Genomic DNA, 72,089 nt, shown 5'->3' with positions numbered 1-72,089 from the left:
ATGAGTGTATTGATGAACTGATTCGGAATGAGTTACATGCCAAGTGTGTGTGAGCTATTACTTGTATTCTGTGCTTGCATGTGATACCTAGAACTTGCCTTGTGTGTTTGCAAAGCGAAATAGAAGCTGTTTGGTTTTAGAGATGATTGAGGCATTTCTTTGTGTAGCCTGTATATATTGCCATAGTTAACCCCTTTGAGCCTGAAGCCTATTCTTTGATAACACTATAATGACCTATATCCCTGTGTTTGAATAGTTTGACTGTTTGAACCTGTACCTCCTAGAAGCACTTGAATTACTAAAGAACATACAAAAGTCAAAGTGTGGGGTGGTAAGGAAGTAGGAAAAAAGGGGAATCAGGAAAGAAATACTTGAATGATTCAATGGATTTGTTCAAAAAAAAAAACAGTTGCACCTAAAGAAAAGTGGGGGTCACCTATGAACTGAAATGTGGAAGAACGAGTGGGCTGAGCATGGAAATTGAAATAAAAGGAAGTGTGTATTAAAAGTGCTTAGGGAGGCTAGTCACTATATCCAAATATATCCTACCCGTCCCTTAGCCTACATTACAACCAAATAAAGACCTCTTGATCTTTGACTGAATAGTTCGATTAGTAGAGTACTACACTAGGGGCAAGCTTATGGTGTGTCTGTGTGGCATGTGAATGTTCTTTGCTGAGAGTGAGTGAATTCTGCCTATCTTTGGTTCCTTGTTGCTTGAATTTTATGTGTGTGGAACTTCTCTCAGAATTATGATGTGAGGGCATGTGACTCAGAAAGAAAAAGTGAGTTTTCACCTCTATTAGAGTAACTAGAGTGAGCATGAGTGTGTCATGGTGTTAGAGTCTTCATCTGAGGCGTGAATGTTGCACTGCTTAGGTTGTTCCTTCATAATGGTGGGTGTGGCATAAAAATTGGGTAATGCATCGAACGATTAGGCCTATAAGTGTGGTGTAACTTGCTCGAGGACGAGCAAAGGTTTAAGTGTGGGGTGTTGATAATAGGTGAATTTAACTATAATCAGGCCCTAAAAAATCGTTGTCTTGTATAGTTTGGATGATAAAAGTGATAACAAAATGCTATTATTAGTGTTTTTCATGCTTTACAGGTTATATACGACCAGAGAAGGCTATGGAGTACTTTTGGGATCAAATATGGAGAAAAAGAGGCCGATCGTAAAATTCCGTCAAGTAAACCACGTGAAACAGCTCAAGTCAGAACCGAAAGAGGATTGACGCGGTTCCACCGCAACCGCGGCAGAACCACGGTAGAAGAGGGCTGCAGACAAGTGAGAATCAGAGAGCATGAGTGGCCGCGGGTTGACCACGACTGCGGCAGAACCGCGGCGGAGGCAAAGAACTTCAAGGACTAAAGTGCAAAACACGGGATTTTTAGCCCAAAACCCTATTTTAAACACTAGACTCCGCCCAAGAGAGGCATGTATTGTTTTAGAGAGTATTTTGGCAAGAAGAACAATTGTGAGAGATCAACCAAAACATCTTTCTTCTTTTTTTTATTTTTCTTGCAAGTTTTATGATGAATATTATTTTAGTTTGTTTACCCATACTTATGAGTATTTAAATCCTTTGTCTAAGGTTTTGATGGAACCTATTGGGGGATGAACTTCTTGTTTATGTGAATACAAATTGCTAGTCTCAATCTCTATTTGTTCAACTTTGTGTATGTTGTAGTTAATTGACAGGATTCTCAATTAGCTGTGCCTATTTAGTGTGCATAACTTGGGAGAGAGTGCATAACTTGGGAGAGAGTGCATATTTAGGTTATTGTTGAACAACACCACTCCCAAAGTATAAGAGGGATCTATAACTGCGGGTTTAAAGGCGGGATTAGGGATAACGAAGCCTTGAGTGCAATTTAAAGTGAATCGTGTTAATTAGATCTAGCTAGTGTACCTCAGGAGAGTGCATTGAGTATATTACTGTGATTACTCGGGAGAGATTTACGGTAAGATGAGCGTTCATGGTTGATAGAAAGGTATTGGTCAATTTGTATGAAGCATAAACAAAAGGGATTCCATCAATAGGGGAAGTCGTTACCTTAGCGTTTTCTCATTATTGTTTACAACCTTAGCATCCTTAGTTTACAGCTGTTTATTTACTTGCAATTTTAGTCACTGAAAACACCATCAACTGTTATTCAAACGTTTGGGGAAATTGGTTCTCAAGAGTTTAGTAGGTCTAACGATAGTGATTGATAGGTTAATTCTCTGTGGATTCGACTCTGGGCAGAATACTCAGGTTATATTTGCAACGTCCGCATTGTCCTTTTTATAAGGCATAGTTGGGCGTGATCAGCCAAGACCATATAAAGAGACCAAGGACCTCAAATCTCATCGATGTGGGACAACTCAACAACTTATTTCATGCTAGGAGATATATAAATGTTTACCCTAAAAATTGGATAACAATTAAATTTATAATGTGGTTTTAAGGATACGTGATTTCACCTAATACCAGTTGATAAATGTAAAGATTAACAATAGGAATTGATAATAAAATAAAGCAAACCAATGTTATAGTGTAATTAAGCTCTCGACTCGAATGCCCTCAAACAAGTTAATGCAAGAACAACAAAAGATATGGCAAGCTTATGAACAAGAGAGTGTAAACTGAAGAGAGAATATTGTATTGCTTTGATATGCGTCAATGAAAGATGGTTACAAAATGATTAGGTCCCTCTTTATATAGCAGAGGAATCCTAGTTATGGTACAATCCTAATTACGGAAGAAAATCTCACGATTAACTAAATAACCGCCCTTGATTTGATATGTTCCGAGATTTACGCCATGATCTTCGGCTAGTCACTGGTATCTCGCCTTTCTGTTATTGTGCTTTGCTCGATGTCCGTCTCATTTGGTCTCGATCGCCGCCGGCCTTGATCTTCGATAGGTATCCCGGTCTTCGAACTCGGTGCCTTATCCTCGTATATCGGTCTGATCCGTCACAAGTTGACCCTCGATGCAATTTCCTGGTCTCGGTCAAATAGTACAATCGAATAGGCCTGATTTTAACCGTATACAATAAATAAGAGCATTTTTGCAACAAAAATTGTAAACAAATGGATATCACATACATATATATAAGATGAACGTCGTCAAGTTTCGCAAGAAAAGATTGGCACAAATTAAATGGGATGAGATAATATCGGTAAAGTTTCAACGTACCAACAAACAGGGTGTAGTAATTGTCACACCTCCTTTTTCCGCCCCCGCGAGGGGTGAAGGAGTTTTTCTAATTAAAGGACAATCGAAACGGGATTTGTTTATTTATTTCAGAGTCGTCACTTGAGAGATTTAGGGTTTCCCAAGTCACCAATTTAATCCCGAATCTAGGAAAAGAATGACTCTGTATTACAGTCCGCGAACCAGAAATTCGGATAAGGAATTCTGTTAACCCGGGAGAATGTGTTAGGCATTCCCGAGTTTCGTGGTTCGAGCACAGTCTCTCAACCATCACATTCGACTTGTTTATATGATTTTATACAATTATGAGCTCATGTGTAAATTTTAGCTCTTTACCGCTTTCATTATATTTTTTAAGGGATGTGAACATCGTTTAAAAATATGTCTTTGGATTGCGTCACATGAAATGCACCCGCAATCCGGAACATAGTTTATTCAATGTTTTGGGATTTGGATTTGGGTTGCATGAAATGCACACCCGAGTTTAAGAAGGTAAGATTAATTAAATCACGTCTAAAGAGTCTAACGCGTTATTATCTTTGGGGAAGGCAGTGAAATTCACTAAACAGTCCATCCCAAATTCTAAGTATTTATTATGACCAATTATTGAGGGCCCCGCAACTTGCATTTTTATTTGGCGAGGCTCGTCTCGTTTTATTTAAAAGGTAGTCCTACAACGACTATGTTTTCTATTGAGTTTGTCTCTAATAATGAAAGAAGAAGAACAGTCCAACTTTATTTATATACTTACAAGTTAGTTATAGTCGGGTTCCGAATATTATTTGCAAAATCCGAAACATGAACGCGTATATGGGCAGTTGTTTAGATATTATGGGCCCACGCCCAATGTGCCTAACCTGAAACTCGACCTGGGCCATCCTTATTCCAACTGGGCCTAGCTAACCTATTTTTGTATATGTTTGACATTTATAAGGGGGATGAAATGTAAAGTACCGCTTGTCTGATCAAGCCAAATTCCTACCAATTAAAAAGAAATAGGCCATTTGTTTAAAGAAGTAACTATTGGATACCTAACATGCTTCTTGACAACAATGATGAATTAACAGAACATGGCTACTGCAACATTAGTCCCTTTTAATTTTAAGCAAAAACATAGAGTTCCCCAACTAAATGAGATTTATAAAAGTGCAGTTACACCACAACTAACTACATAGTTCTATTAGAGAAAGCGAACTATCATACATGCAACTACTATTCAATACATTTCTAAAGTGAATCCAAAATAACTTCAACTCTTCATTTCTTTGTATTCATACTTCAAATTGCAGCTTACATTGACAGTGTATCAGTGGTGTACCTGGTATTTGGTAAAGCAAAAGAAGAAGAGGAATGATCAGTGCAGCAATAGCATACACACACAGCAACAACAGAAAACAGCAACACAATCAGTCGAACAACCCCAAACTAGTAACAGCAAAAGAGACAGCCCAATAACAGACCAAAACTCAGCAGCAACTTAAGAGAAAGCCCAGCAGAAATTTCAGAAAACCAAACAAACCCAGCAGGAAGACCCAATAATAACCAATAGGAGGAACCAGCGACAGGTTTAAACCAAACAGATGACCAATGAACTTTCAGTCCAAACAGAAAACCAAGACACTCAAATGAAATAGTATTTAACAAGTGAAGAAACTAGGAAAACTAAACTAAAATCCCACAGTGTCCCAACACAACAGACTGGTGCATGGAAGTAGTAATTTCTGACTTTTGTCAAACACCCCAGAAAGAAAACAGCCTCACACTCCTTGATATGGAGTTTCAAGCTTTAGCACTCTCTTTCTCTTAATTTTTGATGTCCAAACTCTAAACTTAACTCTCTAGACCTCAAACTCAACTGTCCATCCTTAATTTCTGATCTCCAACCCCTTACTCTACCCTAAATGAGCCTATTTATAGGCAAAATACATGCAAGCCCCAGGCTGCCTCGTTACCCCCAGCCCTCAACTCTGCCCATACCCCTTTATTTCCCATTAACATGTGTTTCGTGCCCCAAATGGTATGGGCAACTGACCATCCCCAACTAATCCCCCATCAATTCATTTTATTATTACCAAATGTTATGGGCCTATTATAATACTCAATTAACAACCCATGCTATCAAGTTTTGTTCCCCACTATTGTATTAGTTTAATCACACTTCAGTACCCTACTGTCAGCCCACTTAAACTAACCATTTCTGATCTTTTCACACCCCCAAACTACCCCTGTTAGCCCCTGGTTATTACTGTTTTACCCTGCTTCAATAGCCTGAAATTTTGAACTTCTGAAAGTTCAATTTCAAGTTTCCCTAAACTGAGTTCTAGCTATTACACTACAGCTACAAACCGTTCACAGATAATGTCAACAATCAGCTAAACGACAATGGTTCGATCAATCATATGAAGCTATACGAATCAGAATATTTGAACATTCAGTCCTATAAAACTAATCGACGACGTTTATCTAATCGACTTTACAATTTATAACATAGAACAATCAGTCGATCAAACACACAACACGAACAGGGCATCAACTGGCTTCAGACAGCTTTGCACAAGACAAAGGAACAATATGAATTATCTGTTCGACGATATTAATCAAATCAAATATGTATCTCATCATACGCATTTAACAATAAGCAGAAGAATAATCGACCAAATAAAAAGGTCTTACGAAGATGGAGGAAATTGAAACAACACATCAGAAATACCAAACAAACTGACTAAACATGTTAACAAACTCAAACAACACTCAAACAAAATAGAAAAGAAAAAGGAAAACTCACTGTGGAAGCTCAACAACAAACGACACAGGCCTGAACTGGATTTGACCATTTGAGGTCGAACAGACTTTAATCGAGGTGTTCTCAACCGAGAACACTTCGATTAAGGTCTATTTGACCCCAACCCTCCGTTTAAACTGGCCGGATTCCCAAAGTTCTTATGTTCTAGGGTTTGAACATTCCAATTTGGGAATCGAAGGCTTGTGGGTAGATTCGGACCAAACCAAGCTTGGTTTGGTCACGAGTGAGGGCAGGTTAATGACTAGTGTGAATCTGGGGTGGGTTGGTGTAGATCGGGGTTTTGCTCGAACCTTCAAACGAAGATTCGAGACGATAGGGAATGATTCGAGGCAAGGGGGTAACAGATCAGTGTTCAGGGTGGTTGGGTGCATCAGGGGTGTTACTTTGGTGGTCACCGGCATCGTTGCCGCCGGGTTTATAGCGAGGGTATATGGTGGTGGCTAGGGTTTGGAACAGGGTGTTAGGTTTGTCTCTTGAGATAGACGATGGAAAGGGGGGTGTTCGGATAGGGGGCGTGGGTAAAGGTTTTGGCTTATATACGTAATGGGCGGTTAGATCCTGGCCGTTGGATGAAGTGAGATCGATGGCCAGGATCTTTCACTTAATGTGGAACGGCGCCGTTTGGCCTTGGTTGGGGGTCGGTTCGAACCGGTTACTGGGTCGGGTTTGGAAATGGGTTGCTGAAAGGGATCTTGGACCGTTGGATTGGACTGGATGGATGGCTCAGATCAAATGCCCTATGCGGCGTCGTTTAGGGGCGTCCATGGAACCCTGGTTTGGAATGGGTTGTTGCAAATTGGTTTGGGCTTGATTCTTTAGTTAAATTTTGGCCCAAATCCGGTCTTTCCTTCTTATAATTAAACCCAAAAATCCCTAAAACCCAAAATTAAATTACACAAATATTAACTAACACTTAACAACATTAGAACATTTTAATAAAATCACCATGACAACAAAAATAGAATAAAAATGCATATTTTTTGTGTTTTTCGCTTTTAAAACCAAATAATGGTTAATTAATTCCTAAATGTACCATTTTTCCTAAATGCATGCAACATGTATTTTTTGTATTTTTCTAACTATAGCAAGGCGAGCATTTACGGACAAAACAATTATCAAAAATGTCACACAAATCCTCAAAATTGTACCCGAATGTAACTTGTTTTATTTCTTTTCCAATTTTTTTGGAGTAATTTCCGTGAAGCAAAAATCACGTGCTCACAGCTGTCCCTCTTTGTCCGAAAGCATAAAGAGCTGTCGTGCAAAGATAAAGTGAGCAGACACGAGCGACTTTGCTCGTTGGAAGACTCCATGTGAAGCATTTTGTTTTGAAAAAGATTTTAACCGAACCTTTGCTTCAAAGGTTTCCTACATATCTCTGGCTAAAAAGGAATTAGGTTAATGTAGTTCGGAAAGTGTAGATAGCTGGGACTACCATGGGACTGCGATTTGTTGTTACTGCTGCTGCATGCTATTACTACTGCTTACCGATCTCCTTGTTACACTGTGCTTAAAAGAAAATTCAAGAAGTTAGGCTAGACTACGGATTACAAGATCACATTTATCTTCCATTTGTTCTTGATGCCTTGCTTTCTTGTCGGCTTGTGTTTCTTCCGGTGCTTTTCTTCCGAGAACTTGGGGATGACACTGGCCTTTTGCTTTTCTGAATACCAGTTTTCATCATTTTGCTCGGTCTACTGGGGATATGGCTTCCTTCATTAAGCTTTTCGGTGGTTCCTCTGGGGATACGACTCTCTTCATCAAAATTTGTTATGCCGGGGATTTTTGTTGTACCCTTTTGCCTTCCGGTGGGTTATTGATTTCCAAACCTGAAGTATAAGACTGAAAAGTATTCCTCTCGTTATACAGGTGGGCGCCTGAGTGCAAAAATAGGAAATGTATGCCCGCATTATACTGGTGGGCGACCTAGGACATGAAATGAAAAAAAACAGAAATGTATTCCCGCATTATACTGGTGGGCGCCTAGGACATGAAATGAAAACAGAAATGTATGCCCGCATTATACTGGTGGGCGCCTAGGACATGAAATGAAAACAGAAATGTATTCCCGCATTATACTGGTGGGCGACCTAGGACATGCAATGAAAAACAGAAATGTATGCCCGCATTATACTGGTGGGCGACCTTGGACATGAAAAAAACAGAAATGTATGCCTGCATTATACTGGTGGGCGACCTAGAAATGAAAAAACAGAAATGTATTCCCGCATTATACTGGTGGGCGCCGAGGACATGAAATGAAAAAACAGAAATGTATTCCCGCATTATACTGGTGGGCGCCTAGGACATGAAATGAAAAAACAGAAATGCATGCCCGCATTATAATGGTGGGCGACCTAGGACATGAAATAAAAAAACAGAAATGTATTCCCGCATTATACTGGTGGGCGCCTAGGACATGAAATCAAAACAGAAATGTATGCCCGCATTATACTGGTGGGCGACCTAGGACATGAAATGAAAAACAAAAATGTATTCCCGCATTATACTGGTGGGCGCCTAGGACATGAAATGAAAACAGAAATGTATGCATGCATTATACTGGTGGGCGACCTAGGACATGAAATGAAAAACAGAAATGTATGCCCGCATTATACTGGTGGGCGACCTAGAAATGAAAACAGAAATGTATGCCCGCATTATACTGGTGGGCGACCTAGAAATGAAAAAACAGAAGTGTATTCCCGCATTATACTGGTGGGCGCCTAGGACATGAAATGAAAATAGAAATGTATGCCCGCATTATACTGGTGGGCGACCTAGGACATGAAATGAAAAAATAGAAATGTATGCCCGCATTACACTGGTGGGCGACCTAGAAATGAAAACAGAAATGTATGCCCGCATTATACTGGTGGGTGACCTAGAAATGAAAAAACAGAAGTGTATTCCCACATTATACTGGTGGGCGCCGAGGACATGAAATGAAAACAGAAATGTATGCCCGCATTATACTGGTGGGCGACCTAGAAATGAAAACAGAAATGTATACCTGCATTATACTGGTAGGCGCCTAGGACATGAAATGAAAAACAGAAATGTATTCCTGCATTATACTGGTGGGCGCCTAGGACATGAAATGAAAACAGAAATGTATTCCCTCATTATACTGGTGGTCAACCTAGGACATGAAATGAAAAACTGAAAAGTATTCCTCTCGTTATACAGGTGGGTGCCTGTTCAACTAAAAAAATATTTGAATTTGTTTCCTTGTTCCTCCTAGAAAATTTTGACAACGGCAGAAAATTTTCTGCCCCGGTTTTGGTGACCTTCCTTGTGGCGTGTCTTTCTGCCATCATCAACCTTTATTTTCCTGTAGAAATCAAAGAGAGTTTTGTTAGTTTTAACATGGTGAGTGATCGTGTCACTCCTGCTGGGGGATGATTTTCCTTTCCCTTTCCCTTGCTCTGTGCTCCCAAAACTGGTTGGGGATAAAGTTGCTTGTTGGGGATGATATGTCTGCTGGGGATGGTATTTCTGCTGGGGATGGTTTTCCATTTATCCCTTCCCCGCTCTTTTGTTTCAAAACATGTTGTGGGAGTCCTCTTCAACTTCGAAACTACTCCCTTAAAAGTTTATTTTCTCCCAGTCCTGCAGGGCATAACATGTTATCACCTGGGGATAACGTTATTGAGGATAGGACTGTTAGGGTTATCTTGCTGCGGATTAATTCTCTCTTCCTCCTTCCCCCTTTCTGTGGTGTATGACCACCTTGGACCTTTGTCCGTGATCTATCGATGATCTTGTTGGGGATCTTCTTGCAACTTGGTCTACAAGTCCTCCAACCGTCGTTTTCCGCTTTTCTTCATGTTCCCCTTAACTTTCTAGGCTAGTTTATCATTTGGTTTTGCAACAAACGTCTTTTGTCTTATTGCCTTGGCTTTGGCCGGTCCCCCTCGCATTTTGCTTTGTACCATTTTGGCCCCTGGTAGTAAACTCTGAAAAATCCTTCTCAAAACAAATTTCAGGAAAAAGTCCTTTAGACAAAGAAATGAAAAAGATAGAAAAAGAGAAAAATCTTTCTGAACAAATTTTGGGAGAGAAGAAAAAGAAAGAACTTATCTGGACGGTATGACTGGTCCCAACGATCATGTCATGCATTACGGATTAATCGACCCAGTCTATTTGTACCAATCAATCTTCCTGATGTCCTCCCTTGCTGGGGATAAACAGGTGCCCACCTCTTCGCAAACGCGGATCCTTTTGCCAATCTATCTTGTCGCCTCATAGTGCCCTTTGAGGGGTTTTCACTAATAGGATCTCTCCTTTCTCTCAGCTCTCGTCGCCTTATGGTGCCTATGAAGGTTTTCACTGATAAGACTCTCTCATTTTATTTCTCTCATCTTTCGTCGCCTTATGGTGCCTGTGAAGGTTTTCACCGATAAGACTCTCTTATTTTATTTTCCATCGGGGGATTGGAGTGCTGCCGATATGACTCTCTCTTCCGGGGATTCTTTTCGGCTATCAATTCATTTCCAATTTATGATCCTCTTCTTTGCTGGGGATCAGTGTATTATTCTCGATTTTCATTTTCCTGACTTGGCACCTCTCGAATATTGATCGGAAGGTCTTTTTTGGACATTGATGTTGGTTTTGTGTGGGTTTAAAGAAGGCTAGCGAAAATTCAAAAATGACTTCGACGGGTGAAACGCTATAACTCTTGGAATCGTCCCTTTTCGAAACTTTAACACATAAACCTTGCCCCAGTTTTCTTGCTTGGGGATTTTTATATTTACACTATGTGGAGCTATGCACACTATGCACACTATGGTGCACTATGACCGAGTCGTGAGGCGCCTACGTATCCTCTTTGAGGAATCAGGTCAAACTTAGTTCCCACGGTTCCTTTGTTTTTCTTATGATCTTTATCTTGTTTTCATTTTTCTTTTCTTTTTTTTCTCATATATTTTTCCTATTAGTGATTCCAAAAGAGGGGTATGAAAGAATAAATAAGGCTCAAAGGGGGAAAGCAAAGGCTAAAAAGTGTTTGGATAGAAGAAAGAATTGCCTCCGTCATTTCATTATCCAATAAGTACCAAGTACAAACAAACGAACCAATAACGATCATAATCAAAGAAATTACGCATAATATCTTTTGACTGCATCAGAATTGATAGCCATGTCGACGCATCTTCCTTCGATATCTGTTATACATAAAGCGTCGTTGGATAACACTCTGGTCACAACATAAGGCCCTTGCCAATTTGGGGCGAATTTTCCTTTTGCTTCGATCTGATGCGGGAGGATCCGTTTCAATACTTGCTGCCCTACTTCAAATTTTCTGGGGCGCACCTTTTTATTGTATGCCCTTGCCATCCCTTTCTGATACAACTGGACATGACACACTGCTGCCAATCTTTTTTCATCTATTAAGTTCAACTGCTCCAGTCGAGCTTTGACCCATTCATCGTCGTCAATCTCGGCTTCAGTGACAATTCGGAGGCATGGAATTTCGACCTCTGCTGGTATTACTGCTTCAGTTCTGTATACTAACAAATAAGGAGTTGCACCTATGGAAGTCCGGACTATAGTGCGATAACCCAACAAGGCAAAGGGTAATTTCTCATGCCATTGTCTAGATCCTTCTACCATCTTCCTCAGTATCTTCTTGATGTTCTTATTGGCTACTTCAACTGCTCCATTCGCCTTGGGACGATATGGGGTGGAATTGCGGTGTGTAATCTTAAACTGTTGGCATACCTCCCTCATCAAATTGCTGTTAAGATTTGCACCATTATCTGTGATGATCACTTTTGGGACCCCAAATCTACAGATGATATGGGAGTGAACAAAATCCACCACTGCCTTCTTGGTTACCGACTTGAAAGTTTTAGCTTCAACCCACTTGGTGAAATAATCGATGGTTACCAGAATGAACCTATGGCCGTTGGTCGCCGCCGGCTCAATAGGCCCAATGACATCCATGCCTCATGCGACAAATGGCCATGGTGCTGACATTGTATGCAATTTCGTCGGCGGAGAATGAATCAGATCTTCCTGTATCTGACATTGATGGCACTTCCTCACGAAATTGATACAATCATGCTCCATAGTGAGCCAATAGTACCCTGCTCGAAGAATCTTCTTTGCCAATACATATCCGCCCATATGTGGCCCACAAACTCCAGCATGCACCTCTACCATAACCGTCGTGGCTTGTCCGGCGTCTATACATCTTAGCAATCCCAAATCTGGGGTTCTTCTGTACAACACTCCTCCACTGAGGGAGAAACCATTTGCCAAACGCCGAATGGCTCTTTTTTGGTCTCCGGTGGCCTGCTCCGGATATACCCCCATCTTGAGGTACTTTTTTTATGTCATAAAACCATGGCTCGCCATCCATTTCCTTTTCTACCACGTTGCAATAAGCATGTTGATCACGAACCTGAATGTGCAATGGGTCGACATACATTTTGTCGGGGTGGTGTAACATTGATGCTAAGGTGGCCAATGCATCGGCAGCCTCATTATGAACTCTCGGGATGTGTCTGAATTCCACTGATCAAAATCGCTTGCTCAGATCGTGCAAACATTGTCGATATGGTATGAGTTTCAAATCCCGTGTTTCCCATTCACCCTGAATCTGATGCACCAGGAGGTCCGAGTCTCCCAAGACCAAAATGTCCTGGACATCCATGTCTGGAGCTAATCGCAGATCCAAAATGCATGCTTCATACTCGGCCATGTTGTTGGTACAATAGAAACATAGCTGAGTTGTAACAGGATAGTGACGTCCTGTTTCTGAAATGAGTACCGCTCTTATTCCAACCCCTTTCGCGTTTGCGGCTCCATAAAAGAAAAGCTTCCAGCTTGGTTCCTCGGGTAATTCCAGCTCACCTATATGCATTACTTCCTCGTCCGGAAAATACGTCCTCAAAGGCTCATATTCTTCATCAACGGGATTTTTAGCCAAGTGGTCGGCCAGCGCTTGGGCTTTCATGATCGTCCTCGTCACATAGACGATGTCGAACTCTGTGAGCAAAATTTGCCATTTCGCTAACCTCCCTGTAGGCATAGGTTTCTGAAAAATGTACTTTAATGGATCCAAACGGGAAATGAGATAAGTAGTATATGAGGACAAATAGTGCTTCAACTTCTAAGCCACCCAAGTTAGGGCGCAACATGTCCTCTCGAGTTGAGTGTACTTGAACTCATATACTGTAAACTTCTTGCTAAGATAATAAATGGCCTGCTCCTACCTTCCTGTAATGTCGTGTTGCCCCAACACACAGCCAACGAATTCTCCAGGACCGTCAGATAAAGAATTAATGGTCTCCCCGACTCAGGTGGAACCAATACAGGTGGATTGGACAGATACCCTTTGATCTGGTCGAAAGCCTTTTGACACTCCACCGTCCAGTCTACCGCAGCATCTTTCTTCAACAGCCGAAATATGGGTTCACAAGTCGCCGTGAGTTGAGAGATGAACCTGCTGATATAATTTAGTCTTCCCAATAGACTCATTACCTCCGTTTTGTTCTTTGGCGGTGGAAAATCTTGGATGGATTTGATCTTGGATGGGTCCAACTCAATACCCCGTCGACTGACAATGAATCCTAACAGCTTTCCTGATGGAACCCCGAAGGCACATTTGGCCGGGTTAAGCTTAATATCATACCTTCGCAGTCTTTGAAAGAACTTCCTTAAGTCTGCTACATGGTCTTCCTGATGCCAAGACTTTATGATCACATCATCTATGTACACTTCAATTTCTTTGTGTATCATGTCGTGAAACACAGTAGTCATTGCTCGCATGTACGTTGCCCCAGCATTCTCCAATCCGAAGGGCATTATCCGGTAGCAGTAAGTTCCCCATGGCGTAATGAAAGCCGTCTTTTTCGCATCTTCTTCGTCCATTAAGATCTGATGATATCCTGCATAGCAGTCCACAAAGAATCCAATCTCTCGCCCAGCGCAATTATCGATCAAGATATGGTGTTGGGCAATGGAAAATTATCCGTAGGACTTGCCTTGTTGAGATTGCGGTAGTCGACACGTACCCTGATTTTCCCATCCTTCTTCGGCACTGGTACCACATTGGCCAACCAATCAGGATATTGAGTGACCCGAATAACTTTTGTCTGCAGCTGCTTGGTTACTTCTTCTTTGATCTTCACACTCATATCAGTCTTAAACTTCCTCAGTTTTTGCTTGACCGGAGGGTATGCCGGGTCAGTGGGCAACTTGTGAACCACTAGATCGGTGCTTAATCCCGGTATATCATCATATGACCATGCAAAAACATCTTTGAAATCAATGAGGGTTTTGATTAATTCCTCCCTGACGTTTGGCTCAATGTGGATGCTGATTTTGGTTTCTCTGACATTATCTACATCCCCTAGATTTACAGCCTCGGTGTCATTCAGATTAGGCTTGGGTTTCTCTTCAAATTGGCACAGTTCTCGGTTTATTTCTTCGAAGGCTTCATCCTCATCATATTCAGACTCATCATCGTAATCGATTTCTTGTACAATTAAGTTGGAGTCAGATTGATTTATTAGACTAGGTCGAAGATCCGTTGTGCATGCCATGTCATTAGAACCAGTAAAAAGAGAACTGTTCAGAAAGAGAAAAGAACAAAACAAAATTAAAATGCGACAAGAAAAGAGAATTTCATTAAAAATACGGGATAACAGGGTTCACACTTTACAAAATAAAATGAGATTTGGATTACACCCTGAAATAATCCGAAAAACAAGAAAGAAAAATCAAAGCCTACTACCAGGACTCCCCCCGGGTAGGAAGAGGAGTAACCGTCCAATTGTTGGTTTTGGCCTCAGGCCTCACAAACTGTATGCCTGCTCTGCTGGAACCCTCTCTACCTTCTATCACATGGACATCAGCAGACAGCCTTTCGAAGCTCTGATTCAGATCCCCGTCCATCCCAATCAATGGTCCGAGAATTTTCGGGATCGGTGACCCCTTGACACTTGCTTTAATAAAGGATCTGGAGAGACGCGGAATTGGTTTGGGAAGGACCCAAACTCTCTTCTCCATTTTCCGCGCTTGCTTTACATCTGCCGCAGTAGTTTTGAACCCCAATCCAAAGGTCTCTAAATTTTTGGGCAAGGAGACAGGTTGAACAATCCCCTGAAGCTCAGCCCCCAGACCCTTTCCTGGCACAAATCCATTACCCAGCATCTCTGAAACCAACATGACGGTTGCGGAAGCTACCCTGGGGTGTGGAATGCTTTCCCCCTCGGGAATCTTGTTTGTTGACACTGTATCGAAAATCTGGTAAACCCAGGGACCTTTGTCATCATTGGTTTCTATGAAGGGCACAATGGCGCCTCCCATGGTGCACGTAGTGTCTTCCCCATGCAGCACGACATCTTGTCTGTCCCATTCAAACTTGACCATTTGATGTAAGGTGGATGGCACCGCTTTGGCCACGTGGATCCACGGTCGTCCAAACAAAAGGTTATAAGATACCGCGGCATCCAATACCTGGAACTCCATAGTAAACTTAACCGGGCCGATGGTCAACTCGAGTACAATATCCCCCACGGTGGCCGTTCCACTTCCGTCAAATCCTCGGATGCAAATGTTGTTCTTGTGGATCCTACCATGGTCAATCTTCAACTGGTTCAGGGTGGATAATGGACAAATATTGGCACTTGAGCCGTTATCCACCAACGCCCGAGTAACTACCGAATCTTCACATTTGACAGTCAAGTAGAGAGCTTTATTATGTTTCGTGCCTTCCATTGGCAGATCATCATCAGAGAACGTTACCCTGTTTACCTCAAAAAAATTGTTGGCAATTGTTTCAAGGTGGTTTACTGAAATTTCATTGGGCACATGAGCTTCATTCAGTATCTTCATCAGGGCCCGGCGATACTCTTCCGAATGGATCAATAGTGATAACAACGAGATTTGGGCTGGTGTTTTCTTCAACTATTCGACAACAAAATAATCCTGCACTTTCATCTTTTTCAAGAATTCCTCCGCTTCTTCTTCTGACACGGGTTTCTTTGTTACGGCTGGGTTATATCTTCTCAACTCCACTGGAGCAAAACACCGTCCCGATCGAGTCAGTCCCTGCGCCTCACAACTATCCTCCTCCACTTGCTTTCCCTTGTACATTACCATCTCCTTTTCATACTTCCAAGGCACGGCCTTTCTATCAATCACTGGCAATTGGACTACCGGCTTTATGGTGACCAGTTCCCTGCAGACTCCTTTCACAACGACTATGGGTGTGGATGATGTTCCTGATACCACCAATTTGGCTGGCTCTAGTTTCTTTGTTGCGGTGGACGGATTCTTCCCTAGTATCACCACTGGCTTGACATCTTCCCTCTTCAACTGCACCCCTGCTTCCCTACCGGTCGATTCTTCTTTTGGAGCGGCCTGGATCATCATCACTATCTGTGAGGGTTTCCTCGACTCTCCTCCCTTGTATACCAACTCGATCATGTGAGCTTCGTGGTGTACTAGCAATGGGTTCTGGTTGATGTTGGGTGCCTCTGGCGTCTGGACCTCGATCTTGTTGGCATCAATAAGATCTTATATTGCATGCCTCAACCTCCAACACTTTTCGGTATCATGCCCAAGCATTCCCGAGCAGTACTCACAGCTTATTGATCGGTCCAAGTTTTGGGGTAGGGGGTTTGGCCCTCTAGGCTCGACAGGACTCACCAAACCTAGCTGCCTCAATTTGTGGAACAAGGCGGTGTAGGTCTCTCCCAACTCAGTAAAAGCTCTCTGTCTTTGTAGCCTGTCATTTCTAGCAGCTTGATTTCCTCGAAAGTCCGCCCCTGGAGGGTTCCTGTATGCCCTTGGTGGAGGGTAGGCATTTTTTAGTGGAGGGTATGTGTTCTGTGGAGGTGCATATGTGTTTTGGGGAGCCGGCGCGCGCCATTGTGGGCGAACCGGAGGCTGAGTGTATGTTTGGGCCTGGTGCACGGAGAAGTGTGGTTCTTGAGGTGGATAGTAATGTTGTGGTGGGCTGTATAGATAATTTGGCCTGTGGGGTCTAGGTTGGTTGTAGTATGGTTTGACGGACCTGGACCAACCGCCTGTCTCAACCGTGGCGACTTCTTCTTTCTTCTTCCTTCCCAGCGCACCTCCTGTGCCACTATGAATAGCCTGGGTCATTGCCTTGAGCGCTGAGTAATTCAGGATTTTATCGGACCTCAGTCCCTCCTCTATCATGACCCCGATCTTTACTACTTCTTTGAAGGATTTTCCAACCGTCATCACCAAGTGACCAAAGTAAGTTGGATCCAGCGTTTGCAGGAAGTAGTCCACCATTTCTCCCTCTCTCATGGGAGGATCAACCCTGGCTGCCTATTCTCTCCAGCAGAAACCAAACTCGCGAAAGCTTTCCCCATGCTTCTTTCCGGTCCTCAGTAATGTGAGACGGTCAGGGACTATCTCGAGATTGTATTGAAAGTGACCCGCGAAAGCCTGCGCTAGATCATCCCAAGTGTACCATCTACTGGTATCTTGCCTGGTATACCATTCCAATACTGATCCACTCAAGCTTTGACCGAAATAAGCTATCAGTAGCTCATCTTTGCCGCCTGCTCCTCTCATTTTGCTACAAAAGCCCCGCAAATGTGCCATAGGATCACCGTGCCCTTAATATAAGTCAAACTTAGGCATCTTGAATCCTGCCGGGAGTTGGACGTCTGGGAAAGGGCATAGATCCTTGTAAGCCACGCTGACCTGGTTGCCCAATCCATGCATGCTCCTGAAGGATTTCTCCAGGATTTTGAACTTCCTCGTTACCTCATCCTACTCTGGGACCTTAACCAGCTTTTCAATCTCCACCGGGACTTCCAAGTGTGGATTATAGGTATGGGGTTCTGGTGCATTGAATGTGGGTTCAGGGGGATAGTACTGTGCATCGTGAGCCTGAAACAATGGCTCACTAGTTGATCTTTGCAGTGTGGCTGGTGTGGGTCCCATAAAGGTGGGAACATTTGGTGGTGGGAAAAGTTGATGGGGTGGTGGAGCTTGGGAATCATAGGGGCTTCTCTCCTGATAATAACGGTGATTCGGGAGGCTCGTTGAAGGGCCAGAGTGAGGGTATTCCGGCATATGCCCTGGTGTAAGAGCAACGGGTGGTTCAGGGCTCTTTTGTACTTTAGCCAAGGCTAACTGCATTGCATTCATCTCCAATCTCATCCTCTCTATCTTATTCATTGCCTCTTTCAGCAACTGGCTTACTGGCCTTTCTTCCTCGGCACTGTTTTCTGAAGTAGTCATGATTATTGGTACAGGTCCCTTGGATCTGGTTTGATAAGGATGTGCTGCCAGAATGCTTTAACAACTAACTATCTGGTATGTGTGGAAAACAACAAACTTTTTAGCGTTAGAGTTTAACAGATTTGGCAATAGCACATTGGAGATGCAATGCTCCTAAGCAGTTAACCATTTCTAACATGTTTTTGCTTCAACCGCATGCGTCATCCCGACTTGCTTTATTTGTGCCTTTAAAGTGTTTTGGGAACCCCCCATTTTTCTCTCTATTATTATTTTCTTTTCTTTTTTTTCCTTTATCTTTTTCCTTTTCTTTTTTTTTTCTTTTAGTGGCGGTCGAATCTTATGTGGATTGCCTACGTATCACGTTCCCGCGTGAATCAGACCGGGCGTAGTTCTGCCACAAAGTAAAGACACAAAATTCTTTTGGAATCATTCAATTCATCACCCAAAATTTGCTATTACAAACTACTTATTTCAAACAAAGAACAGCAATAGTACAGATTCCAAAACTCTTAACCTGACTCGATGAAAAGAAAAAAACAACATATGGGAAGACAATGGACCCATAAAGCCAACAAACAAGACTCAAACTAGGGATACATTAAAGATGCTTAGGTGCTCGCGAGGCATCGTTCGGCCTTTCCGCGGACTTTGGTGTAAGACCTCTATGCAAGCTCTTCAACTCATTCATGATCCGGTGGACGTAGCCCATGATGGAGGCAAGAAGGGTATCACGAGGCATTTGTTCACATGCTAAGCATCTCATGTAAATGTAGTGCCCAATCTCATCAATCCTACCTCGGATGTTGTCCCTTTCCCTGAATAATTGCTCTATTCGCTAGTTTTTCAATCCCAGTGCTTGAGCATTGTTGGCGAGTCGATCCTGGAATCTCTCCATTTGTTTTTCCATCATAGCCATTACGTCATAACAGCGCCTTCTGTCAGTTTGGACATCTCGGGTTTGTTTAAAGATCCGCTCCTGAAGAGTGGAGTTTGTTTCTCTTAATAGTCCGATGCTTATTTCAGAATCCCTTATGACTTGTTGTTGATGCTTTCTCCGTGCCATTGTACCTTTTTCCCATCTGGCCCGCATTCTTGCTATGCAAGCTTCAGATCTCTCCAAGTCCTCTCGGCTTTTGCTGACTTGGTTTCTCAACCCTTCTATCAACCTTTCATCGGAACGAATGTCGGTCGTTGCTACTCTTACTGACTTGGCGAATTCGGGCTTTCAGTGCCTGGTTTTCTTTGGATAATTTGTTCTTTTCCCCCTGCTTCGAGGCGACTTGCACGTTGTTCTCAAATATAAGCCTTTCAACTTGTCGCTTCAGCTTTCCGATTTCAGCCCTGTAGCCTTCCTCTCTCACTAACCAGCCCCACTGTTCCTGCGAATCATTCGTAAATTGTTGGATGTGAGCTCTTTTAGCAGGTCTCTAACGAATCTAGAACCTTCTCCCGAACCAAACATCGTACTTTGGGTCTACCTCACCCTTAGCCAGTTCTCGAACCATAGTCCTGGGCTCAAGGAATCTACATTCGTGCCACAGCTTCCTAATTTTTCCTTCGGGGAATACGGCTCCTGGGCTCAGCTCAATGGCGTGCTTGCTTAGATCCTCATCAGTGGGAATTACTTGAAATCTTCCTAGCTGGCGCAATACCCGATGAGGAGCATATGGTTGGATGCTGCGAAGTCCCATCAAAAGAATATGACATTCCTCGGCCGCCATGTATATTACCTCAGTATCGGGCAACCACCCAAATGCCCATTCAATTTGATCGGCTGTTGTTGACCTCAATCGTGCAAGCCATGCTTCGACGCCTTCGGGGAATACAACGCCTGTCATTCGTTTCTCAAAACTGCTGATACAGTTTTTTTCGGTTAACCCGTGGTTCATGTATCCCGCTCGGTGACAGTGGTGTTCTTGCATCCACAGCTGGAGTAACAGATTGCATCCCTGGAAAAAATTGCTTCCTTCTCGGCATATAGTTAAGGCTCGGTAGATTTCGGACAAAATCAAAGGAACCACAGTACTGTTAGTTCTTTTGATTACAACATCAGCCATCCCTACAAGGCCTATCTCTATTTTCTTATCTTTGCGAGGACAGACCACGATTCCCAGGAATGCTGTTATGAATGCCAAAGTACGTCTCACCTCCCACTTGTTTCTGTTGCCAGCATAAATTAGTCCGAGGTTCGGTTCCTCAAAACCCTGAGGAGTACCATACCGTTGATATAAGAATTGGAGAGCACAACATCCTCACGACAAATCATCATTTTGCACCTTCCGACTAATGTTTAGCAAATCCAAAAACCCGTGCGGAGATACTGGTCTTGGTGAAAGTAAATATTGTCCTCTTAATTTCCCATTCAATCCCGTATATCCGGCGATTTCCTCTAGTGTAGGTGAAAGTTCAAAGTCAACAAAACGGAATACATTGCGGGTTGGGTCCCAGAACGGTATTAGAGCCTCGAGGATATCTGTCTTTGGCTTGATATTCAGCAGATTAACAAAACCTCCCAAAACTCTTCCCACTATCTCTTTACTATCGCCTTCCAGATCATTCCACCACATGTGGAGTTGTATAGGGACCTCGCTAAAGACTGAGAACGGTTCATTTTGATTTGTGCTCATCCTGCACATTTATTAAGGTGATTAAAGAAGGAAAATTTTTATTAGACTCAAAACAAAACTATCTATATTCCTTTTTTTTTAATTTTGAAGATGAAGGACTCGGTTTTCAGATACGGCCTTTCAGCACTTCGAGGACGAAGACTTTAAGGCTGTGTGGGTCTACCGGTCAAAAAATCACAAAAATGGCCGTTTGTGCAAATTCAGCCTTCCGGCGTCCCTTTCGGGAATACTCGGCTATTTATGGCAGAACAGCCTAACTTGATTTATTTTTCTGATGAAATTAACATTTGACATATTTTGGTTATTTTTTAGCAAAAGGGGAGGTTGGACCCGATTAGGGCTGCCTACGTATCTCACATCCGGTGAGAATCAAACCAGCGTAGTTCGTCGAATTAAATAAACTATATATATATATATATATATATATAAACAACATATTTTTGCTTCCCTCGGCAAATAAACTATTTTGAAACAAAAATCAAGACTCTTTTCCCATAACAGAACAAACTATTTTTTATCTTCCATTTTTGCAGACCAGACAAACTAAAAATGATAGACACTTTTTTCTGAATAAAACAACTATATTAAAAATAAAATATTTTCTCAAAATTTCGTCATAGTTTCGACATTATTTGGACATTGTTATTTTTTTAAAACAGAAGATTAACCCTATACACTGCTATTTTCCTTTCTGTCTCTTTTTTTAAAAAAAAAATTCCCAATATTCAAAACCGGTCATCATGCAAGTCCAAAGCAAATAAATGCACAAGCAGTGAGTAGGATGCATCAGGATGGTCTTTTCTATTTCAGGTTGCTATTCCTAGACGGACCCAACCCCTGTGTTGAGTCCCCTAAGTCAAAAATGCACATGATGCAGATAAGCGTTCCTACTAGGGATCCGGCATGAAGTTGAGTTATTCTAGGTTCAGAACCTGGGTGTTTGTTCTAGACCTGGCTTACCCGAGCGGACAGCTCGAGCCGAGGGGGGGCAGCGTACCGGGAATACAGAAGCTTCACCAGCTTTGCAACTTGTCCAAACCTCGTTCAAAATTGGGATTTGACACTATACAGAAAAGAAGTCGTACGAAGTACGACCTTCTTCATGATTTAGAAGACTCAGAGAGGAGATGGGTTTAGGCACAGTTTATATACAGTTCACAAAATATCAAAGCGGTAAAAGCAGTTAGTTAGCACATTATGCACAGATCATGTAACAAAATCAGATAAAATCAAATATAACAATTTATCTAAGCTCGAATTCTGAACCCTGAACAAAACGTTCTGTGTTCGGAATCCCCAGCAGAGTCGCCAGAGCTGTCACACCTCCTTTTTCCGCCCCCGCGAGGGGTGAAGGAGTTTTTCCAATTAAAGGACAATCGAAACGGGATTTGTTTATTTATTTCAGAGTCGCCACTTGGGAGATTTAGGGTGTCCCAAGTCACCAATTTAATCCCGAATCGAGGAAAAGAATGACTCTGTATTACAGTCCGCGAACCAGAAATTCGGATAAGGAATTTTGTTAACCCGGGAGAAGGTGTTAGGCATTCCCGAGTTCCACGGTTCTAGCACGGTCGCTCAACCGTCACATTCGACTTGTTTATATGATTTTATACAATTATGAGCTCATGTGTAAATTTTAGCTCTTTACCGCTTTCATTATATTTTTTAAGGGATGTGAACATCGTTTAAAAACATGTCTTTGAATTGCGTCACATGAAATGCACCCGCAATCCGGAACATATTTTATTCAATGTTTTGGGATTTAGATTTGGGTTGCATGAAATGCATACCCGAGTTTAAGAAGGTAAGATTAATTAAATCGCGCCTAAAGAGTCTAACGCGTTATTATCTTTGGGGAAGGCAGTGAAATTCACTAAACAGTCCATCCCAAATTCTAAGTATTTATTATGACCAATTATTGAGGGGCCCACAACTTGCATTTTTATTTGGCGAGGCTCGTCTCGTTTTATTTAAAAGGTCGTCCTACAGTGACTATGTTTTCTATTGAGATTGTCTCTAATAATGAAAGAAGAAGAACGGTCCAACTTTATTTACATACTTACAAGTTAGTTATAGTCGGGTTCCGAATATGATTTGCAAAATTCGAAACATGAACGCGTATATGGGTAGTTGTTTAGATATTACGGGCCCAGGCCCAATGTGCCTAACGTGAAACTCGACCTGGGCCATCCTTATTCCAACTGGGCCTAGCTAACCTATTTTTGTATATGTTTGACATTTATAAGGGGGCTGAAATGTAAAGTACCGCTTGTCTGATCAAGCCATATTCCTACCAATTAAAAAGAAACAGGCCATTTGTTTAAAGAAGTAACAATTGGATACCTAACATGCTTCTTGACAACAATGATGAACTAACAGAACATGGCTACTGCAACATTAGTCCCTTTTAATTTTAAGCAAAAACATAGAGTTCCCCAACTAAATGAGATGTATAAAAATGCAGTTACACCACAGCTAACTACATAGCTCTATTAGAGAAAGCGAACTATCATACATGCAACTACTGTTCAATACATTTCTAAAGTGAATCCAAAATAACTTCAACTCTTCATTTCTTTGTATTCATACTTCAAATTTCAGCTTACATTGACAGTGTATTAGTGGTGTACCTGGTATTTGGGAAAGCAAAAGAAAAAGAGGAATGATCAGTGCAGCAATAGCATACATACACAGCAGCAACAGAAAACAATAACACAATCAGTCGAACAGCCCCAAACCAGTAACAGCAAAAGAGACAGCCCAATAACAGACCAAAACTCAGCAGCAACTTAAGAGAAAGCCCAGCAAAAATTTCATAAAACCAAACAAACCCAGCAGGAAGACCCAATAATAACCAATAGGAGGAACCAGCGACAGGTTTAAACCAAACAGAGGACCAGTGAACTTTCAGTCCAAACAGAAAACCAAGACACTCAAATGAAACAGTATTTAACAAGTGAAGAAACCAGGAAAACGAAACTGAAATCCCACAGTGTCCCAACACAACAGACGGGTGCATGGAAGCAGTAATTTCTGACTTTTGTCAAACACCCCAGAAAGAAAACAGCCTCACACTCCTTGATGTGGAGTTTCAAGCTTTAGCACTCTCTTTCTCTTAATTTCTGATGTCCAAACTCTAAACTTAACTCTCTAGCCCTCAACTCAACTGTCCAGCCTTAATTTCTGATCTCCAACCCCTTACTCTACCCTAAATGAGCCTATTTATAGGCAAAATACAGGCAAGCCCCAGGCTGCCTCGTCCCCCCCAACCCTCAACTCTGCCCATACCCCTTTATTTCCCATTAACATGTGTTTCGTGCCCCAAATGGTATGGGCAGCTGACCATCCCCAACTAATCCCCCATCAATTCATTTTATTATTACCAAATGTTATGGGCCTATTATAATACTCAATTAATAACACATGCTATCAAGTTTTGTTCCCCACTATTGTATTAGTTTAATCACACTTCAGTACCCTACTATCAGCCCACTTAAACTAACCATTTATGATCTTTTTCACACCCCCAAACTACCCCTGTTAGCCCCTGGTTATTACTGTTTTACCCTGCTTCAACAGCCTGAAATTTTGAACTTCTGAAAGTTCAATTTCAAGCTGCCCTAAACTGAGTTCTAGCTATTACACTGCAGCTACAAACCGTTCACAGATAATGTCAAACAATCAGCTAAACGACAATGGTTCGATCAATCATATGAAGCTATACGAATCAGAATATTTGAACATTCAGTCCTATAAAACTAATCGACGATGTTATCTAATCGACTATACCATTTATAACATAGAACAATCAGTCGATCAAACAAACAACATGAATAGGGCATCAACTGGCTTCAGACAGCTTTGCCCAAGACAAAGGAACAACATGAATTATCTGTTCGACGATATTAATCAAATCGAATATGTATCTCATCATACGCATTTAACAATAAGCAGAAGAATAATCGACCAAATAAAAAGGTCTTACGAAGATGGAGGAAATTGAAAGAACACATCAGAAATACCAAACAAACTGACTAAACATGTTAACAAACTCAAAAACACTCAAACAAAATAGAAAAGAAAAAGGAAAACTCACTGTGGAAGCTCAACAACAAACGACCCAGGCCTGAACTGGATTTGACCATTTGAGGTCGAACAGACTTTAATCGAGGTGTTCTCAACCGAGAACACTTCGATTAAGGTCTATTAGACCCCAACCCTCCATTTAAACTGGCCGGATTCCCAAAGTTCTTGTGTTCTAGGGTTTGAACATTCTGATTTGGGGATCGAAGGTTTGTGGGTAGATTCGGACCAAACCAAGCTTGGTTTGGTCATGAGTGAGGGAAAGGTAATGACTGGTGTGAATCTGGGGTGGGTTGGTGTAGATCGGGGTTTTGCTCGAACCTTCAAACGAAGATTCGAGATGATGGGGAATGATTCGAGGCAAGGGGTAACGGATCCGTGTTCAGGGTGGTTGGGTGCATCAGGGGTGTTACTTTGGTGGTCACTGGCATCGTTGCCGCTGGGTTTACGGCGAGGGTGTATGGTGGCGGCTAGGGTTTGGAACGGGGTGTTAGGTTTGTCTCTTGAGAGAGACGATGGAAAGGGGGGTGTTCGGATAGGGGCGTGGGGTAAAGGTTTAGGCTTATATACGTAATGGGCGGTTAGATCCTGGCCGTTGGATGAAGTGAGATCGATGGCCAGGATCTTTCACTTAATGTGAAACGGCGCCGTTTGGCCTTGGTTGGGGGTCGGTTCGAACCGGTTACGGGGTCGGGTTTGGAAACGGGTTGCTAAAAGGGATCTTGGACCGTTGGATTGGATTGGATGGATGGCTCAGATCAAATGCCCTATGCGGCGTCGTTTAGGGGCGTCCATGGAACCCTAGTTTGGACTGGGTCGTTGCAAATTGGTTTGGGCCTAATTTTTTTAGTTAAATTTTGGCCCAAATATGGTCTTTCCTTCTTATAATTAAACCCAAAAATCCCTAAAACCCAAAATTAAATTACACAAATATTAACTAACACTTAACAACATTAGAACATTTTAATAAAATCACCATGACAACAAAAATAGAATAAAAATGCATATTTTTTGTGTTTTTCGCTTTTAAAACCAAATAATGGTTAATTAATTCCTAAATGTACCATTTTTCCTAAATGCATGCAACATGTATTTTTTGTATTTTTCTAACTATAGCAAGGCAAGCATTTACGGACAAAACAATTATCAAAAATGTCACACAAATCCTCAAAATTGTACCCGAAGGTAACTTGTTTTATTTCTTTTCCGATTCTTTTTGGAGTAATTTTCGTGAAGCAAAAATCACGTTCTCACAGTAATTATGGAAGTTGAAAAGATGAAGAATGAATGAGCACTGGATCGGAATATTATAGATGTGAGTGGTGATTGTACATGCATGCTAGTTTTAGCAAAACAATGTCAACAACTTTGGTGCCAATAAATCAACCTGTGGGTCGGAGCATATATATCATATGCTAGGTCACTGAACTCACTCACTCTCTCCCCCTCATCCAAGATTCGAAAGTCGGGGTGCACTTTTGGCTTCAATCAAAATATTCTTTGTATATTATGTGCATACTGTTAGAATTTAGACTTACGTTAATTGGTTATAGCCTGAAAGGATAGTGACGTGGCCTAAGTGGGGGATAAATAAAAGGCCTAATATTAAATATTGTGTGTGTGGATAAGTGAGACCCAATAACTATTGGCCTTTGATGGGTACGCACTCTTTATAAATAGAGGCCAACCCCCCTTTCCCTAGCTATTAGAAAACCCTAGCGTATTCTGCCTTTTGAATACGTGGTAACAGTAGACGTCCCATCAGTCAAGTTCTCCGGGCTGTGAAAGCGCGTAGCTAGTGGTCGTGGAAGTTGGTCTCGGGCTTAATCGTCGTTTGTTGTCGCTGCTGAATCCATGGAGTTTAACGGTACGCTTCCTTAGACTCTAACTCTAGATTGATTGTGTAATTATGTCTTAATCTCTGCTATGGCTACGGATTAATTATTTTACAGTTGGTATTAGAGCCACCATAGTTAGGGATTAAGATCAAAATTTAATCTTGAGTTAACAAAAGTATATATCTTGGGTAACAAATTTGCGTGTTCCGACCTCTGTTTAGTAAATTGATTGGACACACAGGCTTGTTATACGCGTTCTTTTCTATATTGCGATCGGTTATACCTTGCGAATATATTTTGCTATTGTATAAATTTTAGACGACAGTAGTTTGTCACTATTTCTCGGCAAAATGGTTTCACCAATGTTTAGCGGCTGTTTTGTGTCAGTGTACAAGGGATGTTACGATTTTGTAGTTGGTATTTTTAAATAAAAGCACATATCAAAGTTGGTAAAACCTTGATACGTGCTGACGGCGAGGGCATCAGAAAAGGATTTTACAATTGAGGGCTAAGTCTTGTTAAGTTTTGTTGAGATCTGAACTTGATTGGTCCTTTAGTTATGGAATTAACTCCATACAATGTTATCGTACTTAGCAGAACTTAAAAGCCTACTGTTTTTCTATGGACTTGTGTCCTTTAATAAATTTTTCAATTTCTATTTATTAGTTGATAAAATACTTCGGGTGTTTTACGAAATACTCTGTCCTAGTAATAAATTAGAATGTTGATCTTGTTTTGATTGCATAACTCTTGCTGGTTCTTTGGACTTTTAGTCAGAGAATGAAATTAATAGCAAACTAGAAGGGTTTACATATGTGGGCTTTATTTTCCTCGCATGTATATGATATTGTTTAAATAAGAAATATGATTAATAGATAGCTTCCACCAAAGTGGTCTATTTATTTGGAGTCATTGAAATTTTTTAAAAACTTTATACATGTGAAATCATTTAACACATGGGTTGAGAATTATGATTAATGAGTAGTTTACATCAAAGTGATCTATTTATTTGAGTCGTTAAAATATTCTCAATGCACATGTATAAATTGTCATTAATAGAGCGTACGCTAGTGTTGGAGGTTTGCCTTTTTGATACTAGTGACACCAAATTAATTTATGAGATAAGATATTATATTTCAACCCAATGGATGAAGCTTAATATCTTGGATTCTCATGTATATATATAAATTAAATGAATAAGGATAATTTGACGTAAGAGGAGGTTTTGTGTCTCTTACCTAAAGGACACAATGTATGCCTTGTATTCTTGGATAATTAAGGGGAGACTTTGTATCTCTTGCCTAAAGGTGAGGATGCAATGAATATCTTGGACTCCTTGATTTTTTTTTTAAAAGGGGAGACAGTTGCATCTTCTACCCAAAGGAGAGATGTAATGGATGTCTTTGACTCTTTTGATTTAATATGTTCCTGCCCATAATTCTATCTAATTTTTGTGTTGTTTGCTTAAACAGTTGTTAACAACATGACTACTCAATTGAATTCCATTGAAACTCTGACGAGTAGCAACTACAAGAAGTGAAAATAGGATATTGAAATAATGTTAGGCCTGATGGACCTGGACTTTGCATTGACTGAACAGAAACCTGTTGAACCTACAACTACTAGCATTGTTGATGAAAAGGCTAAGTATGAAAAATGGATGAAGGCTAACAAATTGAGTCTTATGATGATGAAGAGATCCATTTCTGATCACATAAAGGGTACAATTAAGGATAATGGAAATGCAAAAGATTTTTTGAGTGCCATTAAACAGAAATTTCTAGAATCTGATAAAGCTGAGATAGGTACCCTGATTGATTCCTTGTCCACCATTAAGTATGACCTTGTAGGTAGTGTCCGTGATCATATTATGAAATTGATTAACATTGTTACCAAACTGAAAAATTTAGGTGTAACCATTACTGATGATTTTCTTGTTCACCAATCTCTAAGGTCCCTTCCTGAGCAGTTTAACCAACTTAAGACAACCTATAATGCACAAAAGGATAAGTGGAGTGTTGATGAGCTCATTACTGTTTGTGTGGTAGAGTAAGGGAGGATCCAAAAGGAGAAAGTTGAGGGTGTAGTGAACTTTGTTAGTCCGTCTAGGTCAGCTGATTATCCCTCTTATAAAGAAAGGGTGGACCCAAATTTCACAAAAAGAAACATGGCCAGTCTCATCATCCAGGTGGTAATAGTGGTCATACTAATAAGCCTGGTGTTAACCAAGGTCAGTCTCATAATCCTCTTGGTCCTCAAGCTGTAACTAAGAAAGAAATCAAGTGCTAGGATTGCAAACAAGTAGGTCATAAGAAATCTGGTTGTCCTCTGAAAAAGAAACCATGTAATCTTTTGGCTTTTGTCTGCTTTGAAACTAGTCTTGTTCATGTTCCTTTAAATTCTTGGTGGTTGGATGGTGGTGCAACTGTTCATGTAACCAATGACTTGCAGGATCTAGCAAGCAGACGGAAGCTAAAAGAGGATGAAGCCAGTGTTGTTGTGGGCAATAGACTCAAAGAAAAAGTAGAGTTTATAGGGATATCTATTTTACCTTTTAAGAATAATTCTAGTATTCATTTAGAAAATACTATTTTTGTACCATCTATGAGACGGAAATTAGTTTCGGTTTCCCTTTCGGACAAAGTTGGTTATTCATTTCAACAAAATAATGGTATTATTAAAATTTCCTATGATTCACATGTTGTTGCTGATGCTTTTTTAAGTGATGGTCTATATCGCTTGAATATATTGAATGAAACTTTTTCTGCAATGCATGTTGAAAATATTGCCCACAAAAGGTCTGCTATGAGTAAAATGTCTTACCTATTATGGCATAGGCGTCTTGGTCATATTTCTAAAGAAATAATTGAACGATTGATAAAGGAAAATATCTTACATGTTCTTGATCCAAGGAAAGGGTTCCATTAGGAGCTCTGAACTCTTAGAAATAATTCATAGTGATATTAGTGGACCTTATGTACCTACTTTGACCAATCATAAGTATTTTATTACTTTTATTGATGAATTTTCAAGGTACTATTATATATATCTTTTAAAAGAAAACTCTGAAGCACTTGATAAGTTTAAATTTTACAAGACTAAAGTTGAAAAACAGCTTGGGGAGTCCATTAAGATAGTGAGGTCTGACCGTGGTGGTGAGTACTATGGAAAATATGATGAGTCTGGTCAATGTATGGGGCCTTTTGCTTTATTTTTACAAGAATGTGGCATAGCAGCACAATATGCCATGCCAGGTACTCCTGAGCAGAATGGTGTGGCTGAAAGACGAAATCGTACTCTCATGGAAATGGTGAGAAGTATGATGTTAAGACTAGCCTACCTGAGTCTCTTTGGGATGAAGCCTTAAAAACAGCTAGTTATATCCTGAATAGAGTTCCTACAAAATCTGTCTTGAAAACTCCCTTTGAACTATGGACAACCCGAAAACCTAGCTTGAACCATTTTCACATTTGGGGATCTCCAGCTGAAATTCGTATTTATTAACCCACAGAAAAGAAAACTGATCCTAAAACTACCAGTTGATTCTTTATTGGCTATCCTGATCACTCTAAAGGTTTTAGATTTTTCTGTCCTGGGTGTGGCACTAGAATCGTTGAATCTATTAATGCAAAATTTCTTGAGCATGATGTTTGTGATTGTGATTGTTCATGTGGTAAGGAAATTGTATTTAAAGAGAAGGAAGTCATTGTCCCTATACCTGTTATACATGAAAAGGTTGTAAACCAACCTATTCATGAGGGAGAGAATCAAGGGAACAACGACCTAGATCCCATAGTTCCTGAACAAAATGTACATAATGAACCACTCCGCATGTCACAGAGAGAAAGAAGGTCTGCCATCTCTGATGATTTTATCGTGTATGTGACTGAAAATCTTAGTGATACCGGAGAGTTGAGTGATCCTTTATCATATGCTCAAGCTATTTCCTCTCCATTTGTTGATAAATGGCGTGAGGCAATGAAAGATGAAATGCGCTCCATGGAACACAATGAAGTGTGGGAGTTAGTTAAATTGCCTGAAGGCTTTAGACCTATTGGTTGCAAATGGGTGTTTAAAACTAAAAGAGACTCTAAGGGAAACATAGACCGTTATAAACAAGGTTGGTTGCTAAGAGTTACACTCAGAAAGAAGGTATTGATTATAAAGAAATATTTTTTTCCTATTTCATCCATGGATGCATTTAGAATTGTGATAGCTCTTGTGGCTCATTTTGATTTAGAATTGCACCAGATGGATGTTAAAACTGTTTTCCTGAATGTGAGTCTACTTGAAGAAGTTTAAATGGTTCAACCTAAAGGGTTTAAAGAAGTTCGTAAAGAACATCTAGTGTGCAAGCTTAACAAATCCATATATAGGCTTAAACAAGCCTCCAGGCAGTGGTACTTGAAATTTGATGAAATTATTACAAAATTTGGATTTGTGAAAAATAAGCTTGATGAATGTGTTTGTCTTAAAATAGCTAATGGTAATTTCATTATCATGGTTCTCTATGTTGATGACATTCTGCTTGCCACAAATGATTTGGGCTTGTTGAATGAGACCAAACAGTTTTTGTCTAGGTCTTTTGATATGAAAGATCTTGGTGAAGCCTCTTTTGTTCTTGGGATAGAAATTAAAAGAGATAAGCCAGTGGTTTATTGGGTTTATCACAGTGTTCCTATATTGAGAGTGTTCTTAAAACTTTCAATATGCAAGACTGTAGACCTGGTATTGCACCTGTTGTAAAAGGAGACAAACTTAGCAAGGATCAATGTCCGAAAAATGAAGTTGAAATGAGAACTATGAAAGATATGCCATATGCAAGTGTTGTTGGTTGTTTGATGTACATACAGGTTTGTACAAGGCCTGATATTGCATTTACTGTTAACATGTTAGGAAAATTTTCTTCTAATCCTGGGTGGACACATTGGGTAGCTGCAAAGAAAGTGATGAGATATCTACAGTGCACTAAAGACTTTATGCTTGTGTACAAAAAGGTTGATGACCTACATCTTCTAGTATATTCAGATTCTGATTTTGCAGGTTATCAAGACACTATGAAATCAACTTCTGGGTATATTTTTATGTTGGGTGGAGGTGCTATTTCTTGGAAAAGTGAGAAGCAAAGCATCACTACTACATCTACAATGGAAGCTGAGTTTATTACTTGTTTTGATACTGCTTCACATGTTGTCTGGATGAAGAATTTTCTTACTAAATTGCAAATTGTGAATTTTATATCTAAGCCGGTGACTGTTTTCTGTGACAACAGTGCAGTTGTGTTCTTCTCCAAGAATAACAAGAGAACAAGAGGCTCTAAGCATGTTACCATTAAGTTTCTTAAGGTTAGAGACATGGTAAAAGAAGGTGATATATGTATTGATCATATTAGCACAGAATCTATGTTGGTTGATCCTTTGACTAAAGGTCTTAGGCCTGTAGTGTTTAATGAACATGCTAAAAATATGGGTATTTTGAGTCTTTTGATGTGCTTTAGTCAGTGGGAGCTACCTTGTAATTGCTGATTGAGATATTGCTTTTGATAAATTCTATTTTTATGCAAGCTTATGTTATTTGATACCTGTTATGCTTATGACTAATATGATAATTTATTTATTTTTATTTTCAATTGGACATTGCATAAACTCATGATATCTTTGAGTCTTGCGGCTTGTTGCCTTGATTATCCCGGGTAAGGCACAAGGGAATCCTCCTGAGGTGATATGCTTTTTGTGTCATTTGGAGGTTCCTGAGGTGATATGGTTATAATATCACTTGGAGGATTATTTCTTTCTAAGAGGTGTGAAGCTATTCACCTTGATTAGAAAGATAAAATGTTTAGCACACATGTTTGATCCATGTTGATGGAAATTCTAGCATATGTGGTCGTAGATAGAATTCATACCTTAAAATGGTGTGATGCCTGCTACGATCATTGTTAGTCTTTTCTATTGAGACTGAATGGATTGTTATATGGGTCATTCTATCCTTGGCTATGTGAGTAGTGTGGCCTCCGTAGAGTCTAAAATCCTTTTTCAAAAATAATTTTCTTAAAAAACCCAAATATTTAAAATTGTTTTCATGTCCTCAATTAACGTTGGCGTCCAAGTGGGAGAATGTTGAAATTTGGACTTACGTTAATTGTTTATAGCCTGAAAAGATAGTGACGTGGCCCAAGTGATGGATAAATAAAAGGCCTAATATTAAATATTGTGTGTGTAGATAAGGAGTATTGAATCTTGAAAGATATTTGATATTATAATTTGATATTTTTTTAAATACTCCTTTTAATTAATATGCTTTCTATTTGAAAGAGAATTTATGTAAAAACATAATTCACGATTTAAATATGATTCTCTAGCATAATTTATTTTTAAGTTTCAACAAGTTAATAAAGTGACACATAATTCACCATACCATACCATGATAACTAATTATTTGTAAATAGTTACTAGCTAGTACCTGACTATTAAATTAATAAGTATTGTATCTCGTAAACGTGAAAAAAATAATATTTGGGAAAATAATTATTAAAAAAAATTATGGACTATTATATAATAAAGACATAACAAAAGTTAATAAATAAATAATTTTAAATGAAAGATTTATTTAAAATTTATTATCATAGCAGTCTTAGTGGATAACGTGGAATAATTTTTATTTTAATTATGACATAAAATACTCTTAATTTACTGATTAAGAAAAAAGTAATTTTGAATAGTCAATGATTTATTAAGAAAATTTGAGGATTTACAAGGTTCGTTACACACAATTACATAAAGTTCTATTAGGCAAGCCCAATACGCTGGGCGTTGGGCGTGTCAGGGACGTAAGCCCCGACGGCCGAGGCGTAAGTCTCACGGAACTAAGCCCCACACATAAGTCCAGGGGCGTTTTACGAGTGCTCCGCCCCGGGGCGAGCCCCGAGCGAGTCCCAATTCTGCCTTTTAAAACAGAGTACTCATATTGCTAAAAAGAGGAAGCTGCAAATTTAAATATAAATGGCAGCAGAAAAAACTTTTACACAATATTTAAAGACTTGCAGGTCATTATTGTAGAATTAATTAGTTTGGCCCTTCATAACATATTGATGAAGCAAAATAATAAGTACCTTCTATTCTTTTTAAATTGACTAGTATTAGGGTACGCGTGTTGCGCGTGTATTCTATACTAATAAATATAAAATTTTAAAAAAAAAATCACTTAAACAATAATTTGCTTGAGTTATAAATAAAGATTAAATAAAAAATATATGTTCATGAAAATGTTGAATGTTGATATTTAGCCGTAATTCTTATTTTGCGTCTGTAGCGTTCAATTTAGTTTTTCTCTGCATCATAATGTCTATTTATTATGCATAAGTTAAATTCATTTTGGAGTTCAAAGACTAAATTTTGAAAGAAAATTTGCATTATGACTCACGTTTTAAGAATAACTTCATGCATTTTTTTCGTGTTATGATTGTTATTGCCTTTTTAAAATATATTTTGACATATTGTTTTTTTGAATTTACTCTTAAAATAATAATAAAATTATTAAATATAAATAAAATCCAAATTAAAGACAACTATGCCATAGTTTCGGTCTAAAAATTTTTGTGTCGCTAGAAAAATAAAATATACAAAAAAACAAAATTTCTTTTGAATAAATTTTTTAAATGACTTCAAAATCTTTATATGAGTATTGGTCCTTCATATAATTTGTTAAGAAAAGAATTTTTATAAAGTAAAATCTTAATTAATTTAAAGCCACAAATTTTAGACTTTTTATCTATTAAGGAAAGATTTAGTAATTATATTTTTAGTTGTTTTTAATGTCTTAAATATTTGGAAAAATATTAAATGACTACTTTGTCTGGTGTGAACTCTATTTCTAAAGAATAAAAAAGGCTAATAATATTTTGCTAAGATCATTCATAATATAGAAAAGATTTGTATTAGATTTTTAGCTAACTAATTAATTCAAAGATTTAATAATTTATTGTCGACATTGAAGGAAATAATTGATTTCCTTGTTGATTTAAATTATTAATATTGTTCATCTCCAATTTTAAATATTTAACTGTAATATAATTTTATCCACTAAAAATTATATTCCTATAGCCTGTAGGTAGAAGAATCGATTTGAAAAGGAGTTAAAACGCAAAAAAAAACGCAAATCCTTTACTTTTTTTCCTTTTATTTGCTTTTTTTTTATTTCATTATTCTGAAAATTAATATTAGAAAAAATAAACATGGAAGGTTTTGTTACCTTCCTAGGGAAGTGTTTATAAAAAGTAAAGTTAATCGATTTCAAAATGTAGAACTTTCTACATATTCAAATAAGGAATATATTTTAAACTAAAATTTTAGTTGATTTAGAACTCCTAAAAAATAAAAATAAAAACCTAAATTACAATATATAAACTAAAAATTAAAGGGGGGAAAGGCGAACGACATTTCGCTAAGGCCTTCGTACTTTTAATATAGTATATATATATATATATATATATATATATATGCCAGAAGCATATTGTTAAATTTTGGTTCCTTAGGAGACGGACAAGATATGTGAATCTAATTAACAATAATCACAGGACTTTACAAGTATGTTTTACAAAATTGATTATACTAGCTAGCCAGCTGATCATCCATTGGAAACTAAAAGAACAATATTGCTCATGAAACTCTCATTATTATAAGGTTCTACAACATAAAGCAAAGTTCATTCCCTTTTTAGAAAAATTTTGAAAAGGAGAAATCCATATATCCTTCTATTTTTCTTTTTAAAATATTTGACCTCTATGCCACCTGTTAAACAACGAGTTATCTTTGCAGTTTGTATTGTATCTACTTAACTGAGATATGAACGTAGAATTACATTAAATGCGATTTTACCTCAAACAATTACTGTAGTGTAATCCAGTACCAGATCATCATAAATTTCAAATTTCAAATTTATTCATTTGTTAGTAATAATCCCATTCTTATCTGCTATATTAACTTTCTTAATCAAGCCATATTACATGAATCTAAAGACAGCTACACTCCCCCCTATATATACAGTACAATATCTTAGAGTCTATCATATCATATAGTACATTTCTTTTCCTGAATATTTCTGCAAGAAAACCCTAGTAAAAACATGAGTTCAGTTTTTTAGGAAAAATATCTTTTATTACATCCTTTCTTGCTCTTCTTCAAAAAAACATTTTTTCTTTTGTGAATTTTCAATCTTTGTGTGTGTGCTAAAAATGTCTCTACCATCTTTACCCTTTGAGATCATCATCTCCATTCTCTTACTTCTCCCTGCTAAAGAACTGATCAAATTCCTTGTTACATGCAAATCTTGGTATGCCATGATAAAAGATCAAGATTTCATCAAAAAACATTTTGAAACCTCAGTTGTAACAGGTAAAAACTATCTTCTCTATGTGCCTGTCCAAAGCAAGCCAGAAAAGACATTCACTTTGCTCAATGCCAAAAACTTTCACCATGAATCTGAATTAAGAGTCCCCTTTGATTTGCCAGGCATGTTGAATTGCATTGTTGTGAGTTCAGTCAATGGTTTAACTTGTCTCACTGATATTAGCCGTTTTGGTCATATCATATATTTGACTAATCCAATTATAAACAAGTACTTGATCCTTCCCCCTTCAAATATTTATGGTGATGAACTAGATCTTCAGATTATACAGGTGAGTCTTGGATTTGGTTATCATGAAAAAACCAATGATTTCAAAGTTGTTAGAATTGGCTTTGTTGAAAATGATTGTTATGGTTGGTTAGATGAAGAAGATGATGATGATGATGAAGAGCCAAGTAGACTTCCTCATGGATATGATTTTGTATCTAGAGCTGAGGTATTTTCACTAAATACAAAGGTTTGGAAAGAAGTTAAACTAAGTTGTAATTTTTCCTACAAAAGACATGACATGTTTTCAGGAGTTGTTGTCAATGAATGTTTGCATTGGAAGGCTGTTAAAAGCAACACATATGAGGATGAAATGGTCATTTTGTCATATCATTTAGGGGAAGAAACATTTCAAGAATTTGAATGCCCAAAGTGTCAAGGTGAAGGTGGAGTTGATCTAACTGAATGTATTGGTGAGTTTAAAGGTAAACTTGGTCTTTTTGCATTTTGTGCAGTTTTTGATTATTGGTTTGGGACAAGGGGACAACCTTGTCACCTTTGGGTGATGGAGGAATATGGTGTGAAGAATTCTTGGAGTTGTCATGCTACTGTTTCACTAGGAATTATGATACATAGGCCTTTGGCTTTCACAAGAAATGGAGAAATTATAATGCAAGATAGGTTTGGAACTATATATAGCTATGATTTCAATAATAATCAGCTACTTGATTTGAACATCCAATCTGAGGAGCATGATTTGAATTTTGTCGATTTCACTGATAGCCTAGTTTTGGTTGATCTTAATGACAAACCAATGGGACAAGAAGGGGCTACTCCTGCAAATGGTGGTGTTGATTTTGATGGATACATGCATATGGAAGAAGTAAGGGCTTTTAGCCTTTTTCTTTTTATTTTCACTTATTATTATTATTATTATTTTTCCACTGGTCCGAATAATCTGGATTCTTTTTCACAATTTTCCTAATTAATGTGAGTTAAGATTGCAGGTCAACATGGTCGATAAAGATGATCCTCCAGGCGATACACCTATGAATGTTGAAAAATAGCTAAAGGGATTAAATTCAAACCAGAAGTTATTAGCCAAACCATAGTTTAGTAGCCAGAAATGGCATTTGGTTTATGCTAGATAGTCTTGTTTTAGTAAGGGGAGCCTTGGCGTGACGGGGTCACGGGTTCAAGCGGTGGAAACAACCTCTTGCATAAATGCAGGGTAAGGCTTCGTACAATAGATGCTTGTGGTCTAGACCTTTCCCGGACCCCGCACATAGCGGGAGCTTAGTTTACCAGACTGGCATTTAAGTCTGTTTTAGTAAGAAAATGAGTTACATCGATCAACAGCAATATTGATTGTTAGGGTTAAGAGTCTTTATGGCCCATAACCCTTTAAAGCAAGAATGTTGTGTTCCTTTTTAACATGTATCTCATCTCTTTTTCTTGTATTTTTTGTCTTTCCTTTTCAATGAAATGGCATTGGCTTTCTGGTTTCGCATCTTATATGTATCTCCATTGTCCTTGTCGTTTAATTAAAGTCCGTCTAATTTCAATATTATAAAATTTAGTTTCTCTAGCACTACAAATTCTCTACATTTTCTTCTAGCATATAGATCTCTTAAGAAGAAAAAATTACTCTAAGCAAATATTAATACATTGAATTTCTTTGCTAAGAACCAAAGAGGACGACAACCTCTATTTGATCTTCCCTTAAAAAATTGAAGTATCAACTGCCTAAAAGAAAAGAAACCAATACTTATTTTCCAAAAAAAAAAAGTACATCTTTTCAGATTAGTCTAGTGAAGATATAATACCTGATTAAGAGACATGATTTAGCTTCACTTTGTCAAATTGTTTCCTGGTCAAGGTAAATCAGGTTTCTTTCCCATGCTATGAATTCTTTTGAGAAACTTCAACTTGTCTCATTAGTAAAGATCCAGGAGTTCATAATAATATCTTTTTTGAGCTTTAGTTTAAGTGTCTTAAAAACACACCTGCTAACTAATTTTTGTTTTTCCCTGTATGCTACTTCCTTCGGTTCACAATAAGTGATCAATTTGCTTTTTCATTTTGGTTCAAAATAAGTATCCAGTTATTTAATCAAGAAAGAATTCAATTTGTTTTTATAAAATAACCCCTATGTACATATCCCTAAAAAGTTTTCTTACTCCTCACATTAAATGCTTAATTAGGGGTAGTTTAGTCATAGTAGATATTTTTGTATAGAATTTAGTATTTTATTAGTAGGCGTGCTAAAAGCAAATTGGTCACTTATTGTGAACCGGAGGGAGTAACACGCAAAAGTAATACAAGATGGAGTTATCTCCTAATGAAACTGCCATTTCACTAATTTGCCATTCAATGAGTACAAGATATAAGCACCAGACAAGTACACAAAACTGCACTTATTACAAAAGAATATGCCATGCCCATCCCTCTATATCAAAAGGTAAAGACGACACTAAAAATCTGCATTAAAAGGAAGAAAAAAATAAAAACGAATAGAAGGTGGGAAAACTAACCCCCCAAAGAATCTAAAGATCGATGGGTTGAAAAGAGATGGCATTTTTCTTATGTACCAAATACCCAACAAAAATGGATACACCAAATGAAACGACAGATAAGAGAAAAGCAAAACCACTGGTAGCATCCCAAGAGCTTCTTGATACCACTTTGACGCCTGCAGATGAACCTGGAGGAACATCTAGGGGTACCCAGTCACAGCTAACAGTGTAATGTCCTGATCCGTGCCATGGGTTTCCATCCGCTGGGTACCAAAACGCAGCTGAAAACTTGCTCGTCTGACCAATAGTGAATTGCACATCCTATTTACACCCCAAAAGCAAACTTGAGTTATGCAATCATGTTTTAACATTACTTTTGTCTCTAGATACTAATCAAGTGAAAAACATGCATGAAATAGCGCGCTGACGGACGTGTTAAGAATATTGGAGATAATATTGTGTATCAATTAGGATCGATTAGAATTAATTAGGTTGATTCTTTTCTGTAATGATGTACATAGTCTATGATCTTCTTTCTTATTTTAGAACTTGTATACTTCACTATTTAAACCCAGTAACTTGAGAGAATAATCAAGTAGTGTTTTCTCTCAATTTTCTCTTCCTTGTTTCATTCCTCACAAGATATTTTGTTTAGTCTCCTATGAAATAAGAGCAAAATTCATTTTCCTATTTCCTTTTGCATCTCATTAACGATGCTTATATACACGTGTTGAGTCCACCTGTGGTGGTGGGACATTAGAGTGTATATTAAATGCCAAGGTTACTAATGCATGACTAAATTTCATTAAGACTTGAGACGAAAGGCATCACTGTGATAGAATACCTGCTGAAGACGATCCATGGTTCTCAGGGCCCTAGAAAACTCAAAATAGAATGTTCCCTTCTGACCATTTGTTGAATAAGGACTGTCTTCGTCAGAATAACCTGTCAATAGAAGACCATTTGAGAAATGAAGAGGCCAGAAGAAGAACCAACTTTACAACATCATTATGAAGGATAAACGAAGAAATCCAAGATTTGACAAGGGTGAGAGATGTTACCTGAATGGGTCGCAAAACTGCTATGCCACCATGCACCCCTCCAGTCATTCTGGGCAGCAGTATCATTTCCTAAGAATAAGATATAAGGCTAAGTACTAACAAAGTCAAGTCAAAAGTCGGAGGTCAAGAATGTAGTGTCCTGCTAAGAATTTAGCAGAAACAAGATCTCCGAAAATCACAAGAAGTAAGTGAATGCATATAATAGTCGAAGAAGAAACTGATGCCCAATTTGTGTATGTTAAAGTCCTCTTTCTTAACAGACCAATTCTGAGTCAACAATGAGGGACTAGGATGAATGCAAGGATTTCTCTGCCTTCAAACTGGCTTAGACCTAATGATGCACATCCATCTGATATTACATTTACCATGGTAGCCATCAGACATGCCAAAGATATTCTATCTGATAATTGATTTATCCTTCAAGTTACATGCATATATTCATTTCATCGGAATGTTATTTCCCCTTTAGTCACCTTGCAGAACATGCCACCAATTCTTTAGGTTTATGGTAAGTGTCAACCATATCAATTAAGCTCAGCTGTAAATTTTGTGACCTCAGTAATCAGTACTTGCATCTATAAAAATGATTTCAAGTTTATTTCTGTTCCTCTTTTCCTTTACTTCACTCCCTAATTACCAAAAACAATCAAGATTCAAGTATTAATTGATAGGGGATGAATATATAATTCAAGTTAACATTTCATAGATTGATTGCCAATAACTCCAATGCATTCTTACCTGTAGGACTAACTCCATCCAGATTCTGACAATGTGGGTTCCAAGCATACAAATCAACCAGATGACCAAATCTGTAAACCATGTGAACAGAGTAAAGATAATTTGGAGAATTTTGCAAGTGTTAATGAAACAAGATAATGGTGTATACAATATTTACCTGTCTCCCCCATTACCATCTCTGTTGTCAATAGGGTTTCCACCATACAATCTACCAGGGATAGCATTTCCAATCGAGAAGTGCATGATGTCAACTTCGTAGCCACGACAAGTCTTGTTGTTGCATGCATCAGGTGATTGTTTACACCCACCCATCTATTCAAACAATTTTAATCTATATCTTAGGCAATAAAAGATACCAAACAGAAATATATGAAAGCTGTATTTTTCTTTTTCTGGAGGGACATTTACTGCATTAGCAGTTAGCATAACCCGTAAATGAATGATCACAACTTACATTATGATATGTGGCACTCTCACCAACTTGAAACATCAGTGCTACAGATGGACAATTCTTGTCATTTCTGCATGATTAATAAAGAAAACATGCGTTCTTTTATGGAAAAGAAAGAAACCTTAAGCATAGTGGAATGAAATAAACAATATAATGCAATTAAGTTGATAGTATGTTGCAAATCTTGTACAAGCACCTTATAGAAAATATGAAGTATCTCAGACATAAAATATAGAGAGTTGCCAAAACATAAATATAGATAGTTACCCATTCATGTAACACAGTGAAACTTTCACTGGCAATGAGACCACTCAGAGCAGTTTCATTAGCAAAACTCTTGAAGCATGCATAAATCAGCTTATATAGACCCCAGTTCACTAAAGATGAGGAAATTAAAGGTGCATGCTTTCCGGTTAAATAACCTGTAACAGACCATAACGTGTATTCTACATGCATTACCTTATAGAACTTTTATTGTATCTTGTACACATTCCGTGATGTACTTAAGCATCAAAAGCAAGATAGCATGTCCATTATTTCTATGTAGATAGCATGCAGACACTTTTTTTTTATAACCATGGTGTCTGGGCTAGCTTGCACGCACCTTGACTAATTCCACGGGATATCTGCTATCTCCTACCAGCACAGGTACCAGGTAACTGATGGGAAGAAATTACTGAGTGTTCTATTTGCCTTTGCTGGGATTTGAACCTTGAGACCTCATAGTTCTCAACCCAAATTGACCACTAGGCAGACACTTCTTTAAGTGTGCATTACAAGTCTCGAATACCTCGACCAAACTTCATATATTTCATCCCATAAGAAGAAAGTTATTCACTAAAAATCAAAACCTTCCTCCTTCCTTACGAGAGGGAAAAGATCAAGCCACATACACGTGTGTGTGCGCGCGTTTGTGGATGTGCATGCACGCAGTTTTAAGAGGTAACTGCTCATACTTTTATGACCAGGTTTGACAAAAGATAAGGAAAGATAATTATGAGGGTGATGTAATATTTTAGTTGGCTGTAGGTATTTTTAAAATGATTGTTAAAAGGTGTAAGGAAGGTTCAGTTAACATCATATCAAGTTCCAAACTGTAACTAGGACGACTCAAGTAAGGAAAGAAGTGGCCATTCTTTGACTAATTAGGAAAGAGGTTCATAGTGAGGGTGCAAGCGCAAGTCTAATTATACATTTAGAATGGTATGTCGTACATATTTAATGTGTCACTAATTATAGGCTACGAATATGAACTAGCAGAACAGCAAAAGAAGAGAAGATTCAAAACTTTGAGTTTACATACGAGACCTAGAAGAGGTCTATGTGTGGATTTAGAAGTTGGATTCGTCATCATATAAATCTTAGTTCGAGGATACGGGTAGTAGAATGGGTACCTGCGTCTAGAAACAGCTAATAGACATATAATGCATAACAAACTCTAAAAAACACCAGATACCCCTCTTAGATTTCATTAGCTCTCTCTCAATGGTTTAGTAACCATTGCCTTTTGCTCTTGGTTAACTCCCTGATCTAGAATAGTTTTTTGTACTAAGAGTTAACCAAGTTTTCTATTGTAACCTTTTGCATCTTCTTGATGCCTATAATGCAATACCTTACTTCATAAAAAAAAGAGATTAGCAGAATATGGCTAGAGCTGGTCATGATAATATCAGGAGTTAAAAGAATTCCAACAAGCCCGCAGATTTCAACTTTCCAGTAAGTTTCTTTTTGTCCCACTCGAACTCCTTGTTATTAAGGAGTATTGACCAACAAGAAGTAGGAATGCTAATTTACTTAGGAACACAGTTCCATTTTTACAGTAAATAGAGCAAGCAACAAGATGTATATAATCCTTCAACTTCTTCTAATTATGGAACTTACCCTTTGGCTATCGAGTTCTATTGTAAAATTCATTTTATTTCTTTATTAGCAACTCTCTCTGGGTTTTTTTCTTGGTTTTTCCATGAAAAAGAACAACTAGTCTTTGACATGAATTGAAGTAGATTTCTTCCTCTGGCACTCCTCCATAAATTTTCTTAAAAACATGAGGGGATACATAAGGTTTCATTTTCACTGAACCACTTATTATTGAGCCTTGAAAATTGTGATAGGTGTGCATTGTACAATAAAAGGAAATATAATGACCTCGTTCTTTTATCGATCTCAGGCTTCCATAATACGTTACCACAGTGCTAAAGCTGTAGCTTCTGAAACAAAAGATCCATAAATTCATACTGAGCACTACAAAGCCACTATTTGCACGAAAAGGTTTTCTATTACACTTACCCCAGTATACATGTAAGATATCAGAAATAGGATATCTATATTCTTCTAGGCACCCTTTCTATACAATAAATCAACTTGTAAATGTCAGGCAATTGTTTTTCAAGTTTCTTTCATGAAAAAATCTGTTTTAGGAAAAGTCTCTTAAAGCTAAGAAGTAGCAATGCATTGATTCACCCACATGAAAAGAAAGAAATTATAAATTGCTAACGAAGCATAAGCTGCCATGGCTATCATTTAATTCCTTTTTTACCAGTTTAAAGAGACATACACCACCAAACATTTGCTGTGTGATGATAGCATTGTATTATCTCAAAACAAAATAAAAAATGACTGGATCATTTAGAGAAACCGTATGAAAGATAGTTATTAATTTTCCTCTATAAGAAGCAGCAATCTCTAAAACTGGAATATTTGTAGCACAAGAAGTACTAATCAGTAATCACAAATTGAATACTAAAATCCCACAAGTGCTGCAAATCAAGAGTATGTACTTCAATTATACAAATCATAAGAATTTTAAACAAAATCAACTCACCCTTTCTTGTATAAATACTCTCCATCTACTTGCAACAAGAAGTAGACATCTTTCCCATCATGCAAAGCCTAATTAAGAACAAAATCAACAACCCCCAATAAGCAACTAAAAAAGAAAAAACGAAACCCCATTTCCATAATTTTCAAAATAGACAAATAAAGGTACCTTAAGGGTCATCTTTCCCCCTTTGTATTCATGGTCATGATCTGGGTCAAGAGCAGGAAGGAGAGAGAACTCAAACCCATCAATATTTTCCCAATCATCAGCGTGGCCGTCAAGGGTTACGAGTCCAGGCCTGAACTCGGCAACAACTCGGGATTCCTCATCGGCTTCGCAATGCCAGTCGCCGGATTCTTGATGGGAGGCTACAAATTGGATCCAGCTGGTACATCCAAGAACCACAAGTGTTGAGACTAAGAAGAGTTTAAGGTGGAGCAGGGGTTGCCCCATTTTATTGGAAAGGCTGAATCTTTGAGAAGAGGGAAGAGATTGTTGTTAAGTGGGGTTTTGGAAAAATGAGGAGTTGACTCAACTGTAGAGACAGCTGCCATGGATGATGTTCGTTAATATTACTACTGCTAATTTGTAGTAGTACAAACGAACAAATTGTAGATTAGTCGTACAACGCTCTTTCTGGGATGTTTCCTTCCTTCCCTACACGTGTGTTTGATATCACTTTTATTTTCTTAAATTTCTTTTTCATTTTCTTAGGCCTCATTTGATTTATTTTTTTTAAATTAAGAATTCTAAATCTGAATACATATTTAATTATCAAGATGTGTATTAAGATTAATACAACTGAATCTGAATACATATCTAAATATTAAGATGTGTATTAAGATTTGAATAACAACAACAACAACAAACCCAGTTTGATCCCAACATGTGGGGTCTGGGGAGGGTAGTTTGTACGCAGATTTTACCCCTACCTAATGCAGGTAGAGAAGTTGTTTCTAATAGACCCTCGGCTCAAGAAGGGCAAGAAGAGGAAGAGGAAAGCAAGGAAGGAAGAAAAATGGAAGAGAAAAAGGGGAGATAAAGGATAAGTAGTATCAAATAATAGCAAGGTAATATAATACCTGAGGCGAACAAAATCACATATCATAATAAAAATCTAAGAATATGAAGGGACATGCGCGCTACTAAGCCTATCGGTAAACACTATAAACTACCTACTAACCTTCTACCTTAATCCTCGACCTCCACACCCTCCTATCAAGGGTCATGTCCTCAGTGAGCTGAAGCAGCGCCATGTCCTGCCTAATCACTTCTCCCCATTACTTCTTAGGCCTACCTCGACCCCTTCTCAAACTCTCCATAGCCAACCTCTCACACCTCCTGACAGGGGATTCAATGCTTCTTCTCCTAACATGTCCGAACCATCTCAGTCGCAACTCCCGCATCTTGTCCTCCACGGAGGCTACTCCCACTCTGTCCCGGATAGCTTCATTCTTAATCCTATCTCGCTTGGTACACCCACACATCCATCTCAACATCCTCATCTCTGTTACTCTCATCTTCTACACGTGGGAGTTCTTGACTGGCCAACACCCAGCCCCATACAGCATAGCGGGTCGAACCACCACTCGATAAAACTTACCCTTAAGTCTTAACGGCACATTCCTATCACATAGGACACCAGAAGCGAGCCTCCACTTCATTCATCCCGCTCCGATGCGATGTATGACATCTTCGTCAATCTCCCTGACACCCTGGATAATAGACCCGAGATACTTAAAACACACTCTCTTGGGGATAACTTGACCATCAAGCTTTACCTCTACGTCTGCATCATGGGTCTCACTGAATTTGCACTCCAAGTATTCTGTCTTGGTTCTACTTAGTTTGAAACGTTTAGACTCCAAGGTCTGTCTCCAAATCTCCAACCTCGCATTAACTCTGCTACGCGTCTCGTCAATCAACACTATATCATCAGCAAATAGCATGTACCAAGGCACCTCCCCTTGGATGTGACGCGACAGTACATCCATCACCAAGGCAAACAAAAATGGGCTAAGAGCGGATCCCTGGTGCAACCCCATCACCACAGGGAAATGCTCTGAGTCACCACCCACAGTCCTCACCTGAGTCTTAGCATCATCGTACATATCCTTAATCACCCTAATGTACGCTACCGGGACGCTGCAAACCTCCAAACACCTCCACAGGACCTCCCTCGGAACTTTATCGTATGCCTTCTCAAGGTCAATAAATACCATATGCAAATACTTCTTCCTTTCCCTGTACTGTCCACTAATCTCCTTACCAGATGAACCGCTTTTGTAGTCGAACGCCCCAGCATGAATCCAATTTGATTCTTGGAAATAGACACACACCTCCTCACCCTGGCCTCCACCACCCTCTCCCAAACCTTCATAGTGTGACTCAATAATTTGATACCCCTATAATTGTTACAATTTTGGATATCACCCTTGTTCTTGTAAACCAGAACCATCGTACTCCACCTCCATTCTTCGGGCATCTTTTTTGTCTTAAAAACAACATTAAACAAACCAGTGAGCCACTCCAAACCTGTCCGCCCTGCGCTCTTCCAGAATTCCACCGGGATTTTGTTTGTCCCCGTTGCTCTGCCCTTTCACATGTTACGCATCGCCCCTTCCACCTTCTCTACCGTATCCGCCTACAGTACCCAAAATCCCGCCGACTCTCGGAGTGCTCTAACTCACCCAGCACAATGTGTCTATCCCCTTCCTCATTCAACAGTTTATGGAAGTATGTCTGCCACCTTCTCCTAATGAGTGCCTCGTCCATCAACACTTTGCCATCCTCGTCCTTGATGCACTTGACTTGGTCTAAGTCACGGGCTTTCCTCTCCCTCACCTTGGCCAACCGGTACAACCTCTTGTCCCCGCCTTTGTCCTCGAGCTCCTCGTACAAACAAGCAAACGCTGTGTTTTTAGACGTCGTAATTGCTAACTTTTCCTCTTTATTCGCCTTTATGTAACACTCCCGATAAGTCCTTTTTTCCTCCTCGTTTGTACTCTCTACTAGTTTCAAATAAGCAGCCTTCTTTGAAATAGATGATTAAGATTGTTTGTTATTTAACATTTGAATGTATAGAATTTATCTTTATTTGAAAATTAATTACATATAAAATTTAAATAAAATACTAATTAAATTAATATTCTGTCGATAAAATATATATTATTTTTAAAATATGGTAATTAGTGGTGGTAATGGATAACGGAGGTGCTTGTGAATGTCGACTAAAGGCGGTGGTTGGCAATGGTTTTGGTTAATAGTGGTGGTTCTGGGTAGCAGCTAGTTGTGATTGGTAGCGATGACGATTATGGTTGAGGATGGAGGTGGTGTGTAGCGCCCCGGGAAAAAAAGTTTCAAAATGTTATACGGTTATTAAGAGGTCCGACAAGTGCTAATTATATTTATCTGTATGCGAGTGTTAATTAATAATATGAAAGATATCCCATGAATAAAATAACAAGTGTATGAGGTGTATTTGAAGTGATATAGGGCCTAAAGAGAGCCCTTGGGACAAGTCAAGTTGGAAATTACATGATAGATTAAAGTTATAAATGAGCACGCGCAAGACCTAACTTTAGACGAGCATATCTAGATATGTATAAGGAGTTATGTGGTGAATAACCTATCAAATGAAAGCTCTTTGCGTCTAGTTTCTAACTCTTCAAACCGTTTGTTATTTGGATATTTCTACATAAAGTTGTGATCAAATTACCAAAGGCTGACAGTGAAGTACTGTCACAGCATCCGGGTCCGGACTTGGAGGAGGAGTGAACTGGAGACGCGAAGCATCTGGGGCAGCATCTGAAACCTAGAAATTTGGGCTTATAAGTACATGGTCGGGGAGAGAGACTATTTTGAGCTTTTGAGGTTAGGGTTCTTGAGGTCAAGATGTGATTTTAAACTCAAATCAAGTCCAACCAACTAATGTTAGTTGTTAACGATATTTTAGGTTGATTCTTACTCAATATACATGAGTTCTAATATCATTCTTACATACTAATATTATATTTCATCATCAAATCCTCATAAACACAAATATCACCAAAGTTGTAATTTTTCAAGATTGATCTACTAGAGGTAATTCTAATACTTCAAACTCATTTATTATGAGTAGTTAGAAGTATTTGTTATAAGTTTTAATGGTTGAAAGATTGGATTATAAAACTCTAGTTCATGGCATGAATAATATTTTTAAGAAAATGAGAGAGAAGATGAATAGTATTCTTGGAAATGAAATTGATGAATACAATGAACCTATGAAATTATTTGTTAGCAAAAGTTGAAAGTGATCAACTAAGTAATCATCTGAATTGTATATTTTGCAAGTGTTGATTATGGACAACGATGAATAGTAACTTGGTGGCATTGGGCAATGATATAAAGATCATTAATGACTTCGAATTGGTATTAAATTTATAAGAATGAAGTTGAATAGGCTAGCATGTGAATCTATTGGGCGATTTGAGTTGTTGGAGGCTTGTAGCCAGCTTATGAGCCATTAATGAATATTAATCAACACTTTAGGTTATATTTTGATGTAATTAGGATATCTAATTGTAGATATTGACTTGTTGGTGATGTTTGAGCATTTAATTAACAATGGAACAATGAAAGAGAATTGAAATCTTGTGAAAGTTAATAAAGCGAAAGCGAGGTCAGTAAATTAAAACTTACTCTTCTTGAGGAATTTTTTCTACAAGCATGTTTCGAGTTAATGCTGAAGTTATTTACAAATGTACTTTCATGCTTGTAGGGACAAACAAGCGCAAATGTTCCATGTACTAAAATATTATGTTACATATGTAATCATGTTGTTTTATAAAATTTTATTTTAAATCTTGTTAGCAAAATGACACGTAAGGTAAATGTATAAGTTTTTATCAAAATTTACATGTTTATAAGAGTATACATATTTGAGTGCTAAAGATAAGTTTTTATGAAAAGTATTTTTTTTGAAAATTGATAAATGAAATAGCACTTGCGATATCTTTTTAAAAATTGATCTTAAATAGCTAAAAGATTTAACATTTAAAAGGTTGTTCATTTAATTTTTGTTCAAGTGGTTTAGATTTTCTATTAATGTTGTGATTTGATAAAAATAAATCCTTTGAGGCTATTAAGCTATGAATCTATTTTTGGAATGTCAAATATTTTGGGAGTAACTAGTGGTGACCACCGAGATTGGTCGAATGTTGAGTTCATTACCATAAAACTACATGTGCGGTGTAGAGACATATTCCAAAACTAAGCCGAGGTTTGTGGGATAAGTCCCCCAAGTAGGAAAAATGTGCTATATTAGCGTGGCAGTCGATTCGTGCGGCACTGCGATAAGACGATCCGAGCAAGTAGGGTATATGATATTTGTCGTTAGGTTGATCACCTAGTTGACCTTGTTCTATATGTCGGTGTTGATATAGTACTTCTAGTGAAAGGTAAAGAATAATTTTCTTATGTTTAGGCCTAAGGAGATGAAAGTGATTTCAATGACTTAAAGCAAATTTAATGATTTCGTATAATTTTATTTAAAAACTTAGATGGATATAAATGTTTTAAAATTTATATCGTGAGTTATATTTTACTTTTTTGATATAAATTTTTCCAGTGATCTGGGGGTAGTTGTATTCATGAGAAAAACAACAAGAGGGGGCTTGACCTTATCTAAAAATTACAACACACGAACAAGCAATTGTCCTTCAAAAAATGATGGCCTTAAAGCAAAAAATTAATTATTCAGCCATCTCACCAACTAAAAAGGACTAACTAACGAAGAAATTAGCCTTGTCGTATCTTAGCCTAATGTAGGCATATGAAAATTTTCCTAACATGAAGGAGCCCTTCGCACCTCTAGAAAGGTCCTTGAAGGTGTTATAGAAGGAGCCTTGTTGACTATTCTTGGCACTTTTCGCTAGATAATTCGCAACACTATTAGCCTCCCTAAATCAATGACTTACTATGACATTAGTTTGACTCAACATTTGAGACATGTCCGTGATAATATGAAGCAACTTGTAATTGTTGGCTTGTTTGTCAATAATCATCTGAATGACTTCGAATGAATCAAGTTCCAATGTGAAATCGTTATAGCCATTTTGCGTACACAATTCTACACCTAATTTAGTTGCTTGTGCTTTTGCTATGATATTGTTGTTGCAGTTGGCAGGCTGGGAAAATGATAAAGATCACTTATCTTTTATTTAAAATGATAAAGATCATGAATTGATGAAATTACTTATCGTTTTATATCAAATATTAGTGCACTATTTTTATAAAGCGTGTACCAAGAACTTAAATTAGAGAGAGTCCATGACATTTATTGAGTACCATGGTGGTATACTCTGCCCTTAAGGGCTCCTCTTTAGGGTCCGGCTTTCTTTACGTATTTCAGGATGAGGTGTGGCATATAATGTGTATGATCACCTAATTTTTGACCATATTAAAAAAATTAAAAAAAAACTTTTAGCATTTTTAATAAAGAATGAAAAAATGTCACGACCCGACCGGTCGTTTTGCTTTCTAGAATTTTGTTTCCCTAAATAAAACTTTCGTACTTACTTTTACTGATTTATGACTTGCAGGGATGGTTGGTTCGGGATTTGGAAGAGTTTGGGTTGAAATCGGAACACTTGGTTCCTTAAGGTTGGCTTAAAAGCCAAGTTTGACTTTGGTCAACATTTTGAGTAAACGATCTCGGAATCGGGATTTAACGATTCCAACAGCTTCGTATGGTAATGTCGGAATTGAGTGTATGTTCGTATTTGGTTTTGGATGACGTGGGAGCGTTTTGGCGCATGATAGTGAAAGTTGGTTCTTGAAGTTTTTACAGAAGTCCTTTAAATTTGGTTTGGAGGGGGTTTTAGTGATATCGAGGTCCAAACAGAATTCCAAGATCGGAAATAGTTATGTAATATAATTTAAGACTTGCACGCAAAATTTGGTACCATTCCGAGTAGTATAAGTACGTTTCGGCGCATTGGAAGTAAATTGAAGAACTTGAAGTTCATAAGTTTGATACAATTGGTTTTAGCGTGTGATTCCTAATTTTAATATTGTTTCGAGTGTTCCGAAGGTTCGAGCGAGTCCGTTTTATCATTCCAAACTTGTTAGTATGTTCGGGTGGGACCTTGGGAGCCCCGAGCATCAATCGGACGAGGCTCGAACTAAGTTGAAAAATTTGAGCAAGAGTTGAAGCTCTAGCTTCTTTCATAACCACACCTGCGGTTGGTCAGCCGCAGGTGCGAGCCAAACACCGTAGAAGTGGCCAAGGAAGGGCAGCCCAAGCACTGCAGAAGAGACTCATTTTCACAGAAGCTGGACCGTAGGAGCACGACCCGTCCGTAGGTACGATGCCATCTAACCCAACCTACTTCTGCAGAAGCAGACCATTGTCTGCAGAAGCGGGGGCGCAAATGCGGCCCAGTGACCGCAGGTGCGAAAAAGCTGGAGGCAATCCACGACGATGCTATTTGGGTGATTGTGGATCGGCTGACCAAGTCTGCGCACTTCATTCTTGTGTGTATAACCTATTCTTCAGAGCGGTTAGCTGAGATTTTTATCCGAGAGATTGTTCGTCGTCATGGTGTCCCAGTTTTCATCATTTCAGATAGAAGTACTTAGTTTACATTGCAGTTTTGGAGGGCCGTGCAACGCGAGTTGGGTACTCGATTGAGTTGAGTACAGCTTTTCAACCTCAGACGGACGGACAGTCCGAGCGCACTATTCAGATATTGGAAGATGTATTGCGTGCTTATGTCATTGATTTCGGGGGTTCATGGGACCAGTTTCTACCGCTCGCGGAGTTTACATATAACAACAGTTATCAGTCGAGTATTCAGATGGCTCCATATGAGGCTTTATATGGGAGGCGGTGTAGATCTCTAGTATGTTAGTTTGAGCGGGGCGAGGCCAAGCTTTTGGGTACAGACTTGGTACAGGATGCTTTGGATAAGGTGAAGGTGATTTAGGAGCGACTTCGTACAGCTCAGTCAAGACAAAAGAGTTATGCTGACAGGAAGGTCCGTGATGTGTCTTACATGGTTAGGGAGAAGGTTCTACTGAAGGTTTCACCCATGAAGGGTGTTATGAGATTTGGGAAGAATGGCAAGTTGAAACCTCGGTTTATTGGGCCTTTCGAGGTGCTTCGGAGGACTGGAAATGTGGCTTATGAGCTTGCTTTGTCACCTAGCTTGTCGGCGGTGCATCTGGTATTTCATGTTTCTATGCTCCGAAAGTATGTCGGCGATTCGTCTCATTTTTTGGATTTCAGCATGATTCAGTTATATGGTGATTTGACTTATGATGTGGAGCCAGTGGCTATTTTGGAGAGGCAGGTCCGAAAGTTGAGATCAAATGATATAGCTTCAGTGAAAATGCAGTGGAGAGGTCGGCCCGTGGAGAAGGCTACTTGGGAGATCGAGCGAGAGATGTGGAGTATATATCCACACATGTTTGAGGCTTCAGGTATGTTTCTAGACTTGTTCGAGGATGAACATTTGTTTAAGAGGGGGAGGATGTAACGACCTGGCCGGTCGTTTCGTGAATCATAGCCCTATTTTCCCATTTTTGCTTCTTTATGTGTTGATCAGTTGTATTGTGTCGTATCGGGTTGGTTGGTTCGGGTCCGAAGTGGTTCAGGACTGGAATGAGACACTTAGTCTCTTATTTAGAAGCTTAAGTTGGAAAAATCAACCGGATGTTAACTTATGTGTTAATATTCTCGAATGTGAATTCTGATGGTTCGGTTAGCTCCGTTAGGTGATTTTGGACTTAGGAGCATGTTCGGAATGTAATTTGGAGGTTGATGGTAAAATTAGGCTTGAATTGGCGAAATTGGAAATTTGGCGTTTTTCGATCGGCAGTGGAAATCTTGATATCTGGGTTGGAATGGAATTCCGGAAGTTGGAGCAAGTTTATAGTGTTATTTGAGACGTGTGTGCAAAATTTCAGGTCATTCGGATGTGATTTAGTAGGTTTTGGCGTCGTTTGCGAAATTTTAAAGTTTGGGGGTTCTTACGCTTGAATCCGAGGGTACTTTGGTATTTTAATGTTGTTTTCAGTGTTCTGAAGGTTCGAATAAGTTTGTATGTTGATATATGACTTGTTGGTATGTTTGGTAGAGGTCCCGAGGGCCTCGAGTTGATTTCGGGTGGTTGACGGATCAAGGATAGAATTTGGAGGAATGCTGAAGATTTCCTTCAGCTGTCATAACTGCACCTGCGGAGTGGGGACCGCAGATGCGGAGAGGGACAACAAATGCGGGATTTGGGAAGCTGAAGCAAGACTGCAGGTGCGGAAGGAGGAGCACACCTATGAGACCGCAGGAGCGGGTATTGGACCTCAAAAGCGATTTTGGGCGGTTAAGTGAAAACCGTAGATGCGGTGTTTTTTACCGTAGAAGTGGTCCCGCAGATGCGGGTAAAGGGCCGCAGGTGCGAGATGCCTGGGCAGAAAGTATATAAGGAACCCTTCGCGAATTTGGCCATTCTTCACCATTTTTCATTAGGATTTTGAGGCTTTTGGAGGGCTTTGAAGAGGGAATCAAGGGGATACTCATTGAAGTAGGTTACTTGAGCTTAATACTTGTGATTATGGTAATTTTCAGTTGTTTAAGCATGAAATTAGTAAATTAGGGATGAAATTGAGGGAATTAGGGCTTAAAATTGGAGAGTTTGATTTGGGAATTTGAGGGACCATTTGATGTCGGATTTTGATGAATTTAGTATGTATAGACTCGTGAGTGAAAGGAATTTCTAGTTTTGTAATTTTTGTCGGATTCCGAGACATGGACTCGGGGGCCGGGTTTGGGTGAATTTTGAGATTCTGGTATAAATTGATAGTTTTTTGTAAGGAATTGATCCTTTGGCCTATATTGATAACATTGTATTGCTTTTTGTTAGATTCGGGACGTTTGGAGGCCGATTTCAGACGAAGGGCATTGCGGAATAGGGATTTGACCGTTTGAAATAAGTAATGATTGTAAATCTTGTTCTGAGGGTATGAAACCCCGGATTTCACATCATTTTACTATTGTGAGGTGACGCACATGCTAGGTGACAGCGTGTGGGCGTGCACCATTGGGATTATGACTTGTTCCGTCCCGTAGCAACTATAAAGTTGCGTATTTGACTAAAAACTATTTGATACTTATGTGTTTTAGAAAGAACTACTATAAACTGGGCTGACGCCATATTTGGACCGTGTGCCAAAGTTGTTTGGACCTTAGAGGTCTTTTCATATTATCCTCTCATTGTTTTTATTTAAAAATCTATACTCAGTTATGCTATGTTTACTGATCATAACTTAGTCTTTATTACTCCATTTTGATGCATAAAATGATATTTTCAGCTTAGCACCCTGTTTTACTGATAGCCCAAGTGGCTTGAGAGGTTTTTGACTGAGTGAGGTCGAGGGCCTGTGTGGTGAGGATATTATGTGATCGGGATGCACGCCGCAACATGTTGTTACTGATTCATGATTATGTGAGGTCGAGGGCCTGATTGATTATGCCACGAGATGGCTTGTTATAGAGCTTGGGCTGTAGGAGCCCCTCCGGTGTTTGTACACCCCTAGTGAGCACGGGTACCCTGAGTGAGTGATATGATGTTTTGCCGGAGGGGTTGTTCTTGATTCATGTTGTGCCCGGGGGGCTGTATACGAGTGACTGTGAGGTTTGCCCGATGGGCTGATTTTGAGTGATGTTATGCCCGAGGGGCGGTTTATGATTCATGTTTGCTCGTGGGGCTGTTTATGACTTTCACCACTTCTACTCTAAATTGCATTGAACCTCTGTTGAAACTATTGAAAAATATCTTTAAATGGTTTTTTTACCGAAATTGGATTTTGAACGAGATGATTTGACTCATATACTGATTTGAATGCATGCTATACTTACTGATATTTCATGACGTTGATTTTATATGTTTCTTACTACTCATCCTTTATTTACCTTTATTACTTACTGAGTTAGCATACTCATATTACTCCATGCACCTTGTGTGCATATCCAGGAGTTGCTGGATGTGCTAGCGAGCGTTGATCTTTCATTCGTCGTGGATATTTTGGAGTTGGCAAGGTAGCTGCATGGCGATCGCAGCCTTGCTCTTATCCCTCCTATCTTCCTATAAATATTAATAATAGATTTCCAGATTGTATTAGTCTTAGCATTTTCAGACAGTTTTTAGTAGATGCGCATGACTTGTGACACCCTGATGTTGGGTTTTTCTTTCCGCACTTAGTTATTCAGACTTATATTATAAAGTTTTATTAATTACTAGCTTAAAGAAATCTTTATTTTGGCTTATCGTATTATTTTGGTAAAAGAGTTGGCTTGCCTAGTTCCATGTTAGGCGCCATAACGACATGGTAGATTTGGGTCGTGACAAGTTGGTATCAGAGCCTAGGTTACATAGGTCTCACGGGTCATGAGCGGGTTTAGTAGAGTCTTGCGGATAGGTACGGAGACATCTGTACTTATCTTCGAGAGTCTGCAGAACCTTTAGGAAAATTCCATATTCTTGAATTTTTATCGTGCGAATCCATTTATTTTGGTAACTAAACTTCTATTGTTTCATTCTCTCATAGATGGTGAGGACTCGCACTACCAGGCAGGGTGACCAGCCACCAGTACTACCAGTTAGGCCCGCGAGGGGTCGAGGCTACGGTCGTGGTCGTGGTAGGGGTAGGGGTGCAGCTCGCGTAGCAGCTGGGGCAGCACCTATAGACCCTCCCATTGTTCCAGATCAGGTCCCAGCCGCAGATGCTCTAGCGGGACCAGCTCAGGCACCCCATGTGCCTATTGTGATTCCCAGGCCTTCAGGAGGCCCTAGCTCAGATTCTATTAGTGTGCACTGGCCTGGCTTAGGCAGTCTCAGTTACTACGGCCGCAATTACTTCTCAAGCCAGGGGAGGCACTCAGACTCCCACCACTCACATACCTGAGTAGGTTGTTCAGGGACTTTAGACACCGGGGCACCTCCAGCTCAGCAGTTTGCAGCTGCTCAAGACTATGTAGCTCTTGTTATGCCAGAGGACGAGCAACACAGATTGGAGAGGTTTGGGAGACTCCAGCCTCCATTATTTAGTGGTGATGAGGGTGAGGATGCACAGGGTTTCTTGGACAAGTGTCAGAAGATGCTTCAGACCGCAGGTATTCTGGAGACCAGTGGGGTCTCATTCACTACTTTCCAGTTCTCTGGGGTTGCACTTAGTTGGTGGGAGGCTTACGATAGGCGTAGGCCGGTTGGCGCAGTGCCTCTTACTTGGCAGCAATTCTCCGTTCTCTTTCTGAAGAAGTTCGTACCTGAGTCTCGTAGAGAGGAGCTGCGCAGGCAGTTCGAATAGCTTCGCTAGAGTGATATGTCTGTTACACAATATGAGGTGTGGTTCTCTGAGTTGGCTCGTCATATGGTCTAGTTGGTTCCCACAGACTGAGAGAGGATCAGGAGGTTTATAGATGGCCTCGATTTTCAGCTTCAGTTGCTTATGACCATATAGAGGGTGTCTGGTACCACTTTTGATGAGGTTATCGACATTGCTCGGCAGATTGAGATGGTTCGTGGTCTGGAGAGGATTGAGAGGGAGGCCAAGAGGCCTCGTGGTCAGGGTGGATTTAGCAGTGCTCTTCATGGGGGTCAGTTTCAGCACAACAGAGGTCATCCATTTAGACATGCTCAGTCAGCTCGCCCAGTTCACCATGGTGCATCATCGAGCCATGGTTCTCACAGTTCTCATCAGTTCCATTCATCACTTAGTGTCCTCCCAACCCAGAGTTCATCCCGCGCTCCATCAGTTTAGGGCTCCTTTATGCCAGGTTCTTCTACTAGTCATTCCGGTGCTAGGGGTTCCCTTCAGTCCCCGTCACCAGCACTAGGGGGTTGTTATGAGTGTAAAGAGTTGGGGCATATGTGGAGGCAGTGTCCTTATCATCATAGGGGTCCGCCTCAACAGAGGAATCATCCATCGACTTCAGCACCAGTTACTTCACCACCCACCCACCCAGCTAGGGGTGGAGGACAGTCAGCTAAGGGTCGCCCTAGAGAGGGAGGTCGATCAGGTGGTGGTCAGGCCCGTTTCTATGCACTCCCAGCCAGACCATATGTTATTGCTTCAGATGTTGTGATCACAGGTATTGTCTCAGTTTGCCACAGGGATGCCTCTATATTATTTGACCCTGGTTCCACTTTTTCATGTGTGTCATCATATTTTGCTCATTATTTGGATATGCCCCGTGAGTCTCTTGCTTCATCTGTTCGTGTATCCACTCCGGTGGGCGATACCATTATGGTGGACCGCGTATATCGGTCATGTGTGGTGACTATTGGGGATTTGGATACCCGGGTGGACCTTTTATTGCTTAGTATGGTTGATTTTGATGTGATATTGGGTATGGATTGGTTGTCTCCGTGTCATGCTATTCTAGACTGTCACGCTAAGATGGTGACGTTGGCTATGCAGGGGGTGCCATGGATTGAGTGGAGAGGTTCGACGGATTATGTTCCCAGTAGAGTGATTTCATTTTTTAAGGCTCGGCGGATGGTTGGGAAGGGTTGTCTTTCTTATTTGGCCTTCGTGGGGGATGTTACGTAGAGACTCCTATCATTGATGCAGTTACGGTAGTGAGGGATTTTATGGATGTGTTTCTTGTAGACCTATCGAGCATGCTGCCGGGCAGGGATATTGATTTCGTTGATCTAGTGCCGGGCACTCGGCCCATTTCTATTCCACCGTATCGTATGGCACCGGCGGAGTTACAGGAATTGAAGGAGCAGCTTTTGGAACTCCTTGATAGGGGTTCATTCGGCCTAGGACAACCTTGGGGTACGATTGTTCTATTTGTGAAGAAGAAGGATGGCACGATGAGGATATGCATTGATTATAGGCAGTTGAAAAATGTCACAATCAAGAACAAGTATCCTTTGCCTCGTATTGATAATTTATTTGACCAGCTTCAGGGAGCGAGAGTGTTCTCCAAGATTGATCTTAGATCAGGGTATCACCAGTTGAAGATTAGGGACTCGGACATTCTTAAGACAACTATTAGAACCCGATATAGTCATTATGAGTTCCTCGTGATGTCTTTTGGGCTAACCAATGCCCCAACAATGTTCATGTATTGGATGAACAGCGTGTTTCGGCCTTATCTATACTCGTTTGTAACTGTATTCATTGATGATATTCTGGTGTACTCGTGTAGTCAGGAGGAGCACGTTGAGCATTTAAGAGTTGTATTACAACGGTTGAGGGAGGAGAAGCTTTATGCAAAGTTCTCCAAGGGCGAGTTTTGGCTCAGTTCAGTGGCGTTTTTGGGGTACGTGGTGTCTAGTGAGGGTATTCAGGTTGATCCGATGAAGATAGAGGCGGTTCAGAGTTGGCCCAGACCGTCCTCAGCCATAGAGATTCGCAGCTTTCTTGGGTTAGCAGGTTATTATCGTCGGTTCGTTCAGGATTTTCATATATTGCATCACTCTTGACCAAATTGACCCAAAAGAGTGCTCCTTTCAAGTGGTCAGATGAGTGTAAGGCGAGCTTTCAAAAGGTCAAGATTGCCTTGACTACAACCCCAGTATTAGTTTTGCCATCAGCTTCAGGCTCTTATACGATATATTGTGATGCTTCTCAGGTTGGTATTGGGTGTGTGTTGATTGAGGAGGGTGGAGTGAATGTTTATGCTTCTCATCAGTTGAAGCCCCATGAGAAGAACTACCTTGTTCATGATTTGGAGTTAGCTGTCATTGTTCACGCGTTGAAGATTTGGAGGCATTATCTCTATGGTGTGTCTTGTAAGGTGTTTACTGATCATCATAGCCTCCAGCACTTATTCAAATAGAAGGATCTCAATTTGAGGCAGCGGAGATGGTTGGAGCTGCTAAAGGATTATGATATCACTATTTTGTACCATCCGGGGAAGGCCAATGTAGTGGCCGATGCTTTGAGTAGGAAGGAGGCGAGTATGGGCAGTCTTGCATTTATTCCTGTTGGGGAGAAACCTATTGCGGTTGATGTTCATGCTTTGGCCAATCGGTTCATGAGGTTGAATATTTCGGAGCCCAGTCGAATCCTAGCTTGTGTGGTTTCTCGGTCTTCCTTATTGGATCGTACGAGAGAGCGTCAGTATGATGATCCTCATTTGCTTGTCCTCAAGGACAAAGTTCAGCACAGTGATGCCAGAGATGTGTCTATTGGTGATGACGGGGTATTAAAAATGTAGGGCCGGATATGTGTGGCCAATGTAGATGGGCTTCGGGAGTTGATTCTGGAGGAGGCCCATAACTCGCGGTATTCCATCCATTTGGGTGCCGCGAAGATGTATCAGGATTTGAGACAATACTATTGGTGGAAGAGAATGAAGAGGGATATAATGGGATTTGTAGCTTGGTGTCTCAATTATCAGCAGGTGAAATATGAGCATCAAAGAGCGGGTGGCGTGCTTCAGCAGATAGATATTCCAGAGTGGAAGTGGGAGCGGATCACTATGGATTTCGTAATTGGACTCCCACGAACTTTGAGGAAGTTCGATACTATTTGGGGGATTGTGGATCGGCTGACCAAGTCCGCGTACTTCATTCTTGTGTGTACTACCTATTCTTTAGAGCAGTTAGCTGAGATTTATATATGAGAGATTGTTCGCCTGTAAGGTATCCCAATTTCCATCATTTCAAATAGAGGTACTCAGTTTACATCACAGTTTTGGAGGGTCGTGCAGCGAGAGTTGGGTACTCAGGTTGAGTTGAGCATAGTTTTTCACCCTCAGACGGACGGACAGTCCGAGCACTCTATTTAGATATTGGAGGACATGTTGCGTGCTTGTGTCATTGATTTTGGGGTTCATGGGACCAGTTTCTACTGCTCGCAGAGTTTGCATATAACAATAGTTATCAGTCGAGTATTCAGATGGATCCGTATGAGGCTTTATATGGGAGGCGGTATAGATCTCCAGTATGTTGGTTTGAGTCGGGTGAGGCCAGACTTTTTGGTACAGACTTGGTACAGGATGCTTTGGACAAGGTGAAGGTGATTCAGAAGCGACTTCACACAGCTCAATCAAGACAAAAGAGTTATTCTTACAGGAAGGTCCGTGATGTGTCTTACATGGTTGGGGAGAAGGTTCTACTGAAGGTTTCACCCATGAAGGATATTATGAGATTTGGAAATAAGGCCAAGTAGAGCCCGCAGTTCATTTGGCCTTTTGAGGTTCTTATGAGGATTGGGGAGGTGGCTTATGAGCTTGCTTTGCCACCTATCTTGTCGGGGGTGCATCCGGTATTTCATGTTTCTATGCTCCGGAAGTATGTCAGTGATCCATCTCATATTTTGGATTTCAGCACGGTTCAGTTAGATGGTGATTTGACTTATGATGTGGAGCCAGTGGCTATTTTGGAGCGGCAGGTCCGAAAGTTGAGATCAAAGGATATAGCTTCAGTGAAAGTGCAGTGGAGAAGTCGGCCCGTGAAGGAGGCTACTTGGGAAACCAAACGGGAGATGCAGAGCAGATATCCACACCTGTTTGAGGCTTCAGGTATATTTCTAGACCCGTTCGAGGACGAATAGTTGTTTAATAGGGGAAGGATGTAACGACCCGGCGAATCGTTTCATGAATCATAGCCTCATTTCTCCCATTTCTGCTTCTTTATATGTTGTTCAGCTGTATTGTGTCATATCGGGTTAGTTGGTTCGGGTCCGAAGTGATTCTGGAGTGGAATGAGACACTTAGTCTCTTATTTAGAATCTTAAGTTGGAAAAGTCAACCGGATATTAACTTATGTGTTAATATTCTCGAATGTGAATTCTGATGGTTCGGTTAGCTCCGTTAGGTGATTTTAGACTTAGGAGCGTGTTCAGAATGTAATTTGAAGGTCCGTGATAGAATTAGGCTTGAATTGACGAAATTGACAATTTAGCATTTTTCGGTCGGCAGTGGAAATCTTGATATCAGGGTCGGAATGGAATTCCGAAGGTGATTTAGTAGGTTTTGACATCATTTGCGGAATTTTGAAGTTTTGGGATTCTTAGTCTTGAATCTGAGGGTGCTTTGGTGTTTTGATGTTGTTTTGAGTGTTCCGAAGGTTCCACTAAGTTCGTATGTTGATATATGACTTGTTGGTATATTTGGTAGAGATCCCGAGGGCCTCGGGTTGATTTCTAGTGGTTGACGGATCAAGGATAGAATTTGGAAAAATGCTAAAGATTTCCTTCAACTGTCATAACTGCACTTGCGGAGTGGAGACCGCAGATGCGGAGAGGGACAGTAGATGCGGGATTTGGGAAGCTGAGGCAAGACCGCAAGTGCAGAAGGAGGGCGCACCTGCGAGACTGCAAGAGCGGGTATTGGACCGCTGAAGCGATTTTGGGCGGTTAAGTGAAAACCGCAGATGCGGTTGTTTTTACCGCAGAAGCGGTCCCGCGGATACGGGTAAAGGGCCGCAGGTGCGAGATGCCTGGGCGGAAAATATATAAAGAACCCTTCGCGAATTTTGGCCATTCTTCACCATTTTTCATTCGGATTTTGAGGCTTTTGGAGGGCTTTGAAGAGGGAATCAAGGGGATACTCATTGAGGTAGGTTACTTGAGCTTAATACTTGTGATTATGGTAATTTTCAGTTGTTTAAGCATGAAATTAGTAGAAATAGGGATAAAATTGAGGGGATTAAGGCTTGAAATTGGAGAGTTTGATTTGGGAATTTGAGGGACCATTTGATGTCAGATTTTGATAAATTTAGGATGTATAGACTCGTGAGTGAAAGAAGTTTCTAGTTTTGTGATTTTTGTCGGATTCCAAGATGTGGGCTCAGGGCCGGGTTTGGGTGGATTTTGGGATTCTGGTATAAATTGATAGTTTTTCGTAAAGAATTGATCCCTTGGCCTATATTGATAACATTGCATTGCTTTTTGTTAGATTCGGGACATTTAGAGGCCGATTCCAGAGGCAAGGGCAATCGCGGAATAGGGATTTGACCGTTCGAAGTAAGTAATGATTATAAATCTTGTTCTGAAGGTATGAACCCCGAATTTCACATCCTTTTACTATTGCGAGGTGACGCACATGCTACGTGACGAGCGTGTGGGCGTGCAGCATTGGGATTGTGACTTGGTCCGTCCCGTAGCAACTATAAAGTTGCGTATTTAACTGAAAACTATTTGATACTTATGTGTTTTAGAAAGAACTACTATAAACTGGGCTGAACGCCAAATTTGGGCCTTGTGCCAAAGCTGTTTGGACCTTAGAGGTCTTTTCTTATTATCCTCTCATTGTTTTGATTTAAAAATCTATACTCAGTCATGCTATGTTTACTGATTTCATAACTCAATTTTTATTACTCCATTTTGATGCATAAAATGATATTTTTGGCTGAGCACCCTGTTTTACTGATAGCCCGAGTGGCTTGAGAGGTTTCTGACTGAGTGAGGCCGATGACCTGTGTAGTAAGGATATTATGGAATTGGGTTGCACACCGCATCATATTGTTATTGATTCATGATTATGTGAGGTTGAGGGCCTGATTGATTATGCCACGAGATGACTTGTTATAACGTTTGGGTTGTATGAGTCCCTCCGGAGTCTGTACACCTCCGGTGAGCACGGGTACCCTGAGTGAGTGATATGATGTTTTGTTGGAGGGGTTGTTCTTCATTCATGTTGTGCCCGGGGGGATATATACGAGTGTCTATGAGGTTTGCCCTAGGGGCTGATTCTGAGTGATGTTATGCCCGAGGGGCGGTTTATGATTCATGTTTGCCCGTGGAGCTATTTATGACTTTCACCACTTCTACTCTAAATTACATTGAACCTCTATTGAAACTATTGAAAAATATCCTTAGATGATTTTTACCGAAATTGGATTTTGAACGAGATGATTTGACTCATATACTGATTTGAACACATGTTGTACTTAGTAATATTTCATGATGTGGATTTTATGTGTTTCTTACTGCTCAACCTTTATTTACTTTTATTACTTACTGAGTTGGCGTACTCATATTACTCCCTACACTTTGTGTGCAGATCCAGGGGTTGCTGGACGTGCTAGCGAGCGTTGATCTTTCATTCGTCGCGGGTATTTTGGAGTTGGTAAGGTAGTTGCATGGCGATCGCAGCCTCGCTCTTCTCCTTCCTATCTTCCTATAGATATTAATAGTAGATTTCCATACTGTATTAGTTTTAGCATTATCAGACTATTTTTAGTAGAAGCTCATGATTTGTGACACCACGATGTCAGGTTTTTCTTTCCGCACTTGGTTATTCAGACTTAAATTATAATGTTTTGTTAATTACTAGCTTAAAGAAATCTTTATTTTGGCTTGTCGGATTGTTTTGGTAAAAGAGTTGGCTTGCCTAGTTCCACGTTAGGCGCCATAATGACATGGTAGATTTGGGTCGTGACACCCAGTGAATCTGGCGGGGGTTCTAATTTTTTAGAACAACAGCTTGACCCTGCTTCTGGTACTATTTTACTCCTTAAAACAGAGATAGAGATCGTGAGAACTTTGCAAAAATGGTGGATGTTTGTATCTTACCTTTTACTTTTCCTTCTCACCCCGCTTTTGTATATTATATACAAGAAACTTATAATCCCGCTTTTCAAAGTTTTCCTAAGACCACGATCAAAAATGATATTTTTAAATTTAAACCGAATATCTTCAATATATTTGTTGTGTATTTTTTCACTTAGACTGTAAAGTGTCTATCACATCTGATATAGGTCGTAGTCCTAATAGTTGTGATTATTTAACTGTTATATGTCATTGGGTAGATCATCACTAGAACATGCAAAAATGTATTATTGGTTATAAATTTATTGATTCAAAATACACTGGAGCATATATTGCAATTACTGTTCTAAAAATAGTTGATTTTTATGGACTCATTGATAAAGTTTTAACTATCACCTTAGATAATGTTTCTGCTAATACAACCGCAACAACTAGCTTAAAAACTAGACTTTGTCCAATTAATCCAGCAATTTTTCATGTTAGATGTGCATGCCATATTTTTAACTTGGTTGTAAAAGCTGGTATTAATTTATTTTCTGATGCTTGTAGTAAAATACAACATACTTGCGGCTATATTTTTCGTGCTAATAAAGCAAGTAGACTCCATGAATTTGCTCAAAAATGTGCTAGTGCTAACCTTCCATATAGAAAAGTTCCAAAAGATGTATGTACTAGGTGAAATTCTATTTATGAAATGCTTAAAGTTGCTTGTGATTATCGGGTGCCTATACAAAAGGTATTTAATATGCATAATGGTATCCCCACTGATCAAATTGTTGATTCTGATTGGAATGAGATCAAAGAGCTTACTAAATTTTTAGAAAAAATTTATTATGCCATAAAATAATTTTCTGGTAAATATTATCCTACTGTTACACAAATATTATGGTATATTTGTGGAATTTCTGTTGTATTTGGTAAGTATAAACAAATCCAACTTATGCACCGACCATTAATGAAATGATTTCAAAATTTAAAAAGTATTTTTTACCTATTCCCCAAGTTTATTTAATTTCTACTCTACTTAACCCATCTTTAAAACTAAGAGGTGCAAAGGGACTTGTTCGTAAAATTTATGAGAATTTAGCAATTCAAGAAAATGAACAATCATCCTTCGAATATTGCCAAACTAACATATATTCTTATGCTAGATCAATGTTTGATAAATATAAATCTATGAAACAACATGTGGTGAAACTACTCCGTCTACTTCTAAGTTTAGAGCAGAAGTTCTATAGGAAGATATGGATGATATAACAGGTTTTGATTCCTCTATTGATGATGAACTTGATTCTTATCTTAATCTAGGATTGGAAAGTATTAAAGACGAAGAAGGCAACGAACAACTTTTGGCATGGTGGAGGGAGCGTGGCAAGGCTTTCCCAACACTTTCAATAATGGCCCGAGATATCTTGGCTATTCAAGCACCATTAGTAGCATCGGAGAGTGCTTTTAGCGCGACAAGATTTCAAATTGGAGATCATAGACATTCATTAGCGGAGGACAGCCTATAGATTTTTATATTATTCGGAGATTGGATTAATTCAGAAAGAAGAAATATTGATTTTGAAAAATTAACCACTAGGGAAGAAGAAGAATACAATGAGATACTTAGCACGAGGAGCAATGACGGCATGGAACTCATGGAACATCAATCAACATTGCCAATTCCAGAACAATGTCCGAGAGAAATTATAGATAAGTTACAAAGAAGCTATATAGGAGCTTACAAATATTAGTATGATAATTTGTAATTGGCTACTAAGAGGCCTAGTTCAAACAGAACCCTTCCTAGAAGGTGGCTGCGTAGATTAGGTGCTCTTCAAAAGAATTATATTTGTATGTGAGATTTGAAAGTTCTATTAATAAAATAAAAGGCTCTAAGCGTTGAATTTTTTTATGAATTGTCTTACACTCTTACTTAGTTACTTAATTAAATAAATTATAACTCTATTATAATTACTAGAATATTTCATTACAAATCTTTTGTTTTAATATTTTATAATTCTTTAATTAGTTTTCTAATTTCCGTTTTAACATTTAAGTTTATTAAATAAGTCAAAAAACTTGCCATTGCAAACTTTAAAAACTTAGTCATTGTCAAAAAACTAGACGTTGCCAAACTTAATGCTTAAATATATATTTTTTTGAAACGACACTTAAGGCCCGCGAACCTGTTCTGTCCCGTTCCGTCCCATCCCATTTGTTAGCGGGACGGGATGGGCCTACCGTTTCGGCTCGTTTTGTCCCGTCCCGACTAAATATCATCTCGTCCCGTTAATTTTGTCTCGTCCCATCCCGTTGGACAGCCATAGTGGCGGAGTGATGGTAGGGTGACAGCTATGGTTGAGGATAGTGGTGGTGGTGATGGTAGTTGAGAATGGTTGGCGATGTCGGCAGTTAGTAATGAATGTTGATGATAACATCTTAATGAAATTAAGCCTTGTTATAAATCTTAATCATACAAACTTATTCATACTCATTAAATGATTGTGAAGTAAAAAAAATACTTGATGATTAAGATTTGGACTTTAAAATAAAACACACTTAATATCTGAGATCTAAATAATTAAGATTCATGTGTCTATTAAATGCATTTTTTACGTCAGAAGCGCCGACAAGAAGCTCTAGAGTACTTTCTCTACTTTTTGTTAAATTCTCTAATACCTGTTTTGGCGTTTGGTTCAAAAACTTGTCTAAGAGTATAACGAAAAAACATTCAATTTTTGCAAAACTGAAATTAAAAATTAATTTTTTTCTCATGACATTTGGTTGAAATCACCTAGTGAAAAGAATAGACACGTTTGCAAAACCTCATTTTCAAAAAACCAAACGCCAGAACCTGATATAAATTAACAAGAGAAGAAATGAAGAATCGAGGGAACATAATTAAGCATGGGATTTTTTTTATTTCTATACACTGTTGGAAATTTTATCACCCTAAATGTTATGTTTAGTAAATTATCTTACTTACACAAGTTTTGTTTACAAAATATATACATTTCACCTTAAAAGGCTCTCATTCCATTATTAGTGCATTCAATTAAGGGATTTAGTTACACCCTTAATTTGTTCAAAAATTGAACAGTACTTCTGGATTTGTTTCTCAATTTTTAATTTCTTTTGTCTAATGCGTTTTATTATTCATTTTTCCAAAAAACATTCGAAGGTCCATTTGGGTATTAGACGGACAAAGAATGTAATGAGGAATTTATACCTCATTTCTAGTTAATAATATTGCTACTTGTCAGCGCAAATAAATACTCCATGTCCGATCACATTTTCTGTATACAGCAGATGCTTGTACCTCAACTATTCAACATTAATGCTTCCACCTACATCCTGCAATATATCTCGGAATGTGCACTCACCGTTAAAGAAGCAGGCAGCAGGTTGAATGGCTAGTACTCCATTGTTGATAATGCTCAAAATTGTCACACCCCGTCGCGACTTATAGCCTGTTTGGCCAAGCTACTCCAGAGGCCAAAAGTACTTTTTTTTTAAACTTGAGGCGTTTGACCAAGTTTATTTGGGAAAAAAAAATGCTTTTGGGAAGAAGTAGAAACAGTTTTATAGAAGCAGAAAAAAGTAGCTTCTTTCCAAAAGTAGAAGTAGAAGAAGTTTTGGCTTTTCTTCTTACCTAAAATACCCTTAACAAAATATAGTATATACCAAAATAACCCTTAAACCTAATACTTAGGATATTAATTTATAAATATTTCTTCTTATTTTTAGGAAAACTTTCTAATATATAGTGACTTTAGGGGTGAATGCTTTTATATTTGTTGAAGGAATTTTAATATATTTAACTTATATTAAAAGAATTAAGTACTTTTAAATTTTATTTTCATATTTTACTTAAATAAAATAATTTTTTTTTAATTATTGCATGTAATAACAAAATTTTGAGATTATTTATTTACTTATAATATTAATTATTAAGTAAATTTATTCATGTCCTTATTCGTAATTTGGCATTTAAAAGCATTTTCTAAAAAGCTTGGCCAAACACAAATTATTTCTCAAAAGTGCTTTTCAGACTGCTTAGCCAAACACAAACTGCTTCTCTTCAAAAGTACTTTTTTTAAAAACACTTCTCAAAATAAGCTGATTTCTCCAGCTTGGCCAAACAGACTATTAAACTCACTACAACCCTTCTTCGTTCTCATACCTACAGCCTTAGCTCTCGTCACCTCTCTCTTACTTCTCTTCTAAATTTCCTTCACTTCCAAATTCTTCACTCATTCCAAACAAATCCATCTCACATTCACTCATTCTACTGACTTTTCATCCTCCCAGAAACCAGTCAATTTTGTCTACATTTTGATTAAAAATTTGTGGAGGACAAAGAGCCAATTTTATCTACATTTTGATTAAAATTTTGTGGGTATGGGCAACTGGTTCACCTGTTGTGTTCAAAGGCATGAGAAAGTCGCAGGAATCCCTAAAGCTGAAATTTTAATGTTTGCCAACTCTATAGGAACTAGTGATATTATTGTTCATTCCTGATAACATACGACGAAGACACATTTGCCAAAGCCTCTCTCACCTTACAGTTATATACAACTACAATATAATACCACTTAAATACAATTTTTAAACAAATTTTATACAATATACCTTTTGTATATTTTGTATCTAATTTATATATAGTAAAAATAAATTTCATACAACTAATTATATATTTTATAATTTATCTACAACCTATCTACAACTTTCACATATTATTTCTACCTTGTTAAATACAACTACAATAACATACAACTTAAATACAAATTTTATACAATATGTCTTTTGGATATTTTGTATCTAATTTATACATAGTAAAAATAAATTTCATACAACTAATTATATATTATACAACTTATCTACAATTTTCATACATTATTTCTACTCAGTTATATACAACTACAATATCATACAACTTAAATATAATTTTTATATAATGTTGTTCAACTTTTATACAATAGTTAAATAAATAAATTAAAAAATATATAAACAACAGAATATAACTTTTCTATAATTTTACTACAATTTCTGCAGTATAATATATGTCATGTCTTCTTCTTTTCTTCTTCTTCTTCTTCTTCTTCTTCTTCTTCTTCTTCTTCTTCTTCTTCTTCTTCTTCTTCTTCTTCTTCTTCTTCGAGTTTCAATCTGAAATTCAGCCAAAACCAAGTCTAATCTTCACCAAAATTTCTCAAAATTGAGATATAAACTCCAAACCATATTCTCAATTATTTGCAACAACACCCAATCCAAATAAATAATGATTTTTAAAAACCCAAATTCGAATTCAAAGCTTCAAAGCTTTTTAATGGCTGTTAATGGTAGAATTGCTGCTCTCTTTTTCTTTGCTTTACATTACTGAAATTTGGGATTGAGAGATAGAGAGAGATGATAATAGGTGAATTGGACTATAATTAAGCCCTAAAGAACCACCTTCTTGTATAGTTTTTATGATAAAAAGTGATGACAAAATGCTCTGATTAGTGTTTTTCATGCTTTGCATGCTATATACAATAAAATAAGTCTATGGAGTACTTTTGGGATCAATTACGGAGAAAAAGAGGCCAATCCTACAATATCCGCTAAGTGCACCACGCGAAGGCAGCAAAACCAGAACTGGAGATGGACTGTCGCGGTCCCGGCGTAACCGCGGTCGGACCCCAGCAGAAGGCTGTTGCGGATTCTGAGAGGCTAGTTGGCCGCGGTCCTAGCATAACCGCGGTAGGACCGCGATAGGAAGCGGAAAATTGAGGGACTGAAGTGCAAAACACGAGATTTTTAGCCCAAAACCCTATATTAAACAATAGAACTCGTCCAAGGGAGGCATGGAATGTTTTTAGAGTACTTTGGCAAGAAAAACAAGTGTGAGAGATCACCCAAAACATCATATTTTCTTCTTCTTTTTATTTTTCTGGCAATTTTGATCATGAATATTTTCATAGTTTATTTACCCATTGTCATGAGTAGCTAAATCCTTTGTCTAGGGTTTTGATGGAACCTATTGAAGGATGAACTTCTTGATTATGTTAATATAGTTTGCCAGTTTAATCTCTATTTGTTCAACTACGTGTTTGTTGTAGTTAATTAACAGGATCCTCAATTAGCTGTGCCTAATTAGTGTGCATAACTCGGGGAGAGTGCATATTTAGGTGATTGTTGAACAATACCACTCCCAAAGTATAAGAGGGATCTATAACAGCGGGTTTAAAGGTGGGATTAGGGATAACAAAGTCTTGGGTGCAATCTAAAGTGAACTGTAATAAACAAAGCCAGCTAGCGTATTTCGGGAGAGTGTGTCTAGTAAATTATCGTGATTACTCGGGAGAGATTCACGGTAAAAAGAGTGTTCATGCTTGATAGAGATATGTTAGTAAATCTATATGAAACATAAACAGAAGGGATTCCATCAATAGGGAAAATCACTACCTTAGAACCTTCTCATTATTGTTCACAACTTAAGCATATTTAGTTTACAACTGCTTATGGACTTTCAATTTTAGTTATTAAATATACCATCAACTGTTATTCACAACGTTTGAGGAAGTTGATTCTAAATAATTTAGTAAGTCCAACGAAAGTAATTGATAGGTTAATTCTCTGTGGATTCGACTCTGGGCATAAATACTCAGGTTATATTTGCAACGTCCGCATTGTCATTTTATAAGACATAGTTGGGCATGATCAAATTTTGGCGCCGTTGCCGGGGAATTAACGGTATTATCAATTACAATTGAAAGAAGTACAAAAATTCTTATTGTAGTCATTTTTTCTCTATACCCAATTTTTACATTGAAATTTTAACGTTTGTTGACTTGGTTGCACAGGTGCATGCCTAGAAACTCATCAAGATCTGGTGAAGTATTTGAAGCATTATTAGATCCCGAGAAAGTTTTCAAGGCCTTGAATCGGGCTAATCGGAAAAACAAACAACAACCAACAACTGCACAATTTGAAACAGTCATGGGGGATCACGAGGAAAACCCAGTGGTACCAATAGTGCCAGAGGCTGCTCTCTATGACTGGGCACAACCCACAGCTGAAAATCTGTCCACAGCCATTGTAGTTCCGCAAATACAGGCTAAGTCATTCCAAATTACGAATAACATGCTGCACTTGTTGCAGAACAAGGGACTATTTTCGGGGTCGCAAGTCGAAGATCCTCAATAGCACTTGAAGAACTTCCTCTCTATCTGCAAAACCCAAAGGCAGCCCAACGTAACTCCTGAAGCAATCAAGCTGTTATTGTTTCCATTCTCAGTGACAGGAGCTGCCCAGACTTGGCTAAACTCACTTCCCATAAATTCTATAACAACTTGGGATGAGTTAGTCAGGCAATTCCATAACAAGTTCCACCCACCCAATAAGACTGCTCAACAAATTGATGAAATTTTGAGTTTTAAACAGAGACCAATGGAGACACTGCATGAAACATGGGAGCGCTTTAAAGGGATGCTGGTTATATGCCCGCACCATGGTATTCTAGATCTGATGTTGGGGCAGTGGTTTTATATGGGATTGTCAGATAACGTGAAGAACATTGTTGATGATTCAGCTGGTGGAGCATTTTTGAGCAAAACATGGAGAGAAGGCCAAAGTCTGCTTGACAAGATGGCACAAAATTCGGGATGGACAACCAGGAATGCATCTATCACTCCAGTGGTTCACTCAGTGCCCTTAGATCCATCCAACTCTATGGCTGAAAATATGGCCACCTTATTAACATAGATGAGTATACTCACCAAAAAGGTGGAAGAGTCAGGGCAGAAGCAGTAGGTACACATCGTAGATACTACCAATGAGGGATTGTGTGCATCTTGCATTAGTCAGCCAATCGGTAACCAATGGAATGCAGAACATGATCATCACCTCTACCCTGAAGACATGAATTATGTGTCTAATTATGGAGGCTAGAGACAGGGTGGTCAGAATTGGGGCCAACAAAATCAGCAATACAAGCCAGTCCATCCACAGTTTAACAATGGAAACATGGGAGGTATGAGACCCCCTAACAATATGGCACCTTACCCAAGGCTACAGGGATATAATAATCAGAATTAGCAGCATGGGTATCACCCTCCTCAGCAGCAGTATGGTGGAAGGCAGGAAGATGGGTTTGCTAGACTTGAGGCAATAATGCAGCATGTTATTGGGCCTAATGCAAAGATTAATGAGAGAGTGGATGCACATGATGCAACAATCAAGAATATTGAAGTGCGGGTGGGCCAAATTTCTATGTCTCTGAACAATCGTCCTCATGGGACACTACCTGCAGACACCCAGATAAATTCAAAAGATCAAAGCCCAAAGCAGCTGATGGCGGTAAGTCTACGTAATGGCAGAGATCTGGATGTAGAGCAAGAGAGGGCTCGAGAAACTAGACAAGCTGAGACACTTATACCAGTGCCCATTGAGCTGGATGAGTCAACAAAACTGATAGAGGTGCCAGTCCAGCCTTCCCAGGAAGAGAACATCATTCAGAATGTGATCGAGAAAGAAGCTGAGACAGTCCAAGAACCAGTAGTTGATGTAGCAGCTGATAAGGATCAATCTCAGTTGATTGGAAAGAAGAGACCTCATGCACCTTTCCCTCAGAGGCTGACTAAGT

General features: G+C 39.1%; 2 protein-coding genes and 1 non-coding gene across 3 annotated transcripts; 1 reads left to right on the top strand and 2 right to left on the bottom strand.

The window, feature by feature from the left end:
• The first annotated feature begins 36,023 nt into the window (after positions 1 to 36,023).
• On the top strand, positions 36,024 to 37,470 carry LOC107804170 (F-box/kelch-repeat protein At3g23880-like). Its single transcript, XM_016628015.2, has 2 exons — positions 36,024 to 37,286; positions 37,411 to 37,470. The coding sequence occupies exons 1-2, from the start codon at positions 36,024 to 36,026 to the stop codon at positions 37,468 to 37,470; spliced, it is 1,323 nt and encodes a 440-aa protein (XP_016483501.2).
• Positions 37,471 to 38,719: 1,249 nt separating this feature from the next.
• Positions 38,720 to 44,558, bottom strand: LOC107804171 (uncharacterized). Its single transcript, XM_016628016.2, has 8 exons — positions 44,156 to 44,558; positions 43,991 to 44,058; positions 41,173 to 41,239; positions 40,876 to 41,030; positions 40,719 to 40,789; positions 39,981 to 40,049; positions 39,764 to 39,864; positions 38,720 to 39,240 (listed from the first exon to the last, which is right to left on the bottom strand). The coding sequence occupies exons 1-8, from the start codon at positions 44,438 to 44,440 to the stop codon at positions 38,950 to 38,952; spliced, it is 1,107 nt and encodes a 368-aa protein (XP_016483502.1). The 5' UTR covers positions 44,441 to 44,558; the 3' UTR covers positions 38,720 to 38,949.
• A 26,297-nt stretch (positions 44,559 to 70,855) lies between these two features.
• Positions 70,856 to 70,962, bottom strand: LOC142162541 (small nucleolar RNA R71). The gene has a single exon (XR_012693790.1). It is a non-coding gene; the product is annotated as a small nucleolar RNA R71 (small nucleolar RNA).
• Between the last annotated feature and the right edge of the window lie 1,127 nt (positions 70,963 to 72,089).

This window comes from Nicotiana tabacum, chromosome 7 (genome assembly GCF_000715075.1).
Source record: "Nicotiana tabacum cultivar K326 chromosome 7, ASM71507v2, whole genome shotgun sequence".
Lineage (NCBI taxonomy): Eukaryota > Viridiplantae > Streptophyta > Magnoliopsida > Solanales > Solanaceae > Nicotiana > Nicotiana tabacum.
Note: the sequence above shows the minus strand (reverse complement) of the source record. Positions and strands in the feature narration are given on the sequence as shown.

Coding starts and splice junctions, on each gene's coding strand:
- LOC107804170 (XM_016628015.2), top strand. CDS start 36,024: ATGTCTCTACCATCTTTACCCTTTGAGATCATCATCTCCATTCTCTTA. Junction 37,287..37,410: donor GATACATGCATATGGAAGAA/GTAAGGGCTTTT, acceptor TTAAGATTGCAG/GTCAACATGGTCGATAAAGA.
- LOC107804171 (XM_016628016.2), bottom strand. CDS start 44,440: ATGGGGCAACCCCTGCTCCACCTTAAACTCTTCTTAGTCTCAACACTT. Junction 44,059..44,155: donor GGGGAAAGATGACCCTTAAG/GTACCTTTATTT, acceptor GTTCTTAATTAG/GCTTTGCATGATGGGAAAGA. Junction 41,031..41,172: donor AGAGTGCCACATATCATAAT/GTAAGTTGTGAT, acceptor TTGTTTGAATAG/ATGGGTGGGTGTAAACAATC.